This window comes from Sciurus carolinensis, chromosome 7 (assembly GCF_902686445.1).
Source record: "Sciurus carolinensis chromosome 7, mSciCar1.2, whole genome shotgun sequence".
NCBI lineage: Eukaryota > Metazoa > Chordata > Mammalia > Rodentia > Sciuridae > Sciurus > Sciurus carolinensis.
Genome location: NC_062219.1, coordinates 20703831 through 20765555, shown reverse-complemented (window position 1 = coordinate 20765555; position 61725 = coordinate 20703831). Strand labels below are relative to the sequence as shown.

Below are 61725 nucleotides of genomic sequence, written 5' to 3'. Positions count from 1 at the left end.
CTATTTTGAAAATCTATACTATATCTATACTATATTTTGAAATCTATACTCCAACAAAATAGAAAATTTCGAAGACATCAACAGGTTTCTAGAGACATATGAATTGCCTAAACTGAACGAGGAGGACATACACAATTTATTTATTTATTTATTTTTCTAATTATTTTATTTATTTATTTATTTATTTATTTATTTATTTATTTATTTTTCATTGTATACAAATGGGATACATGTTGTTTCTCTATTTGTACATAGAGTCAAGGCATACCATTTGTGTAATCATACGTTTAAATAGGGCAATGATGTTTGATTCATTATTTTTTTCCCTTCCCCCCAACTCCTCCCACCCCTCTTTTCCCTCTATACAGTCCTTATTTCCTTCATTCTTACCACACTCCTTATCCCTAAACCTAAAAATAACCCTAAACTTAATGCTAAGCCTTCCCACCCCCCAATATATGTCCTCATCTGCTTATCAGCGAGATCATTCGCCCTTTAGTTTTTTGAGATTGGCTTATCTCACTTAGCATGATATTCTCCAATTTCATCCATTTGCCTGCAAATGCCATAATTTTATCATTCTTCATTGCGGATTAATATTCCATTGTATATATATGCCACAGTTTCTTTATCCATTCATCAACTGAAGGGCATCTAGGTTGGTTCCACAATCTGGCTATGGTGAATTGAGCAGCAATGAACATTGATGTGGCTGTATCTCTGTAGTATGCTGATTTTAAGTACTTTGGGTATAGGCCAAGGAGTGGGACAGCTGGGTCAAATGGCGTTTCCATTCCGAGCTTTTTGAGGAATCTCCATACTGCTTTCCAGAGTGGCTGCACTAATTTGCAACCCCACCAGCAATGTATGAGTGTTCCTTTTTCACCACATCCTCGCCAACACCTATTGTTGCTTGTGTTCTTGATAACCGCCATTCGAATTGGGGTGAGATGAAATCTTAGGGTAGTTTTGATTTGCATTTCCATTATTACTAGGGATGTTGAACATTTTTTCATATATCTGTTGATTGCTTGTACATCTTCTTCTGTGAAGTGTCTGTTCATTTCCTTAGACCATTTGTTGATTGGATTATTTGTATTCTTCGTGTAGAGTTTTTTGAGTTCTTTATAGATTCTGGAAATTAGCGCTCTATCTGATGTATGGTTGGCAAAGATATTCTCCCACTCTGCAGGCTCTCTCTTCACATTGCTGATAGTTTCCTTTGCTGAGAGAAAGCTTTTTCGTTTGAATCTATCCCAGTTGTTGATTCTTGCTTTTATTTCTTGTGCTATGGGAGTCCTGTTAAGGAAGTCTGATCCTAAGCCAACAAGTTGAAGATTTGGACCTACTTTTTCTTCTATAAGATGCAGGGTCTCTGGTCTGATTCCGAGGTCCTTGATCCATTTTGAGTTGAGTTTTGTGTAGGGTGAGAGATAGGGGTTTAATTTCATTCTGTTGCATATGGTTTTCCAGTTTTCCCAGCACCATTTGTTGAAGAGGCTATCTTTTCTCCATTGCATATTTTCGGCCCCTTTGTCTAGTATGAGAAAATTGTATTTATTTGGGTTTGTGTCCATGTCCTCTATTTGTACCATTGATCTACCTGTCTATTTTGGTACCAATACCATGCCGTTTTTGTTACTATTGCTTTGTAGTAGAGTTGAAGATCTGGTATTGCAATACCCCCTGCTTCGCTCTTGCTACTGAGGATTGCTTTAGCTATTCTAGGTTTTTTATTCTTCCAGATGAATTTCATAATTGCTTGCTCTATTTCTGCAAGGTACATCAGTGGGATTTTAATTGGAATTGCATTGAATCTGTATAGCACTTTAGGTAGTATAGCCATTTTGACAATATTAATTCTGCCTATCCAGGAACATGGGAGATCTTTCCATCTTCTAAGGTTTTCTTGAATTTCTTTCTTTAGTGTTCTGTAGTTCTCATTGTAGTGGTCTTTCTCCTCTTTTGTGAGATTGATTCCCAAGTATTTTATTTTTTTTGAGGCTATTGTGAATGGGGTAGTTTTCCTAATTTCTCTTTCTGAAGATTCATCACTTATGTATAAAAATGCATTGGATTTATGAGCATTGATCTTGTAATCTGCTACTTTACTGAATTCACTTATGAGTTCTAAAAGTTTTCTGGTGGAATTTCCAGGTTCCTCTAAATATATAATCATGTCATCAGCGAACAGGGATAGTTTGAGTTCTTCTTTTCCTATTCGTATCCCTTTAATTTCTTTGGTTTGTCTGATTGCTCTGGCTAGAGTCTCAAGGACGATGTTGAATAGAAGCGGTGAAAGAGGGCATCCCTGCCTTGTTCCAGTTTTTAGGGGGAACGCTTTCAGTTTTTCACCATTTAGAATGATATTAGCCATGGGCTTAGCGTAGATTGCCTTTATAATGTTAAGGAATGTTCCCACTACCCCAATTTTTTCTAGTGTTTTGAGCATGAAGGGATGCTGTATTTTATCAAATGCTTTTTCTGCATCTATTGAAATAATCATGTGATTCTTAACTTTAAGTCTGTTGATATGGTGAATGACATTTATTGATTTCCGAATGTTGAACCAACCTTGCATCCCTGGGATAAAACCCACTTGATCGTGGTGCACTATCTTTTTAATATATATTTGTATGCGATTTGCTAAAATTTTGTTGAGAATTTTTGTGTCGATGTTCATTAAGGATATTGGTCTGAAATTTTCTTTCCTCGATGTGTCTCTGTCTGGTTTAGGTATCAGGGTGATATTGGCTTCATAGAACGAGTTTGGGAGGGTTCCCTCCTCTTCTATTTCATGGAATAGTTTGAGGAGTATTGGAATGAGCTCTTCTTTAAAGGTTTTGTAGAACTCGGCTGAGAACCCATCTGGTCCTGGACTTTTCTTTGTTGGTAGGCTTTTGATGACCTCTTCTATTTCATTGCTTGAAATTGGTTTATTTAAGTTGTGTATGTCCTCCTCGTTCAGTTTAGGCAATTCATATGTCTCTACAAATTTTTTGATGTCTTCGAGGTTTTCTGTTTTGTTGGAGTATAGATTTTCGAAATAGCTTCTAATTATGTTTTGTATTTCAGTCATGTCTGTTGTGATGTTTCCTTGTTCATTCCAAATTTTAGTAATTTGAGTTTTCTCCCTCTTTCTCTTTGTTAGTGTGGCTATGGTTTATCAATTTTATTTATTTTTTCAAAGAACCAACTATTTAATTTGTTAATTTTTCCAATTGTTTCTTTTGTTTCGATTTCGTTGATATCGGCTCTGATTTTAACTATTTCCTGTCTTCTACTACTTTTGGTATTGGTCTGCTCTTCTTTTTCTAGCGCTTTGAGCTGTAGTGTTAAGTCGTTTATTTGTTGATTTCTACTTTTTTTTTTTGAATGCGCCCCATGAAATAAATCTTCCTCTAAGTACTGCTTTCATAGTGTCCCAGAGATTTTGATATGATGAGTCTTTGTTCTGGTTTACTTCTAAAAATTTTTTTTATTTCCCTCCTGATGTCTTCTGTTATCCATTCATCATATAATAGTGTATTATTTAATCTCCAGGTATTGGAGAAGTTTCTGTTTTTTATTCTGTCATTTATTTCTAATTTCAATCCATTATGATCTGATAGAGTACAAGGTAGTATCTCTATCTTCTTGTGTTTGCTAACAGTAGCTTTGTGGCATAAAATATGGTCTATTTTAGAGAAGGATCCATGTGCTGCTGAGAAGAAAGTGTATTCATTCTTTGTTGGATGGTATATTCTATATATGTCCGTTAAGTCTAAATTGTTGATTGTGTTGTTGAGATCTATAGTTTCTTTATTCAGTTTTTGTTTGGACGATCTATCCAGTGGTGAGAGAGGTGTGTTAAAATCGCCTAGTATTATTGTGTTGTGGTCTATTTGATTTCTGGAATTGAGAAGGATTTGTTTGACGTACGTGGATGAGCCAATGTTTTGGGCATAGATATTTATGATTGTTATGTCTTGCTGATTTATGCTTCCCTTAAGCAGCATGTAATGTCCTTCTTTATCCCTTCTGACTAGTTTTGGTTTGAAGTCCACATTATCTGAGATGAGGATGGATACTCCAGCTTTTTTGCTGTGTCCGTGTGCATGGTATGTTTTTCCCCATCCTTTCACCTTTAGTCTATGGGTGTCTCTTTCTATGAGATGAGTCTCTTGCAGGCAGCATATTGTTGGATTTTTCTTTTTAATCCAATCTGCCAGTCTGTGTCTTTTGATTGATGAATTCAGGCCATTGATATTCAGGGTTATTATTGTGATATGATTTGTATTCCCAGTCAATTGTCTCATATTTGTTTTTGACATGATTTGGTTTCTCCTTTATTTGGCTATTCCTTTAGGCTAGCGCCTCCTGTTGCTGATTTGCATCATTGTTTTTCATCTCTTCCTCATGGAATATTTTACTGAGAATGTTCTGTAATGCTGGCTTTCTTTTTGTAAATTCCTTTAGCTTTTGTTTATCATGAAGGATCTTATTTCATCATCAAATTTGAAGGTAAGTTTTGTTGGGTATAAGATTCTTGGTTGGCATCCATTTTCTTTCAGGGCTTGGTATATGTTGTTCCAGGCCCTTCTAGCTTTTAGGGTCTGGATTGAAAAATCTGCTGATATTCTTATTGGTTTCCCTCTGAATGTAATTTGATTCTTTTCTCTCGCGGCCTTTAAAATTCTGTCTTTATTTTGTATGTTAGGTATTTTCATAATAATGTGCCTTGGTGTGGGTCTGTTGTAATTTTGTATGTTTGGAGTTCTATAAGCCTCTTGTACTTGGTTTTCCATTTCATTCTTCAGATTTGGGAAATTTTCTGTTATTATTTCATTGAATAGATTGTTCATTCCTTTGGTTTGTTTCTCTAAGCCTTCCTCAATCCCAATAATTCTCAAATTTGGCCTTTTCATGATATCCCATAATTCTTGTAGATTCTGTTCATGATTTCTTACCATCTTCTCTGTTTGGCCAACTTTCTTTTCAAGATTAAATATTTTTCTTCAATGTCTGAGGTTCTGTCTTCCAGGTGTTCTACCCTATTGGTTATGCTTTCTATGGAGTTTTTAACTTGGTTTATTTTTTCCTTCATTTCAAGTATTTCAGTTTGTTTTTTTTTTCAGAATCTCTAACTCTTTATTGAAATGATCTCTTGCTTCCCGTAATTGGTCTTTTAACTGTTGATTGGTGCGATCATTTAATGCCTGCATTTGCTCTTTCATCTCCTCCTTCAATGCCTGCATTTGCTCTTTCATCTCCTCATTTGCTTCTCTGATTGTTTTAATTATGTACATTCTGAATTCCCTTTCTGACATTTCTTCTGCTGTGCTGTCATTGGGTTTTATTGATGTAGTATCTAGGTTTGTTTGGGACATTTTTTTTCCCTTGTTTTCTCATATTGGTCAGATGTCAGTGGGACTCTGAGATATTGCAGATTTCCTCTATTGGCTTATAGTGTCCCTGTAGATTTCCAGTGTATCACCTCCCAGCCTTCAGTCGCCTGAAGTTTTGGAGGAACTTGATAATGCAGTGCTTCTGAAGAAAGCTGCCCCTAGCCCCTACTGGTTCCAGGGCTTGGAGTTGGCTCTGTGCAGAAAGGATCTCACTGGGGGCCTGCACCATGCAGCTGGCCATGTGGGGGGAGCCCACCGCCGAAGTGTGGAAGGCTACCTGGGGAAGACTCTAGCTTCCCTACCTTGCTATGATAAGCCACCCCTATCTGTGCCTGCTGCCCAGGCCAAGTTTCACCCAGTGGGGGAGACTCACCCCATGACTCTATTTTTGTCCAAGTCTTTCAATGCCTCCCCTTATTGAGTCCTGGGGTCTGGAGCGACTGGAGATGCAGTCACCCTCTAGGTCGCCATCTTGGATCGCCCCGTGGAAAGAGCCTGCGGCCGGAGTGGGCAGAGCCACCTGAAGAAGTCTCTGGCTGCCCTGCCCTGATCCCAGAGTCTGCTTGCAGGTCGAAGCTCTCCGTTGGCTCGGGGACTTGTGGCTGGCTCTATGTAGAAAAGCTCTCACTGGGCGGTCTTGTTCCAAGAAGCTAGCCTTGAAAGGCACCTCCCACCGCAGGGGTCCAGGCTGCTTGGGGAGGTCGCTGGCTGCCCTGTCCTGGTCCCTGAAGCCACTTGCGGGCCAGAGTATGCCGCGCTGGCTCCGAGACTTGGAGCTTGTTCTGATCAGAAAGGCTCTCAGTAGGGGGCCTGCTCTGAGAACCTGGAGAAGCTGGCTGTGTGGGAGGGGCCCAGCGCCAGAGTGCGCAGGGCTGCCTGTGGAAGACTCTAGCTGCCCTGCCCTGCTCCGATAAGCCACCTCTATCTAGGCCTGCCACCCGGGTCGAACTTTTCCCAGTGGGCAGACTCACTCGTGGCTCTATTTTGGTCCGAGTCTCTCAATGCCTCCCCTTCTTAACTCCTGGGTTCTGGAGGGACTGGGGATGCAGTCCCCCTCTAGTCCGCCATCTTGGATCGCGCCCTATATTTTTAAATATGTTTTTGCATGTGATTTGCCAGTATTTTTAAAAGAATTTTTTATTTACGTTCATCAGGGATATTGGTCTGAAATTTTCTTTCCTTGATGTGTCTTTGTCTGGTTATGGTGACAGGGTGATAATAAGTTAATAAATGAGTTTGAAAGGGTTCCCTCCATTTCTATTTCATGAAATAATTTGAGGAGAATTTGTGTCAGTTCTTTGAAGGTCTGATAGAACTTGGCTGAAAATCTGTCTGGTTCTGTGCTTTTCTTTGTTGGAAGGATTTTGATGGCATTTTCAATATCATTCCTTATAATTGAGTTGTTTAAATTATCTATGTCCTTCTGTTTCAATTAGAGTAGGTCATATGTCTCTAGAAATTTGTCACTGTCTTCAAGATTTTCTGTTATATTGGGCTATAAATTTTCAAAATTGTTTCTCCTTACCATCTGTATTTCTGTAGTGTCTGTTGTGATATTTCCTTTTCCATTGTGAAGTTTAGAGATTTTCATTTTATTTCTCTCTTCTTTAGCTTGGCTAAGAGTTTATCAACTTCATTTTTTTCCCCAAAGGATCAACTCTTTGTTTTGTCAGTTTTTTTTGGATTATTTCTTTTGTTTTAATTTCATTGATGTTTGATTAAACCTCTGACTTTAATTATTTCCTATCTTCTGCTTTTAGTATTGATTTGTTATTCTTTTTCTAGGACTTTAAGATGTGATTTTAGGTTATTTATTTGTTGACTTTCTATTTGTTTTAGTGAATGAGCTCAATGCAACCCTGATTTCTTCTGTTATCCATTCATCATTGAATAGTGTATTATTTTGTCTTCAAGTGTTAGAGTAGCTTCTTTTTTATTTCATCCTTGATTTCTAATTTCATTCCATTATGATCTGATTGAATGCAAGGCATTATCTTTCTTTCTTTCTTTTCTTTCTTTTTTTTTTTTTTGGTAAGTGTTTCTTTGTGACACAGATATGGTCTATTTTAGAGTGGGATCCATGTGCTGCTGAGAAGAAAGCATATTTAGTAATTGATGGATGAAATATTCTATGTATGTCTGTTAAGTCTAAATTAATAACTATTTTTTTAGTTCTGTAATTTCTTTATTGAGTTTCTGTTTGGAGATGAGAGAGGTGTATTAAAGTCATCCAGTATTAGTGTGGTTTTTTTTTTGTGGTCTCTTTGATTCTTGAAATTGAGAAGGGTTTGTTTGATGTATGTAGATGCTCAAATGTTTGGGCCATCAATATTTACTACTGTTATATCTTGTTGATGTATATTCCCTTAAGTAGTATGAAATGTTTTTCTTTGTCCTTTTGGATTAACTTTCACTTGAATTCTACTTTTTCTGATATGAGTATAGGAATCCCGGCTTATTTTCATGATCTATGTGAATGATATTTTTCCCATCCTTTTATCTTTAGTCTGTGAATGTCTTTGCTTACAAGCTGAGTTTTTTTTAAGACAGCATATTGTTGGGTCTTGTCTTCTAATCCAATCTGCCATTCTGTCTTTTGATTGATGAGTTTAGGCCATTTACATTCAATGTTATCACTGAGATATGATTTTTATCCCCTGTCATTTTGATTTATTTCTGGTTCTTAATTATAATTACTTTATCCTTTGATTGAATATTCTTCTAGTGTATTTCATCTCTTTGCTGCTTTTTACTTTTAGTTTTCATTTCTTTTTCCTGAATTGTTTTATTGAGTATGCTTTGTAGAGCAGACTTTCTAGTTGTGAATTCTTTTAACTTTTGTTTATCATGGTAGGTGTTTATTTCATTGTCAATTCTGAAGCTTAATTTTTCTGGACATAATATTCTTGGCTGGCATCCATTTTCTTTCAGATATTTGTATATAATATTCCAAGACTTCCTAGTTTTGAGGGTCTGGATTGAGAAATTAGCTGAGATCCAGGTTGGTTTCCCTCTAAAGATGACTTGTTTTTCTCTGGCAGTCTTTAAATTTTATCCTTGTCCTTTGTGTTAGGCATGTTCATATTAATGTGCCTTGGTCTGTGTCTGTTGTAATTTTGTATATTTGGGGTCATATAAGCCTCCTATATCTGATTTTCCATTTCATTCTTAAGGTTTGGGAAATTTTCAGATATTATTTCATTGAAAAGATTGTGCATTCCTTTGGTTTGTATCTCAGAACTTCATCTATTCCAATAAATCTTACATTTGATCTTTTCAGGTTATCCCATATTTCTTGGAGGTTTTGTTCATGGTCTCTTAACATCTATTCTCCATAGTTAACTTTATTTGTAAGATTATATATTTTTTCTTCATTGCCTGAAACTCTGTCTTCCAAGTGGCCTAGATTGTTGGTGATGTTTTCAATTGAATTTTTAATTTTGTGTATTGATTCCTTCAATTCAAAGATTTCTGCTTTTTTTTTTCTCCTGAATCTCTCTTTTTTGGAATGATCTTTCACCTCCTGTATTTTCTTTCTGATATTGTCTTTTTCCTCATAGATTAATTTAACTATGTATGTTCTAAACTCCTTTCCTGATATTTCTTCCCCTGTGGTGGCAATGGACACTGTTATTGTAGTATCTTGGTTTGTTTGGGATGATTTGGTTCCCTTGATTTTTCATGTTGTTTATGTGTCTACCCATTTAACAGTATGGCTCTGAGACAGTAGATTTTTTAACCTGTGGATTTATAGTGCCTTTGAAGGTTTCCAGTTCCTCATCATTTAGGGGGAGACAAATAATAACAACAACCAATGCAAACAATATACAGCATTAAAGAAAATTGTCCCTGCTACAATATCTACAATGTTGTTATAATAAATATAAATGATGTGATCTGTTATTACCTATAATAAAAAGAGTAAGTTTGCAACCAGTTACAATTTCAATTTAGTCATGCAGTGTCCCCAATCTCCAAACTCCTGTACCCAGACAAGCCTCTGTCCTCCCAAAAGTGCAGCTTCCTTTAATTTCCTTTTCCCTCCATTGAGCTTATGGAGGAACCACTCTAGCTGGTGTCTCCAACTGCAACAGCAGCTGTGGCACCTGAGATTTCTTCCTTATTTTATTATGTCCAACATCTTGAGTCCCTGATTTGTTTTGGGTTGTCAGTACTAAATTCCAGTAAAGTCCTCCCACCTCTTTTTTTTTTTTTTTTTTTTTTTTTTTCATTCACCCATATTACTGAGAAGCCGTATGTCTGCTTTCTTGGTTTCAGGCCACAGAGCAGCCAGGAAATCCACCTGCTCTATTCTGCCATTTTGAAATCCACCCTAATCTTGTTTCTTCTGCCTGGCTGGAATTCACCTAAGTACTAGAATTTTATAGGAATGGAAAGTAGGGCCCAGGAGAAACCCATAAAATAGCCAGAATTGTTCATAGTCAGGGTTTCCTCAGGAAATAAGATGGATTCCAGGGTTCTCCCCACTTTGTGAACTAGGAGAAACCATCCTTGGATATGTCATGTGAGTGATTTCTGCTGTGTAGTTACTTCCACTTAGTCAAGCCTGGTGTTTTGTGCCTGCTAGTTAAATGGGATGTAGATGTGCATGATAGGGTTTGCCTTTATTTGTGTACCTGTTGAAAATTCCCTTTGATATAGAGAAGTTTAGGTATATGAAGGCCATATCCACATGGTTTACAAAGCATCAAGATTTCCTTCCCTTAAGCTTACACCTAAATGTCAATTTTCTGATTTATTCCTAAATTTTAGAACCATATCTTAGTTCATATTTATATCATTTATGAATTTTAGAATTTGTTAAGGCATAAATATCCCTAGGCCCTAATGTATTGAAAGAAACAAATGATTAATTCTTTAATCAATTTTGGAAGATCAATCTGAAGAGAAAAATAAAGACATTTTATTATTTTTCCTCTTAAACCTACTTCATTTTTCTTTAGGAATATAACAGTACCTTGAATGAAAAATACGGGATTGAAAGGCAACTGACACTACAATAATGGAGGCATTTCTTATGTATTGTGCTTTACCAGTTCTTGATAACTTAGGATTCATTCATGCTTTCTTGATAATTTGTGGTAAAATCCCAAGCTGAAGTCTGTGGGGTGTCAAGGACCAGCAACAAGTTTTAAGACAATCATCCTTATTTTGAAATCATACCTTATATTATTTTTAAAATATCAAATTTTTGGCACGAACTGTGCAAATAATCCCTTTTCAAAGTTTTCTGGAAATTTTACTGTCATTTATACTTGATATTCACAACTTTTTAAAAGACTTTTTTTCTAAACTCTGCAAAGTGAGAGGACCAAGGAGGCACCATCTTTTATACCTTCCCTTGAGCCTCAGGTCCTGAAATACAAGACAGAAAAGACATGCCCTCTTTATCTGTGCAAATCCAAACCCTCAAAGATGGGAGGTGTACAGTCTCTAGTTCTCCACAGGAATTTTTGTAAACAATTGAAAATGCTAGAATATTGAGGCCCAGCCAGGAAACAGCATAACAGCATGTAGCTAATGGCTCCATTCAAAGGAATTGTCAGTTCTCTATTGTCCTTTTCATTAGTCACTGTCACTCTTGGGTTTTGCCAGTTCCATTTTTCCTCCAGGCAAACATCCTCTACGGCATAACGAAGAGGGTGGGAGACTAATTAGTGTGTCAGGGGAACTAGAAAGTCTGGTGAGAAATTCAGAATCTCATTTTCCTTTTCCCCCCTTAGAATTGATTTTACTGTCACCACTTAAAAAAATAACAAATGGATGTGCCTCTATTATTTGATAGAGATAAAGTGCTTCTTCCTCTCCAAATAGAATTTGCCACAATTTTATTAACCAAATATTTATTTTAGTTCTAAAATTATTAAAAATTCTGAATAAGTCTTAAATGGTCTAATTAATTGTTGCTATGAAATGGATTGATTCACATTTGTTTATATAAGTAATTAGAATAAATCCAAGTAGAAGCATGTTAAAGAATATGTAATCAGATTAGGGTACTTGCCAGAAAAGTCATGATTTTTTTTTTTTTTTTTTTTGGAAGCTGTGTTTCATGGGGAAAACTTTGCAACCTGCTATTGAAAGTATTCTATTTATATAGTTTTTTTTTGTTGTTGCAAATTGAATCATTTATAAGGTTTTTTGTTGTTGTTGTTGTTCATCTTACAATCCACCTCTCCCTCTAGATTTCTGTCCTCCTAGGTACAGAATCTTGTTTAGAGTGTGGTTTGTGAGTTGACAGAGTAACCATTATTAATTTTTTCTTTCTGAGGAAAGGACTGAGCAGATACTAGTTTTCTCTATATACTCTTTTTATTTAATAATGGGAGTAGGTCAATTTTCATTCCTTTCTATTTTTACCTTGCTTTATCAATTTATTATTTTTATTTTGAGACAGAGTCTTGCTATATGGCCTACACCGACCTTGAACTTGATTCTCCTACCTCATCTCTTGAGTCTTGGGTATTACAGGTGTGCACCACCATGCCAGGATTGTTAGCTTGTTTTGATTGATATTGGCATCCTTCCTATTTGTGCTTTGGTGATATGGAAAAGTTAGTCTCTGTTTCCAGGGGCATCATTAATCTGAGTTGCTAGGTATTGATTATGTGAATGTTAACCCTACACTGTAGTTTCATTACTTTGTAAGTTTTGCTAGTTTCTCTTCTTTTCTCCTGTCCTGTTTTCCATGTGATCAATTTCTGTTCTAAGCCTATTTCTTTCCAACCGGATTGCTTTTCAATACTGTTTGATTCAAAGAGATTGACTTATTCCCCCATCCTTGCTCTGAAATGATACCTTGATCTTCTTTTACTTCATTATTTTATATTTATTTATTCACTTAAGTAATTTGGTGACAAAGAATTCACATTCTTCTGTGTTTTCCCCTTTCTTTCCTGTAGACAGTTGTTGTGATGTGAAGACATAAAAGAAAGGGGGTCAGCAGACTCCTGTGGTGCCTGGGTTGAGAGGCAGTTTTGCAACCTCCTTGACTCCAGAGTCTCCTGATCTGGTTAATTTTAACTTTTAACCAATTTAACTTAGTTGTTTGTAGACAAGGTCACACTGGGTTCCTGCTTATTGCAGTTCTTACCTGAATGATCTGAGTGACTGAACATCAATCAGTAACCTGTACAGTTCCCATGGACCAACACAACCGTAGCAACCAGATTCCATAACCTCCTTCCTGTTACTATTGTTTTCTTTATCTATAGAACTAGACCTCTTTGATGTTATTTTGGAGCACTCTTCCTCTGCAACTGGGATATGAGTTTTCCTGGGTGGCCATCCTCACTTTGGCATGAGTGAACTGTTTTTTCTTGCTCTCAGTGTGCCTCAACTTGCCTTTTAGGTTGACAAATGATAATAACTTTAGTAGTCGACTTGCAGAAGGCATGACTAAATGCATTCCATTTTCTTTCCTATAGGCAAAGCAGCCCGCCAGCCTCCCTCTCTCCTTCCCTCCCTTCTTCTGGTCTGTTATGTCCTAATTTTGTTTCAGTTCTTCATAATGGGGCTAGAAAAGGTGATAGAAGGTAGGAGAGCATCGGGTTAGGAATCAGGGTCCAATCCCTATACCCACCAAGCTCAAAAAGCTCAGAAAGGCCTAAAGAAAACCAGGCAATATTCCTTTAAAAAGTAGATCTAAATTTCTCTATTTTCCTTGAAGGTCTGGTTTTCATGATTGACTGTGGAAAGGTGGACAAACAAGCCTTATTCTTTTCACAAGGCTATCAACATGTTGTTTGGAAATTGGTGGACTTTCACCAGTTAAAAAATAGTTGCCTTCTCCTAAGGGGAAAGTGAAAGGAAATTGTTAGGAGTTAGAAAGGAGAGGAAAGATGGGGGAAGTAAATAAAGAAAGAGGAGCATCCAGGAGGCTGAGTCCTGGGGGAGGAGCTAAAGGTCTTGCCCTGTTCTGGCTTCATCAGGGCCTCCCCTGACTGGGCTCCCTTGAGCACATTCTGCAACCTTTTGACTCCCTGGTCCTTCATGGGTGCCTGGACAGTGATACAGACCTCTAAGGTTATTGTAGGGACACAAGGGGGTAGCAGTCACCTAAGGCCCTGTCTCCTTGAGGTCAGGGGTCTTATCTTTTGTACCTTATGCTCAGAATCTAATACAGTGCCTGGCACATAGTAAGTGCTCAGTAGACATATAGTCGAAAGGAAAGAAAAGCAAGGAACTTGGTGGGATGTTTTAAAAAGAAGGTCATAAAGGTAAGCTAGGAAAACGAAAAATGGAAAGAACAAAAAGTCAGCAGAAGAATGGAGGGTTGGTGAGGTCCAGGATAAAACTGTAACATAACCCTGGGACCAGTGTCTCCCTTCTTCCATCTCTAGGGTAAAGGCTTTCTTGTTGTCTTTTTCTGAAATTCCCAGAATCTAAATTGGAAACACAGGATAAAAGTGTGCAGTGATAGTATACCAGGGATAAGGTTTCTTTTAAAAGGAATTTGTAAGACACACCCCACTTCTCCCCCTTTACACACTGATGATAATTTGTTCAAATATTTCCATTTCAACCTATGGATTTATGAGAATTGCAGATTTTTTGCCAATAATCACATTGATCTTTAGGAAATAGCCACTAAAATTGTCCACTGTTTCATTGTTTTATTTAGGTTAGCAAGCACTGAGAAGTAGTGGTGAGGCTTATTTCTTGTTTTCTCAGTGGTTTTTATTAATCTGCATTTGACACTGTGAGCAATTGTTCAGGAATTGTAGATGGGCAGTGCAGAAAGGTCATCTAATGTCAGCTCCAATAAAGGCAGATTGCAAATGAACCCTGAACCCTGACCAACATTTAGCAATAGTTTGGTGTTTTGCTTTTCTTAAAAGTTTTGGATGGAACTCTCCTGCTTTACCCAACACTGTGCAAAATGTCATGGGGATGTTTGAGGATCATTCTCCTCTATTTACATCAAATCAAGAACTTGATGTTTTCATGGAATTTTCTACGAAGATCTACTTGTCAACTTTTGATGTTTTTTAGTGCTTCACAGCTCAAAATAATAGAATCATACATGAAAATAAGAAAAAGAAGATAATAGTAAAAATGTGGATGGATATTCCATAAATCACTAGAGAATGACCTCTAATTAACATACAACTAAGTGAAACAACAACAAAAGACTCCAAATCAAGGCATCCATGTTACCTGGGCATCGCTGGGGAGAGAGTAGTAAAGAGGGACTAGAACCTTGCATTTGCCTCTCTTCATAGGGTCTGTCATCCCAGCAGGTCCTCGGTCACCACTGAGCCTGGATATTCAGGGACTGTGACCTCAGCCTTAGGGAAATGATGGTGGCTGCATCGCTTCCTGGTCTTTCGTTTAGACCCTTGGGAGGAGTTCTTCCATGAGAAGTTAAAGCCTAGGTGTGAAGAAGTGGTCTGGTTTGAGGGTCTCTTATGCTCATGTCTGTTGATTTCATGCTGTCTTTGTTCTGTGTGGCTCTAACACAATTCCAGATACTGGGTTAAGTATAAAGAAAAGAGTTTTACTTGGCTCATGATTCCAGTGACTACAAAGTCCAAACAGCATGGTGACAGCGTCTGGTGAGGGCCTCTCAGTTGTGTTATGGTGGAGAAGCAGAAAGGGGAGCAGCTATGCAGAAGAGACCAAGCCTACAGAGTGGACTTACTTTATAATAATACACTCTCATAAATACTAACTCAGTCCTGCAAAAACTACATTAATAGCTTCTGGGGGTTGTGCCCCCTGACCTAATAAACTTCCAGAGGCCCCACCTCTTAGCAATCATCCACCTCAATACTGTTATATTGGGGACCAAGCTTCTAGTATATGAACCTTTGGAGGAAATAATTAAATCATATCTAATACCCTTTCTTCATATTAAAGTATTAGAACATTTCTACTATGTGTAAATTTCTTTGAATGAGTAATGAAATTTCATTGTTCAGAATTGACATTTATCTTAAGAATATTGTTTGAAGGAGGCAGAAGACACCAGGTTCAGTACCAGTGAGTTTTATCAAACATACTACTTCCCAGCACTGCTGGGCATTTTCCTACAGAATAGGGAACATGGTAGCTAGAGGCAGTTGATGGTAGCTTTGCTGTCTTGGTTATTGTCAAAGGCATGGTAAGTACACTGGGTTGACACAGCATTGCAGGCAGTAGGACCTTTCTTACTTGCTTTCTGCCTTGTGCATTTTGTTGCCACCTGCAAATGTCACTGTGAAGTTTCATCTAGGGGAAGAATTCACTTAGTCTGCTAGAGTGACAGGTTGTAAACTTTGCTAAAGCAGAGCGAGCACAAAGTGTTGTGGAAAATGAAGTGTCCTTGACTTCGGATTACTCACATACTTGTGACACTGTTTGCTCTGCCTCATAAAATGGCCCTTCTTCACACTATTATAAGGGCTGAAAGGTCATATTGCCTTGGGTATATTACTTAGAGTTCTCAGACAAAAACTCAGTATTTTTTTAGCAGCATCCCCCACACAGCATTAGGAGCATGTCAGATTGGAAAAATTAGTCTAGGATGGACTGAGGTGCTTCTGTCACCTCTGATAGGTCACACATTTTATAGCACTGAAAATCTTGCAAAACTTGGTTAGTTGGAACGCTTTCTCCAAAGGGCACCATGTTCTCAATATTCCATTTTTTTTCACCACAGGCTTTGCAGTTAAGAAAATGGAGCAAGTATTACTTTACCTTTCATACAGATGTGGCAACTGAAGCTTAGAAAGGTCATTCAAGAGTGTGTTAGCCCAATAAATACTTGTTAGTCATGGAGTAAATATAATTTTATTTTCCATTACTAAGCTTTCCCACCAAGGTAGGTTTCCTTTATGTTAAATATAACCAGATTGAAAAATGTTAATCTATTAAAACTCTATTGCTTAGGGAATCATGCACAAGAATGTCTGAAGTAGAAGATATTCCTAGACATTTGAAAACCTAAGCTAAGTATAAAATGGCTCTTCCTTTGGAAATCCATATTGATATTATTTTATTTATTTATTTTTTTTATCTATCTACCTATTTTTTTTTTTTTTTTTTTTTTTTGTAGTGCTGGGGATCCAGTCCAGGGCCTTGCACATACTAGGCAAGTGTTCTACTAATAATAAATTTTTGAAATATCTATTACTTCTCATACATGGACATTGACAATGACATAGGTGAGTATTTGTGACTCATTTATGAGTAGCCTCAGAAAACATTTATTTTGTTCCTTCTCTGATTCTAGACTATTTTTTACTTTATTGAAACACTGAGTTTATTTCACACCTATATTTTTGCCTCCCCACCATTTGCATGTCTGACCACCACTACTCCTATGTCCTATCATAACATTCCATACACACTTGAACACCAAGCAAAGGGTGCAGCTCCATCTTTAAAAACTACACAGGCATTTTGGACAACACGTTCTTGATGATGGAACCTGGACAACATTTATCAAACATGGTGAGGAAAGTTCTCACTTTGCATTATAAAAGGGAGAGCCAGATATCAACCATTACAGAAATGAAATAAGATGGAAATTTTTAACAAACTGTTTAAACTATTGTCTTAGAGACTTCCTCCACTGCCAGAGATCTTGAATAGCCTCCTGGTCAGTCATCTGGAAGCAATTCTTCCCATAATTGGTCAACTTGGCGTCCACTTTGGGAAGAGCACCACCTTTCTCTATACTTGCTTGCATTTTTGCTTTAATGTCTTCTACAAAACTAGGTCCTTTTGGTGTTTTAGGAGGTTTTTTTCCTGGTTTTTGAAGGATTTTTGATCTTGGTGTTGATGGTTTTGAGTCTTTTCCATTCTGGTTTGATTTTTGTGCATTTTTGGCTGGAGTATCTCGTACAGATTTCTTCACTGGAGCTTTTTCTTCAGCTTCCTCATCATCAAAGTCATCATCATCATCATCATCATCATCATCTTCGTCAGCAGCAAGTTTTACATTTTTCTGGGGAACCTTGCTACCACCTCCAGGGGCAGATGGCTTTCCAGATACACTTAAGAGTTTTACATCCTCCTCCTCTTTATCTTCTGACTCTGCATCTTCCTCCACAGCTACTAAGTGCTGCCCACGAACATGCACAGGCCCTGAACCACACTTCAACCTTCAGACCACAGGTGGTGTGATTTCAAAGCCCCCAAGGCAAACTGTTGGCTCTGCAGACATTTTCAATGTTGCCAGTGTGACTTTAACTGGAGACTGCCTTCATAATTCACCGCCTCTGCTCCAACAATGTGCGATCCATCCTTTGCGCCAGTCCCTAAACTGACTGTTCTTAAGGATAACTCATGCTTATTTTCATCATTATCCACCTTAAAGTGATAATCTTTGTCAGTCTTTAGTTCACAACCAAAAAGATAGTTCTGGGGCTCAGGTGGCCCGTGTCCATATCCATCGAAACTTCCATGGGGTGATAGCACCCACTTAGGTGGGAGGGAAGGCCAATGGAAAATAGGCTGCTGCCCTAGAGAAGAGACACGCAGGATGGAATCATGGCAGGGACTGATTCTAGACTTTTCTCTCCTATTTTTCCCTGAGCTTTGTAAATATTAGCTCTTGTGACAGAGGGAATCGAGTGACTGGCTGACCTCAACTTTGGTTTAGAAGCTAGGCAGAATTTATTCAAGGAGGACGGCCATCCTTTGAGAGCCGTATCTGGGTCAGTGAGTGCAGGTAGGGTGTACTGTGTTCAATTAATGGAGTGGCAGGGTACCAAACCGAGAGCCGTCTCCTCCTCCCATCTCCGATGCATGCACCTGTTCATCAAATCTGTTCATCCCCCCCCCCCTTGGGAGATAACATGAGGGGCCAGTAACTAAAGAATGGCAGGATGTTTCGAAGAACATTACTGCTAGTGACAATGTTTAAAAATGTCACTTGCCTTAAGGTATCTATCACTCTGCTGTAGAGGGAACATTATTTTAGAAACTATGCTCCATGAGCAACCTGATCAATGCTCCTACCTTTTTTTTTAATGCTTGTACCTTGTGCAGACAGAACAAGCAAAGGAAATTGGGCGGGAGAAAAATAAGGTCCAAAGAAGGGTTTAAATATATGAGACCTCAAACCCTGCGAGACATTTCTCTCTGCTTCTAAGCAGAAGCTAATATTTGTATAGTACACTTCAGTTCACACAAGACCTTCTAAGAGATGTTAGGTGAATCGTCCTAATTCACGTCGCATGCAAATTGAAGAGCCTCCACTTCGTTGTCCCTTTATCCTTGGAGGCAGGGCATTAGGCAAGGGCTATGTCCTCAATATTGTGACCTCTCCTCCCAGCGTGTTTGACAGTCTTTGCAGGCAGCAATAAGTCTGTGAGCGCTGTCCCCTGTCTGGTGGGTCATAGCCTTTTGTGAATTAGTGAAATGGTGTTTTCCCGTCTCCATGCAGTGTCGCCAAGCAATCTCATCTGCTTTCTGCGCTGCTTGCGGCCATCATGACACTTGACCTGGCTGGAGGGTCGTTTTTGTTCGGAAAGCCATCTTTCAGTCTCCCAGACACATGTGGCTTTCAACAGCAATGCTGATTTTCAAGGATTTTAGAGGAAGAAGAAATTTCATATCTAAGAAAACAAGACAGCAAGTGCTTTGGCAAGCGGGCACCATAATCCTGCTAAGTTTAGTCTTTAGGATGAATCATCTAGAGACTGTTACTTGCTCTGGGTGGTTGGCGGTTTTATTTTTAGAAAATCTGAATTTCAGTGAAATCCATTTGGCAGTACATAATCGGCGTGGATCCAGTCCAAACTAGGTAATCAGGGGTCAGCTGGAGGTGATTATCTGCATCTATGTACGAGCTAGCCTCAGGATAAGAAGCTCTGTGCAAAGCTTTTAAAGCAACATTTTCTTCCTCGTGACCAATTTAGTATAAATGAAGGTCTTAAAGGCTTTTCTTGCATCAGACAGGCTTAGTTTGTTGTCTTTCTGCCTCTTCTTCGAGAAAATAAGTCTTCTGGCCAAGATTCTATCTGAAGTGGTGAGAAAAACAGAGTGGTTGTGCTGAGCCCGTACCCATAGGCACCTGCGGTGACCAGGATGCATTCACTTTGCGTGTCTCTTTTGGGGATTATTTTACAATGTTTTCCAGGGCAACTTCAACCCATCCTACAAGATCAGAAAAGACATTTCGGAGTGTACTCCTTCTCTTTAAATTTTGCCGCTCTTAAAGGAAGTACTAAAGGAAGATTAGGAATGCACTTTTCTTTATAGCCATTAATAGGAAAAAGCAAATGCAGCTCTATTAAATGAGTTAAGTCGCCAGGCGGGTTCTGCCTCTAATGGAAGGGAGGGCACTTTCTGTGGCAATTAGAATTTCTTACCTCCCAGTGTGAGCCTTTCCTGTGCACTGAGTTGTTTTTCTGTTCTCGAACAGCTGGCACCTCCTTCATCTGGTTGACTCTAAATTGAGCTTCTACTTCCTGGGCATCTTGCCTGTCACTCCCTCGTGAGGCTTTGTGAAGTCCAAGAGGTCCTCATCAATGTATCATCAACATCATATGCTTTAGATTTTCCAGCTTTCATCACCCACTTAGGGATCTTAGCAGGAGAAAGCAGAAGTATCTATCATTTAGACTCTGCTGGAAATAAGCCCCAATTTTCCCAGTAGCAGTTATATGTTATTTCAGAAAAAAATGTTTTGGTAACCCCTTTGATGACCCATTGGCTTCTTCTACTGATCACTGGCTGCAGACATAATTTCTGGCTTTCTATAACCTGGAAACGTGCCTTCCATAACTCTTTCTTCCTTTTACTCTTGAACCCCAATCGCAATGATTACCAGGAGTACGGTGTGTTGGTACCACCGTGATGTGGTGAGAGCAGGTTGATTTGTTAAATTAGAAGAATATGTTCAATAAATGGAACAACCAACCACTCATTGAGTAATCTGGGCATGTTTATTTAATCTCTTCGAGTCTTCGTTTTTTCATTCAGATAATGGGACAATAATATGTACTCCAAAAGATTATGTGAAAAATCAGGTATGGTTTACAAGCCAACAAATATTCTGAAGTTAATAATTGCCATTCTGTTACCAATCTGTATGTTCGTAGAATCTAGTCTTGCCACAGAATTTGGTATGTTATACTGACGTAGATCTCAAAGGGTCTGAGAGGACAGTATATATGACCTTTTCTAATACTAAAGAGTGACAGGTGCAGATGCCAGTTTAATGCATGCCATCTGAGCAGGGAGTGGATGACCTAATAACAGAAAAAGAAACCTAAACAGCAAAAGTGCTGTAGAGTTCTGGAATCACAGAGCAGGAAAGGACTCTAAAAGATGATGTAATGTTTATCAACTTAGGGGAAAGTGAAGTCCATAGATGTTCTGGGAGTTGCTTGAGGTTCACCGGGTTAACCAGTCACAGACTTGAGCCGAGCCCCAAGGCTCCTGGCCTCGTCCCTCAACCTTCAGCCTGTCCCGCATACTGTCATAACGTGCTCTTCTAAAGCTCTGTGTGCAAGCACCTTGGGCAGATATAAAAGTCATCTATCAGAAGAGAAGGATAACTAGAATCTGGGATATTTTTGCCATGTCAACAAAATATGTCAATGGACTTGTACAGTGCCCATCACTTTTGTCCTGTCCCCACCTCTTCCCCAAAAAGAGGGAAGGGCTTAATCCATGATGTGTCACCAACTTTTGTCCCTTTCTGAGATCTTCTCAGATACATTCTTCACTCTGTAAAATGGAAGTAAATACCACAGGTTCTTTTCTTCTTTCCCCTGTCTGGTGGAAACCGACACCCAGAATCAGATTTCTGATATCCATCTGAAAGCACTTGATCCCTGGTTTTTATAATGCATCTGCATTTGACTGGACAGTCCATGTGGATAATCAGATAATCAGGTAGTCAGATAATCAGATAGTCAGATAATCTTCTTGAATGAAGTCAGAGGGTTTACCTACTTAATAAGAAAAATAGAGTCCATCTGGTTGTAACCAAATCTCCTTTAAAGAAATGAAACATTTCCCAAGATTAAAACCAATCCCCCAAATTTGTTTTGCAGTAAATACAGGTGCTGGCAAATACTCTGATCAATAATGAACTTCTGGGGTCTTAGCTTCTCTGGAAAACAGGGACAATAAGCTTTTAGCAGCACTTAAGGAAAAAGCCAATGGGGTAATGAATGCAATGTGCTTAGCACAATGCTGGGAACTCTGTTGCAAATATAAAAGAGGGGGAACGATCATTTATTTTTCAAAACTAACAGTATTTGAAGAAAGAAAAAAAATCTCATTTTGAAATAAAAATCAAGAGGGTCAATATTTGAAGGTTGTGATCGATAGGGTTCAGGCATGAGCTTGAGCTGTTTTAACTATTTTGATCAGAGAAAATAGAGAGTAAGCCAGGGTCCAGACAGTTCATTGTCCATCTAGGATTCCACAGGGTGTCAGCTCTAGATAGGTGAACTATTGTTAAAATAAGAAGCAAGCTGGCTGTTAGTCATTTAGATCATATTTCATATGTAGCGAATATTAAAAACATTCTTCACACATTCAATTTTTAGCTAGAAAAAGGACTATTTAAACTAATATTTAGGTTTAGGTAATACAGGATGAATCCAAATGCCTCTACTCACTGTGTCTGGAGTAACCAGGATTCTAATTTCTGAATTACCACTGTGATTTCTGGGGTGATCTAGCTCAATGTGGAATTAGCATTGGGAAATTGTTCTATGGTGTAACTGTGGCCCCACAAAACATGTTGGAAACTCAATCCCCAATGCTACAGTGCTGGGGGGGGAGCCTAGTGGGAGGTGCTTAGGTCAGGAGGACTCTGCCCTGGAGAGTGGATTAAAGCTGATTGTAAAAGGGCTTGAGATGGCAGATTTGATCTGTTGCTCTCTACTCTGTTCCCCTTCTCACTTCTGCCTTCTGCCATGGGATATTGCTGCAAGAAGGCCCTCCCCAGAATTCAGCACCTTGACATTGCACTTGTCAGTCTCTAAAGTTGTAATAAAAAAAAAAATATATATATATATATATAATTTGTAATTTGTAATTTGTATTGTGTATATATATATATTTTTATACACATTACAAATTACTCAGTCTGGAGTATTCTGTTATAGCAACATAAAATGGAAAAGTGAAAAAAATAGATATTCTGTAAAAAGATTCCACTTATTACCATGTGTTCAATACTATTTCAATTTTCACACATAAGCCATATTACTATATACAGCTAAACTGATTATTGAGTGACCATTTAGAAAGAAACAAGCTAGAGATGAATATTTTCATTGTTTATTAAATTTTCATAAACTGCCTTTTCTAACCATTATTTCATTCACATCCATTTTATCTGACTCATTTTAAATTAGTAGGCATCATTACTTTTATTAAAAAAAAGACTTCTTCATTAAAGAATCTGAATTCATAGTTTTTTGAAAATAATATGGAGATGAAAATGTATTTTAGATCAGTGAGTTTTTGTGTAATGAGGTATAGAATTATAGTCCTCAAAAAGATGACTGTGTTAGGATCGTTCTAATGTGAGAGACTGAAGAGCAGTGGTGACTTTGAACTAACTTTGTAAACAACCTGAAAACACCCTCTCTTTCCTTCTCCTCTTCCCATACCACAGTTTGTCTTTCTCTCTTGCAAAATCTTTTGAGGCTGACAAATGCCCTTTCTTGGTTTTAAAATATTTCCCTTCAGTTTCTGCTCTATTAATAAACCATTGAACTTGCCTGTTGGTGTCATCTCGTCCAAGTCTTTTATGTCTTCATTTGAATCACACATTTCAAAGCATAATAAACCGTCCATCTGTTTCCTCCACCGGCATTAATGGAGGGTTTCAGTCCCTCTTACGAAGAGGTGGATGGAGTGAGGCCTGTCCTCATAGCCCAGGAGCTAAGGTTTGTTTGTTTGTTTTTTAATTTTGATTCCTTGTACACAAATGTGGTACCACTTTCCTTTCTCTCTTGTACAGGAAGTAGAGTTACACCATTTGCGTAATCATACTGTACACAGGGTAATGACGCTTGTCTCATTCTATTTTTTTTCCTTCCCCCGTCCCCTCTCCACCCCTCATTTTCCTCTGTACGATCGATCCTTCCTTCTTCCACTCTTGCCTCCCCTTCCCCATCATTATGTAACATCATCCACTTATCAGAGCAATCATTGGGCCTTTGGTTCTTTGGGATTGGCTTATTTCACTTAGCATGATATTCTCCAACTCCATCCATTTACAGGCAAATGCCATGATTTTATTCTTCTTTATGACTGAATAATTTTCCACGTACTTTGGATCATTTGTGCTAGTACACGTCATTCCAGGGACACTTTCCAGCACACCCAGAGTGTCCCAATAGTCATGTCAGGCTGTGTCAATTTTCCTTTGTCTTTGCCATTGCGACCTTCAAGTTTTGCTGTTGGCAGTTTGGAACCTTGTTTCTATTTACTCAACTGAAGATTAGCTACTGAATTAGCCAGAATTATTATCATGTCTTAATAAAGGTGAGATCCTACTTGCCAAGGATGTGATAAGCACTACTTCCCCAGTGATTAGGTTCTGGAATCCAAGTTTCTCTCTCTCTCTCTCTCTTATTCTTCTTCTAATTCTTTGTATAACCTCATCAATTTCTTCCACTGCAAAATTCTATTAATAAGTCTGCTGAGAGCTCTTTGATGATTTGCCAAAACTAAGATCAACTATAAAATTTTCAGCTTTTGAACAAAGTAGTGCTACTGGGTTTATTCCAGTACAGTGATTTAAATTTCCTTCAAATTGCCTGATACAAAAACTCCATTTTGTAACAATCTAATCAATCACTTAATAACAAATAATGTGCATTAAGACACCTTCATTTTTACATTAGGAGATATCCAGAATTTTATGTAATAAAATATATTTCTCGTATCAAATAACTTGTTTCCATTGTCCATACAGTCATGTATTTTTAAAGGAAAGACTAAAAATGACAATGCTCCACTCTCCAACACGTGATATATAATCTATCAACATGAATTTAAATTTGCTTATTTGTGATACAGACAATTTAAATGTTTTGCCATTTTTTTCAAGTACAAACTGTGTTCATGTAGTTCTACAATGCCTTTTTGGTAAGTAGTCAAATGGCTAAGCTATTGAAATGAAATTTGCAATCTCATTAAGCAGGAAGCATTTGTTTAAATGAAATCCAGCATTCCTCCGTTGTCAAGAGTCCTCACTGGCTCTGACTTTGAACATTTGAGTAGTCATTCTGGTCATGCCATTGCTTCAATTATTGACTAGACTGCACTAATTGTGTCAAAGCCAGAGACATGATTTAATCAATTTGTCTATAGTAAATGTACTAGAAAGAATGTGCAATATCTCAAGCCAGGCATGGTGGTACTCACCTGTACTCTGGAGGCTGAGACAGGGATTCACAAGCTCAAAGCCAGCCTCAGCCACTGAGTGGGACCCTCTCTCAAAAAAATAAAGAAATAAATAAAAGGGGACAGGGATATAGCTCAGTTGTTAAATGCCCCTGGACTCAATCCCCAATATATATAATCATATCTATATGTCATATATATATGTGTATATATGTATATAAAATAAAGATCTCACATATATATGTATGTAAAAGCACTAGATTTCTCAAATTACATTTTCTGGTTTTGCCCTCTGCAAAAGTCCTTTTTAAAGATATCTTCAAAATATGGTCATCCAGTCATTGCTTGAGTGTGCCAAGGAATGTGGTATGTAGACTAGTTCATGGGGTTTTAGTTCTAATGTTGGATAATGCAAAGTCCTTTACAAATCTGCTTCCTCTTTCTCATGGTGGTTCTTCAATATGTGAAGACAGCTTCTGGCCTATTACAGTTTCCATCCAGAACTTTCTAATATTGGGACCAACTATTTGTAAATACTGGCTGAGAAAGTTTAACTCATTCAGTCCAGGTCTACCCTGTGAATATTTTGGTGAAGTTAACACAACTAAAATAGGTTGCATATCGTAATCATATATATATATATATTGACATATTGACATGTATATGAAATGTTCTAATCATGTATCTTTTATCATTCTCAAAAGAGCAGACCTCTAAAATGATAATAACTATTTCAAAGTTAGCATAAGTGACATTATGTAGGTCAATTCAAGTTTTTATAGGTGTTTCACATCAGGGACAATCGGACAAAATAGGTTAAATACCTAACAGTTTTCAGTCTAGTTTACAATGAGTTAAGGGCTCAGTGGAAGCGAAGAGAGTGTTGTAGCAGACTAGTTGGTCATTATGAAAGCAGGAAGCTGGTCAAGGGTAGAAAGATACAGCCTCGCAGAACAGAGGGTCTGAGGAGCAAAGGTTTAACACAGCTGAATCGGAAGGCTCTGACAAGAGCTGCTGATGGTTCCGGAACATCTGTGCCAGGGCCTTGAAGAACCATTGAGGAATTCATAGCTGCTATAAGAGACATTACTGGTCACCTCTGTTGGTGTTTATGGTCTGAATGTTTGTATCCTGCCTCTGCCCCACTCCAATTCCTAGGTGACATATTTGTATGTCACTAGTAATGGTGTCAGGAGATGAAGGTCTTGGGAGAGGTGATTAACTGTCATGAATGATATTACTGCCTTTATTAAAAAAATACCTTCAAAGACCCCCCACTTTCCCTTCTACATGTGAGGTTAGAGTGAGAGAGTGATTATCTATAAAAAACAGAACTATAATATACACCACATCGGCTAGAACCTTGGTCTTGAGTTTCCCAGCCCCCAGAACTGTGGGAAATAACTCTCTGTTCTTTATAAGCCACATAGTCCATGGAGTTTTGATAAAGTAGCCCACATAGGCTAAGATAGCTAAAGAAATTTTGGGTTAAAAACAAACAAATTTTCTTTTTATTGTGAATTTCTTTATTTTTGTCATTCTTCAACAGAACCACACAGGGGTGTAATACATAGTGTTTCAAAGATCTTTAAACCAGAAATCCTTTTTCACAAGCTCCTGGGTCTATTGACTTATTCTTATTTTGGATGACCAGTTTTCTCTTGTTAATTTCTCAAATAATTAAAATAATCTCAAATTGAAAGGGGGAATTAGAGTCATTCTACTCAAAATTATGGGAAGCATAAATTTGCATTATCTACAATGGTTGTTATCAAACTAGTTGTACATCAGAATTGCCAGGGAAACTGTTCAATAAAACCTCTGGGCCCCATGCCAGAATCAGTGTGTTTATCAAACTTCCAGGTGACTTTATTCAGCCATGCTATCACAGTACAAGTTGACAAGACCCTTGGTAGATCATGTGACCTATTTTTAAATTCATAGTGAGCCATGTAATAGAACTGGGAGCTGGGGAGCTGCAGCAGACCCAAGTCCCACTTTGCCTGTTACCTGTGGTGTTGTCTTGGATCAACTTTCTAAACTGCCCTACAGTTTGATCTCACCATCTGTATAACGATCAGTTTTCAAAAAACTGTTTAGTTATAGATGAACACAATGACTTTATTTTATGTATTTATTTTTAATGTGGTGCTGAGGATCGAACCCAGTTCCTTACGTGTGCTAGGCAAGCGCTCTGCCACGGAACTACAACCACAGCCCCTGATGATCAGTTTAATAATATCAACCTCATAGTGTTTATCTGAGGATAAAATGAAAAAAAAAAAAAAAAAAAACTTGTAAAACCCTTATGGCTCATACTAAGTTCTCACATCATACCTACAAACTATTGTTAGTATTTTTACTACTACTGGAAAACAAACTAAGTAGAGTTGAAAATGATAAATTGTTTAACATTTCTAAGGTGCTTTTGATTAAAACTAGGGTAGTCTTCCCAAAAGCCAGGTCTGTTTCCTTCCTTCTGCAGTGAAAAATGGAAAACTGTAAGATGTTCCAGACTCGAGGCTTTGTTTCCTCTTCTTCAGAAGTCAGGCTTTGACTCTGGCAGTGGTACAGATTTAATGCCATTTGAAAAGTCTCTGGACATTATGGGATGTGTCATTTCCTCTCTGTTGTTTATAAGCGTGTTTATGAATATGTCTTAAGGACGCTTTGCCACATCCTGACTTGCGTTTCAGGACTCTGACAAACTCAGCATGTGCATGATTATTTCCATGGTATGGTGGCAACGAGCTCACCAGCTCATCTGTTCCATGGTATAAAAGGTGGTAAACACTTTCTGGGAAACATCAGCGAGGTCTCTTCTACACTGGGAAGGTTGGGTATCCTGGGCCCTGGACGTTTCCTTGCCGAGACAAAGTTACCTCTGGATTGATGAACAGTGTTTACTCTAGTCAACTTTTCCTTGAGGATAAAACCCTTGCAGGTTTCTGCTTTATGCAAGGGTTTCTCTTTCAATCCCCTGGCTTTTGGGATCCAGGAAGATCTTAAATTTTGATTGCCTTAGTGTTAAAGCCATTGGCTGTCAGGGCCGATGTCTAGATCCAAAACCACTTCTCCAACTTGCCTCAGTTTGCATTCTCTTCCTTTTCATTTCTGGCCTCTGGGAATTTTCCTCTCTTTCTTATAGACTCAGTTACATGTTTAACTTTTGTTAAACAAACTGTTTTGTGTCTTATTTCAAGTTTTTTATAGCAGGAGCAGGGTCATGCCATCTCAGTCCTTGGTGTTCTGAGAACCGAGAGTGAAAGTCTACTTCGTGTTGAATTTCACTACAGCCCCACTGCAGCCTCTACCTGCTGGCTTTTTCTGACATCACTAAAAATGTGTTACTCCTTTTTCACACAAGAGTACTTCACATATATGCAGAGAGCCACTTCATTCTGTTTCCTTTCTATAGATTTAACTTTCTCTCTTGCTCGGTTCTGAATGACTATGGTTTCTGCTCTTCTGTTTCTCAAGCTACCTCAAAGTTAGAGACCCAGGACTAATATTATTAGTGATGTTCAACCAACAGAAATGGACTGGACCGCCTCCCATTCTTTGTGCTGAGACCTATCTGTTCACACAGTCTGGACCTGAATTCTGTTAACGCCCTGGTCTACTTGATAGCCTTGGAATCTGTTTGCCCAACTGAAGTTCAGAAGAGTTCTTCTATGTGCTTCTGTATGTGGAAGGTAGAATTGAAACAATTTATTGACCGGTTTCAGTCAGTTTAAGGAGACTGAAGATATATACGAATTTTTGGAGGACTCGGTGGTTTCTGTTATTTATGTAAAAGTTTTGGTTGGATTATAAAGAAATAAAAATAGCCACATGTGATATTAATTCAAATACATCATAATTTTCCAAGTACGGAAAGGTAAAACTTTGCTGAAATGTATTCAACATGGGCCTGCTTTGGCCTTTTTCACTTTTTATTGGCTCAATTTATGGATTTTTTTACAAAGGTCGGTATTTTGTATTTTCTATTTTGGTGCATTTGAATTTTTATTTGTCATTGGTCTTGTGACTATATCTTTAATTTAACATACAAAATATTCAACCACTTTTTTTTTTTTCCTTCTTTAACTTTTTTCTCCAGCCGATGAAAATTTAACCCTACAGAATACTTGGAGATAAATTTAGTGGGTTGTTGCCATTTTACAAAGAATAGCTGATACGTTTACTGCCATCTGGTGGTAGATTTTGGAGGAAAGAGAAATAACTAGAATCAGTTTTAAATGACGTTATAAAATACCTAACCCGGTAAAATTTCTTCACCATATCAGTATACTAGTTTGACTAGAGCCATGTAAAAAATTAATCTGGACCCATGGGAAGCTTAAACTAGTTTAAACCAAAGAAAAAAGTGGTCGTCAACCATATTTCAATCTACTGAATAGTAATTGTTTTCCCAACTTAGGTGGCAGTACTTGTCTGATTATAATTCAAATTTCTTTGCTTAGATATGGAGGCAAAATAGGAAAATGTAAACTAGGCTTAGGCTGAAACTTAAACTTCAGCTTTCTTAATTTTTAATTCTATTTATTAATATTGTCCAAGTGTATTAGTGACTAAGCCTGATTTTCACTTTCCCCCCCAAATCTGCATTTTAGAGTTGGGTCTATTTAACATCCTAACAAACCAAGATACACTAAGGAAAATTTATCTTGCTGTTTCCTTGCCCCAGCCTCCCCTTCTTTCCAGGTAGATTTCACTGTGACTGTCCCACATTCATGAACACATTAAAAAAAACTGGTCTCAATTTTGTCATCTCTCTGCTAAACATTTTGATAAGCAATTTACTTTGCATACTCAGATTACATATCTGTATGACGACAAGGATTGTTTGTATTAAATCGTTTTTCACAATTCTGAGAATCTGAAGTCAAAAATACACTAATTTGAACAGGCTCCATCAGTTAAACACTATAGAAGTGTTATTTTACTCAGGCCACTAAAAACAGGTAGCATCATCCAGACTTAACTGTAAAGACTGGACAAGTAGGCATTCCTGAAATCACACCAAATGTTGGGCTTATTATTCAAAGTTCATGCTACGTTTATTGTTTCTTTTATTTATTTACATCCATTGTTTCAGCATTAGGTCCTGGGGACATAGTCATAAACAAGCAAATGACATCAGGAATATAAACAAATGATTCTGACATGCCTCAGTGGTTCATCAACTTGAATTTCCATAAAATTCACCTCTGATATGTGATAAAATTGTGGATTCTTGGGCTCAATTAATTCTAATTCAATAGGTCTGAGATTCTAATAGGTTGAGGTAACACAATAACTTGTATTTTTCAAAAGTGCGTTAGGTGATCCTGATGTCAGTGGTGGGGCATATCACATGAGAAGGAAACATCTTGTGGGAAATGGGAGCTATAAAAATGGGACACAGCCATAACATGACACATAGAAGCAGTTTTTAACTCAGGAAGATTCAGGGAAGGTGACTAGTGGTAAACTGTGGGATGGAATGAATGCACAATGAAGTCTAAGGTTCCAAGCAAAGGGAGGAAAAGTCCAGGTGGAAGAGCAAGACACTTTCAGATTATAACAAGTAGTCCAGTAATTATGAATGGTCCAGCTTGAAGGTGAAGTTGAGTATATGTTCAGACGAAAAGCAAGTGTCAGTCAAGTTCAGAGAACTGGTATCATTTGGACAAATTCTTTCGATCACTACATGATTAGTTAGAAATTAGTAGCTTTACTACTCCATATGAATGAAAATGTAAACCCATATGTTTAAATAATTCATAGGTCAAAGAAATCATAAAACTTAAAAGGACAAAATTTAACTCTAATGCAAAAGCTACACATTGGAACTAGTGGGGAAAACTGAAAGAGTATTTGGAGGAAAATTAAGATTAAAAAAAAAAAAACATTAAAAAGGTAGAACCATTGAAAACTAAAGAAAGTGGAAGGAATAAAATAATTAAAATATAAGTAATTAGAAGTAGAATCCAAATATGGCAGAACAAAAGTACGATTACGGTATAGATTTACAATGTCTTCAGTAATTAAATCTCATGTATTCATATGTGTGTATGTATTTTTATCTATGAATTATTTGCACATAAATTTTTAATTATTTGAGCTTTGAATCAAAACTATAGATTATTTAAACATGTAGGTTTTAAATTTTGAGAATGCAAAGTTTTTTTAAAAAGTTTGTAGTTATTCATTTTTAAGTCAAGGTCTAGGTTGGTACCCTACCGTAATTTACCACAATGTGATCCCAGCTGCATCCAAGAATATACACATACTTCTTTGAAATAAATGTTCATGGGACAAGGTAGCAGACAGGTGAGCACATCATTAGCTAAGCTGTGATCTCAATGTGATGTGTGAGATGATTCCTTGACGTTTTCCTACCTAGTGATCAGAGAGAGAATATATGACTATCAGGGCTATGGACAGAGACCTAATCCTGATCACATAGTATCTTCCTCATTGTATGTCAATAAGGCAAAAACAAACAGAAAAGCAAAAACTCAGTTAAAAGTAGTTGATATTTATAGATAAATGAATCAAAGTTTTATTTTGTCTAAATCATCACCTTAGATGGTAAGCACAATGCCATTTTGTATCTGATAGCAATTATAAAAACAAACATGTTCTGATAATATAATCGAGATAGAGGCTGCCTAACCCAAATATCCTTCTTGAATACCAACACTGATTCTATTGCAATAAGTTTCATCTTTCTCAAAATCTTACCCCTAACGTAGTGACAAATTAAGAAAAATATCTGCAGCAGTCTAAGATTCTTAAAAGTTATATTGGCTGGAATTATAATGCAAAAAAAGGTGTTGATAATCCTGGACACTTTATCTTTCCCTTTCTCTTCATTATCTATCGTTGCCACTGATGGGAGGGAGGTTTGGAGAACTTTGAAGGAGACAGGAAGCCTTAAAAAGCTGCCTTAAAAGCTTAGAGATGACTATACAGAAAAGAAGGAGCATAGCGGATCTGACACTGCTTTTCTTAGCAGGGTCTGCTGCAAGGCTGAACCTTGGCTTGTATCTGGAAACTACTGGCAAGTAGCTCTTGACCCTGATACAAAATTTCCCTTAAACAAAATGAGTGACTCACCCTGCTGAAACTGTAAGATGTCTATATGAGCAGTACAGTATGCTTTATTTTGAACACCTGCTTTCCTTAAGGGAGTCTGTCATCTTGTATGTGCCAGATAGGGCACTGAGTCTCCAGTGAGCTCATACATGTTGTCACAATTCAAATGTGGAAGAATTAAGTGGGTCCCATAGGCCTTGGGACATGGAAGCCCAGGCGCCTTTCCCCTTGATTGTTGATTTTACTCTGAACCCTTTCACCATAAGTCAAAACCATGAGAGTGACTGTATGCTGTCTCCACTTAGTCCTGGTAGCAAATCATGCAACCTTAATGTGGTCTGGGGACCCTCAACACTGTGATACACAGGAAAGATTGACCTGTCATACAATGTTCCATGTCCATGCTGCCTGAAAGTGGAATACGAAAAAGGAGGAGGCTTACATTTGAGGTTTATCTGAACAAGAGTTAAAATTGTAAAACGGTCTTCTAAAAATGCCAAGAGGTTCACTGGTTACATACTATGGGAGCAATGATATTACTACCGAATATCATTAAAACACTTCTTATCCTAGGTATGAGCCCAAATTCTTTAAATGGATGAAGTTATTCAAGTCTTCACTGCCTTCCAGCAGTCCCTATAATGATTCCTACTTTACAAATAGAAACACCAAGGCTCCGAGTGATGAAGAGACTTGCCCCTGTCACGCAGCCAGTGAACAGCAGAGTCAGATGTGAGCACGGGCTCAGCAATACAGCTCATCAGTAGAGCACTTGCCTTCCTGTGCAGGATCCTGGGTCCAATCACCAGCACTGAAAAATAAAATAAATAGATAACATAAAACAGAATGCAAAAACAGAAAGTTTGGCTCCAGAGTCTAATTTGTTAACCTCTTCTTTGCCATCATGTATTTCATCCAGAAAAATTGTTTCCATCTCTGATAGAAGGAAAAAGAATTTTGATTGGAAGGAGAGAGAATGGGGAATTATGGAATATAGAGCACTTCATTTCTGAATGTGATTATAGTTGTATCAAAAAATTAATTCACTAAGGAGAGGATATGGGGACTCTGTTGGTCCAGAGGTCTAAAAAGAAGAGACTGAAGATATAAGAGAGTTGAGAAAATGAATTAGTAAAGTGACAAAGATAAATGTAACCTATTTATAAAGTGTCTAGAGCCCAGTAGTCTGAGTGAAGGAAGAAGAAAGAACTTGGTATTTGTAAATTCAGGGAAGCTGGAATTGTGAAGTAGAGGATCAGAGAAAAAAGACACTTTTTGTTTCTCTTTCTCTCTCTTAAGTAACTATCTGCCTGCCTGTCTGTCTATCTATTCATCCATCAATCCTTCTAAAGGGGTTAGTATAGTCTTTGGAGGAATAATAACCTAGGTTTGCTTGTAAGGAAACTATCTGAGTCAGGAGACAGAAGGACATAATCATGGAAGGAGCAAAAGAAGCATCCTCAGTTTAGGGTCAGGAACAATTCAATAACCAGAGAATAAAACATCTTCACACACACAGGGCGCTGGGTGGAGTTATTAGGAAGTTATTTTCTTAGTAGTAGAGGTAAATGAGTCCCAAGCTATCCCAAGTAAAAGAAACAGAAAAAAACTATCATAAGCACATCGTAGTAAAATTGCTAAAATCAGTGATGAAGATAAAAATCTTAAAACCAGGAAGAGGATAAAAGACAAATACAGAGTCATCAGAGCTTGTCACCAGGAATCACTCAAGTCAGAAGAAAATGATGGAACATCTTTAGAGTACTGAAATGAAGAAAGTACTGAAGTGAAAACTCTGCCTTGAATTCTATATCCAGATAATATATTTCAAAAATACAATCAAAATAAGACTTCTTCAGATATAAAAAAGTTGAAAGAATATATCGTCATGAGACCTCTACTACAAAAAAAAAAAAAAAAAAAAAGTAAAGTAAATCATCCAGGAAGAAGGAATATATTATCAGAATTTTGGGTCTCTTATGCAAAGGAATGAAGAGTATCAGAAATAGTTAAGTGTAGGAGAAAATTTAAAAATTTAAAAATATTTTAAAAATTTGAAAATAGATTCTAAAAGACAAAAAATAACAATGAATTTTGGGGTCCCTAACATAAGTCAAAGTAAAATTGTGAAAAATAGCACAAAGATTAGAAGGGTAATAGAAGAATACTATTGTAAAGTTCTCATACCATACATGAAATTATATAATAATGATATTATCAATATTAATTGCATGTGTAAACTTAAGATTTGGATTACAAACAATAGAGCTACATCAAAAAACCTAAAAAAAAAAGTCCGGGCGCGGTGACACACACCTGTAATCCCAGCAGCTTGGGAGGCTGTGACAGAAGGATCATGAGTTCAAAGCCAGCCTCAGCAATGGTGAGGTGTTAAAGAACTCAGTGAGACCCTGTCTCTAAATAAAATACAATATAGGGCTAGGGATGTGGCTCAGTGGTTGAGTGCCCCTGAGTTCAATCCCTGGTACCCCCCTGAAAAAAAAATCTAAAAAGAAACTTAACTAATAAGTCAAGAATGAATCTGAAGTAAAATAATAAAGAACACTTAATATAAACTCAAAAAACAAACTCAACATGTATGTGCTTGCTAACACCTTCAAAGTACATGAAACAACAGCTCACAGAGCAGAAAAGGGAGATAAATCCACAATTACATTTGTAAATACTCTGTCTTTAATAATTAATAGAAGAGGAAGAAATCCGTAAGAATGTACTAGACTTGAACAATACCCTCAAAACTATGTAATGGAATTCACATTTAAAGGAGACTCAATACTGAAAAGGCAAAAGAGGAAGAAAGTAACAGAAATTAGATAAAACAAATGGAAAAAAATAGAGAGAGGTAAGGGCCTACTCGATCATTAATTGCATTAAACGTAAAGAGTTAATATTAGTAGTATGATTAAAGTGCAAAGATTGTCAGATTGATATAATATCAAAATCCACTTATATGCTATCTAAACAACTCTGGCTTAAATATAAAGGAATGGGTATTTTAGTGGGAAAAAAAGAAAATTATATACAATAAAATACTAATCAAAAGAAAAGTCTACTGCTTATACTAATACCAATAAAGTATATTTCAAAGCAAGAAATATTGTCAGGGATTAAGAGGGCCATTTCTCACTGATAAAAATATCAAAATTACCCAGATATAACAAACTTCAATTTGCATGTGCTTAGCAATAGCTTCAAAGAACGTGAAACAAGAACTAGCAAAACAGAAAAGAGAGACAAATCCTCAATTACATTTGGAAATACTCTACTTTTAATCATTAATAGAAGAGGAAGACAAATTCTGTAACAATGTACTAAAATTGAACAATGCTCTCAAACTACTTAATGGAATGAACATTTAGAGGACACTTCACCCAAACAGCAGTATAAACATTCTTTTCAAGTGCACATGGAATATTTATCAAGACAGACAAATTCTGATACCTAGAACATGTCTCAAGAAATTTAAAGGGACTGAGCTCTTAAAGAGTATCTTCTTTAATCCTAACGGGATTAAATGGAAAATTAACATAAGAAATATATCTGGAAAATCCTCATTTATTTCTTTATTAAATACATTTCTTAATTTTTATTAAAATAGATCAAATATTTATACAGGAAATGGACAATATTTTAAGCCAAATGAAAATGAAAATACTATATAATGTAATTTGTGAAATGTAGCCACAATAGTGGCTAGAGGAAAATGGATAGCAATAGTTTCATTCATAAACTATTAAATCAGTGATATAAGTTTCTACCTTAAGAAAAAAGAACAATTCAAACTCAAAGTGAAAAAAAAAAAAAGAAGGAAATAATAACTATCAGGAATAATCAGTGAAATAGAAAGCATAAGATAATATAGCATATCAACAAAACCCAAAACTGATATTTGAAAGATCAATAAAATTGAAATAGCTATGGCTAAGCTGATAAAAAGAATATATATTTTACCAATAACAATAAAGAGGGAAGCACATTGTTACAGATTATGTAAACTAGGAAAATAAGGGTATACAATGAATAACTTTATGGAAATTCATTTGCTATTCATATGATACACATTTCTTATGAGGCAAAAATCACAAAAGCTCACTCCAAACTCAGGTTTGGTAGTTAATTTTAACAAGCATTTAACATAGAAATAGCATCAGCCTTTTACTAACTCTTCCTGAAAAAAAGAAGCCTCTTCCCAAACCACTCCATGAGGCAAGAAGTACCGGATGCCAAAACCAAAGACAATAAATATATAAATAGGAAAATACTTAAAATGTCTTTCATAGCAGTAGATGCAAAATATCCTTTACAAAATGTTAACAAATCAAATGTAGAAATATATAAAAAAGAGGATAAATCATGACCATGTGAGATTTAGTCCAGCCAAATGGGGTTGGTTTAACACAGCAAAGTCAATGTAATTTACCAAATCATCACACTAAAAAAGAGAATATCCCAATGATAAGAGAAACCACTTAAAATTCAGCATCCATTCAGGAAAAATTAAAAAAAAAATTTAAAAAAAAAAAGGAGGGAAAGAGGGAAGGAAGGAAACTCTCAGCAAATCTAGGAATAGAGGATGTTTCTTCAATAGACAAAGGCTACCTTCAAAATAAGCCTGTAGCCAAGATCAAACTTCATGGTAAAAGTCTTGATGTTTTCCTCCACTAAGACCAGAACAGGGTCAACATGTCTACATAACAACTTTTAATATTGTAGTGTAGGTCCTTGATAGTGCTTTTAAAGAAATGAAAAAAAAAATATTTAGAAAAAGCATTTAAATTGTAAAGAAACGAAAAATGTCTTATGTACAATCTGCAAGATAAGATGTAAAAGAAAATTTTCAGAAAATTGAGCTACTAAAAGACTAGCAAATGAATTTAGGCAAGTTGTAGGATACAATCAATATGGAAAAATAATTTGGTTTTGTGTTTCACAAAAAAACATGCACATTAGTATTTTAAAGAAATTCCAAATGAGGGCCAGGATTGTGACTCAGGGGTAAAATGCTTGCTTAACATGCACAAGGCCTGGATTCAATCCCCAGCACCATAAACAAAACAAACACACACACAAACAAAAGATATAGTAAACAAAATACTCAGGAATGATTTAGACAAAATATATACAAGAACTGCACCCTATAGCTATAAATTATTTTTAAAAGAAATTAAATACTTGGAGAGTTATACCATGTTCATGCATCAGAAGATTGATCTTATTAAGCTGTTAAAACACAACATATAAAAGAAAATCTTAATAAACTGAACATCATCAAATTTAAATTTGACTCTTCAAAAGACAGAAAATGAGAAGGTAACCCAGAGTCTGTGAGAAATCTTTATAAAACACACACATACAAAAGTCTTGAATCTGAATATATAAAGAAGTTACTACTCAGAAAGGAGATGCCCCAGTACAATAATAAGAGTTGAAAGATTTGAGCAAACACTTTCACTAAAGAGAAGCAAATGAAAAGATTTTCAACATCATTAGTTTTTAGTCAATTTCAAACCATAATGAGATAATGTTAACATTGCTAATATTAAAAAGACTGACAATAAATGGGTGTGTTGACAAGTTACTGAACTGCAAATTGAGATGTGTGCATTTTATCACATATAAATTATACCTCAACTCAAAATGGCTTTAAAAAAACTTTAGAATCATTAATATGTTATATTTGAAAAGCTGCTCTTGCTATTCATAATTGAAATAAGAACTTCTACCCTCATTATTTAAGTGCATTCCTGTCTTTCTATACACTCTTACAATGTTAATATTTACTACTCACATTAATAGTTACAGTAAAGACAGGGTGCCTTGGCTACATGTAAAATAAGACTGTCTAACTTCTTGTCTGGTTTATTGTTGCTTTTTTTTTTTTTTTTTTTTGTAGCAAGAATTGGACCCAGGTGCACTTAATCACTGAGCCACATCTCCAGCCCATTTGTGGTATTTTATTTAGATACAGGGTCTCACTGAGTTGCTGAGGGCCTCTATAAGTTGCTGAGGCTGGTTTTAAACTCATAATCCTCCTGCCTCAGCCTCCCAAGCCACTAGGATTACAGGCATGAGCTACTGTGCCTGGCTTTTCTTGTCTGATTTTATAAATTCAATTGCTGAATCATATTTAATTGAGATATTTTTATGTTAATTAGACCAGTAAGCATTTCTACAAGGTCCATAATCACTATAGGAATCTTTAGGTTACAGATAAATGAAAATGGTTATTTCTACCATAAGATGACTTCAGAAGGAAGGGATAATGAAATTTTTAGTCTTTTTCCATACAAGGTGAATAAACTTGTCAATCAGGAGGAAAAGAATTAAGTTTAATGCATGTAACCGAAAAGGTAATTTCTTATGTCATATTCAATCAGAGCTTTAAAAATTGTGCTTTTGTTTGTCTCCTAGAGTAAGAAATATATAAGGTATAAAGTCCAGAACTGGCGAAATGACTCTGGGCTGCCCCAGAAACCCTGACTTTTTTCTACTTTTCCACTCAACCTGAGATCAGAGTCTCCATGCGTGTCTTCGTGCTGGAGGTTGAAATATGGCTGCTCCACCTCCAGCATCACATCAGGGTTCATGCACAAAGAATGGAAAGGGCAAAGAGCCGTAGGTGCTTTGTCAACCTGCTTTTAAAGAGCTTTCTGAGAAGCCACACATGAACTCCCCTTTTATTTCTTTAGCTGAAAGGTTGTCACTGGCCACGCCCACCTGCAAGGGAGGCTGGGAGTTTTTAAAACCAGGAAACATTGTTATCACAGTTACTTGGGATGGCTTCTGTTAAAGGGAAACCTACAGGCAACACAGTGCCTGCTCCAGGCTTTCCTCCCTGCAACCAAGGGAGGGCTATTCATATTGAAGGCACTGTAGCTGTAGACAAAGTTTTAACCTAGTTAGGTTTGGGACCTTCTCAGACCTAGAGACTAATCCATCTACTTCTCCAGTGACCTCTGCATGTCTTTGGTGTCCACTGAAAGAAGAGTGATTGCCCTCAATGTCAGAGTGGCCTGGGGCTTCAGATTGCATTCTTTCAGGTCACTTAACTGACTCACAAAACATTTAAGAAGAAGGGTCCCTCCACACACACTCAAGAAATGCTGGAATTAGATTACCTTTACTAAGACTTTTCAGTATAGACTTAACTGTGTCTACTGAAAATGCTAATATATCAAAACTGCACAAACTCAAATTAGTCAATATTATTTAAAAAAATATTTCACAAACATGTGGGTACTGAGTAAATAGCACCTTGGACTGTTCTTCAATGAAGGAATTTTAATCTAACATGATTGCTCATTTTGTCTCAAAAGAGAATTAATTTAATTTGTCAGTCAATGGATTGTGAAGTAATTCATTTACTTTGAAGAAGATAAACATTTTCCAAAGCAACTGTAATTTTTTTTTTTCAGGAAAAATACAGATATCTTTAGAAACAATCAGGAATCTAGGAACATTGCTGCCAAGTGAATGGTGATAAGAGAAACCCAGCCGCTCTGCATGCTGCTCTTTATTCCTCCACTTTGATTTTTAAGACTTGTAGACTTTTACTTTGATTGACTCTACATGATGTCAAAAAGCATCCATATGCAAATTTAAAAAGGTTTTTTTTATATCTTTTAGACATAGCTTTCATCTATCTGTACTCCAATTTTCTCTACACTAAAAAAAGGAATGCCTGTTTCTCATCCCCTGTGAAGAGATTTTCCTTTAAAGTTTGAATTCTTTAGCTAAATTGATTCCATTGCATGAACAATATACGACTTCACTATTTCACAATAAAAAAGCATTTTATTGCCATCATTTTCAATCCCCCATCCTCTGGTTCAAAAAGAAAAAAGCATCTTCCCCATGAAACAACAAGTTTGGAGCCATTATAGTTAATAGATTTAACTCTGAAGTGATGGAAAGAAAAACAAATGGAATTAAACTGATACTTGCTGAGTGTGCCATGGCCCGTGCTGGGCCCTTTCACGGGTCCCCTGTGGGGATGCTGTTTTGAGGAGTCAGAGGACCTGGTTTTTAAACCTGGTTCCATCCTTACGTAGGTTTGAGGTGTTAACAAGCTCCTTGGCCTCATGTTTCCCAGTTACAAAGTGAAGATAGAAAAGGGAAGATTCCTCCATTAAACCAAGTGGGAGAAGCTCATTTTTCTGCAAGTCTGTTTCCACAGAGGGAAATGTGGACATGACACTGAATGAAAATAATCCCCTTTTATCTGTTTTCTTCATGAAGAATCTGACGGAGCTTCTCAAAGCAAGGTGTCACTTTGAGTTTGATACTCAACCATGGCCCAACTGAACTCTTTGCCATACAGATTCTAGAAAAACTATGTGAATGTCTTGGAGCAGCTAAGAGACTTAAGAAAGGACCAGACTTCAATAACTGACACACTGGGACCCATACTTTTGCCCTCTGATTAAATAATAATAGTAATGTTTACTACTTACTTAGCACATACTTTTTTTTCCTAAGCTCTGAACTTTTCTTAGGCTATTTAGAATCTGAAGAACAAAATCACAAAAGTGGGTACTAATAATCCTATTAGATCAAATGAATTCTCATAGATGTTAAAGTGATCATTCATGTTCAAATAATTGTTTAACCCAAGGAATAAGTTCAAGCCCAGGTCTGCTGGACATCAAAGCCCAAGAGGTGTCTGTTGTACATCCAGGCCTAAACCAGATCCTCAGCTTGGCTGTCAGAGTTCTCGTTGATCATTGCCCCAGCACTGTGTCTTCCAGCAGCTTTGGATTTCTCTAGCATTTACAAAGTGGCATGGAATTTTTGGAGAATTTCAGGAGAGTGATAAAATACATAAGAATGCAAAGCTGTTCTGAAAAACTTTGTAGTTTGCTCAAAGGTGATAACAGGTAAAATGTTATGGACGTGTTAACATTTGGGCTGGACTTGGAGGAAAATGTGGGTTTTGACACTCAAGATAAGAAAAGGGAGATGGGAGACTGGTGATGTTCAGGAACCCCTGAATGTCCTTCACACAACAAGTAGAGGGACTTATAACTCAACGGGGCAATAACATTAAAAGACGGAAAAGCAAAGCAAATCTCAACATGTGCCAATTATGTCCCGAGCTCTCTATGAGAGTCTTCACAGTTCACATTTTAAGGTCCTTTGAATAGAGGTGGATGTGGGTTTCAAGACAGAGTGTGTGTTTGACTTATCTGACAATGAAGATTCCTTGAAGTCTCTTAAACAGGATGTAACCAGATTAAAGCCTGGTTTTAGAGAGAGTACCCTGTCAGTTGTCTGTGAAATATATTAAACATATAGGAGAAAAGTGGAATGCAGAAGACCTTTTAAAACTAAATGGAAAATGCCTCAGATGTACAAAAGCTTTCCTCACCCTATATCCCAAGGAGAGGAATTTGCACTTACTCACTTTTCAGATAATGATGATACATTTGATGAATAATAGTTAATATTTTCTGAGCATTTATTTCTATACCAAAGTCCTCATTAGTCATCACAAGGTTGACAGAAATGGAAGCGGTTTTAGACAGATTAAGGATTCTACTCAAGACCACATGTTTGGTAAGTGTTGGTGCTGGCTTTTGTTTTCAGTTGTGAATCTAGCAATTGTGTTACCAACCACCATGGGATCAAAGAATAAAGAACAGGCCAAGTGAAGAAGGGACTTGCCATTTTGGGAAAAGTTTCCTTCCTTGTTAAGTGAAACTAAAATATTGACTTGAGAGGCCTGGATGGTAAATCAGCAAATGCCTAAGGTTCAGAGCATTGCTGATATTAATCAAACTGTTGAAGGTAACTCTCCAGGTAGAGAACCAATAAAAAAGGCCTAGTGAAGAAGAAGAAACTTTCTAAGTTCTATTTCAAGGGATGCAGAAACAATTGCTTTAAGAATAGGAAACAGGGATCAATGTATCAGGGAAGCATACAAAATACCCATGGTGCTTCCAAATATCAAGATTTGTTGAAGGAACTGGGGCAAATTATATAGGAATCTCAGTACTAGCTGTGGAATAGTACTTCTATATGAAAACATAGGTGAGAATGCATTGGAAGAACAAGCTAAGGCAACTCCTTGGCACAGTTATTCTGAGTTTCAAAAGGTCTAATGTTGAAATCAACTTGCTGTTGAGGTGACTTGTCAAGAACAGAATAACTGCAACTAGATCGTAAGTCCCAGAGCAAAATAGTCTCTTACATAGCATTATGTTCATTGCCTGTGATTACATGGATACCCACGGAGACTAAATCATTCCCATTGTACTTCCCACACCTAGAAAGGATCATAGGGTCATATTGGGTGACCTTATGGGTTATTGGCATTTTGGTGAATTCACTATTGGTCCAATCTCTGGATCTAGAACTGTGAAGGTCAATTTATCATTGAGATAAATCTCAGTGGAATTTATTCATACTACCTGAATGCACAGAAGGCTGATTTATAAACCAGAATTCAGTTATTAATTTTAAAACCTCAAATTCTTTTTGAAATGTTTTAGAATATAAATAATAGGAGGCTGGGTGGCAATATGGAAAGAACATATGGTCTACATTTAGACAAAACTGCTTCTGAGAACCTCAAATAGCTAGGTGACCTTGAGTAACTTCTTAACAGCTTTGAACTGCAGTTTCCTTTGAGAAATGGAGATGATATTATGTCAAAAGATTAGTTTGACTATGGAATATTCAGCTCAAGGGCAAGAAGCACAGATTGGGAAAACAACCTAGGCTACTACGACTGGCCCAGAATTATGACTGATTGATCCAAGATGCAGGATTCCAGAGGAGTAGGTTGGTATTAATCAGGCTCTGAGGATTACCAGGAGCCTCAATCCAATGGTCAGACCATACAATATCAAAGGAATCTCCAATGTAGAAAACCCTAGATTATAGTTTCCATCACCTTGAAGTATGGAACTGTCAAGACATTAAACCTTGGCTCTGATTAAATAGCATTGGGTTCAAAGTCTGCTACCATGATAGAGGAAGTGTGGCAGTGTAGAACAGAGGAGCTAGGGTAACTTTTGACATTGTTTCCAAGTAAGTAGAATTTGGTTAAGCTAATTGTTGCTGTAAGTCTAAATGGAAGAACAATTGCCAGAGATTCAGAAATACCATTTCCATTCTCTTGTATAGAAAACTGCCATTAGTTTAATCAAAACTTCTGGTTAAACTCTTCCAAAAATATTCTATTATTGTGTGACAGAAAAGTTTATCCTACTGTGATGGTGGCCATACACACACACACACACAACACACACAAATATACACACATATATATTTAAAAATGAATTAGTATCAAGATAGAATACCACAATGAAGAAGATAAAGAACAAATATAATTGTCAATAGCCTAGAACAAAGGTATATTATATAAATATAAGATATATTGTCAACGTTTAAGCACACACCTGAAATTCTGTACAAGTTTTGTTGAAGAATTTTATAGGTTTTTGAATTTTTGAACAGATCATTTTGTGGATTCCAAATATCTCAAATAATTTGAGTACAGTTTTTTTCTAATTGTAAACAAATGGAATACATGTTGTTTCTCTGTTTGTACATGGAGTCAAGGCATACCATTTGTGTAATCATAAATTTACATAGGGTAATATTGTTTGATTCATTCTGTTATTTTTTTCCCTTCCCCCCACCCCTCCCACCCCTCTTTTCCCTCTATACAGTCCTTCCTTCCTCCATTCTTACCACCCTACTTAACCCTAACCCTAAACCTAACCCTAACACTAACACTAACCCCTCCCATCCCCCATTATATGTCCTCATCTGTTTATCAGCTGAGTAGTTTGTATTAGTATTCCCTGGAGTTGGAAGACTTGTGTGGAGCAAGCTGATGTAACATCACAAGAGGAAAGATTAATATAAAATAATAAGCACTGTTCAAGCATGTGGGTGACACAAGACTTGCCTTCCCTCATAATTTTGCCAGGGCAAAAACAATTCTTGATTGTTGTCACTTTAGTTTGAATGACTAGTTCACTAGCCAAAAACACCGCAGTTCTGTTTTTTTGTTAAGACCCTAGAAATGTTAATTATATGGTGGTACATTATACAAATAATGCAAGGCATTTTTGGTGGCTTAATATGCTTAACAATACATGAAATGCTTCAACTGCTGCAAAAAATAAATACTAGCAATAGTAAAATAGCTTTAAAATATGTAGTTTAAACAATAATTTCAGTATAAAGTAGACTCCTGTTATTTCTTCTAATAGTAGTGTCTCTGCCCTTTATTATGGAAGCTTCTCTAGAAGGAAATGAACCCAAGAGGACGAGACTGTGAGTTGGGACAGGATGCTGACAGAGAAGCTACTTGCTTCCTTCCTTCCTTGTGGGAAGGGACCAGGAGACCAAGTCTCTGTGTGGCAGCCTGGAATCCTACGCAGGTGTCACTGCCCTGGGAACTAGAGTTACATAGCCTCATGTCCTTTTGAGAAAAATTCTTCTCAGAGCTGGGGGTACTTTCCTGGTTCTTTATAAGGAAAGAGGGCGCAAGATGCAGAGAACTGTGAGCAGAGTTGTGAAAGAGGCAGGAAGACCAAAGGTCCAAGTGCCTCAGTCCCCTGATCCCTAGCTGAACCTTAGGTCTGGTCTCTCATCCTACAGAGAGCTAGAAAATCACAGAAAGCAATCCCTAGTGGAAGAACCCCTGAGGTTGGGACTGTCTGTGAAGGTAGGGTGGATGGGGAGGTCTAGTCTGAGGCCGCTATGGCTTGAAGGTGTCCTCTGAGTTCACAAGTTGAAAACTTAATGCCCAATGTAACACTGTTGGGAAGTGGGGCCCAGGGAGAGGTGGTTAGGTCATGAAGGCTCTGTCCTCATTAATGAATTAATATCATTATTGCAGGAGTGGGTTATTACCATGAGAGCACATGTGTCAGTGGAGCACATTGTGTTCATCGAAGTAAACCAGATGCAGAAAGACAAGTGTCACCTGGATTCTCTCATATGCGAAAACTGAACAAGTAAACTGAAGTCAAATAAAAAGATGACCTCAAAGTAGAAGAGGGATTACTGGGGAAGGGGAAGGGTACCAGGGTAGGGGGAGAGAGGAAGGGGAGGACAAGAAAGAGTAATTAAGAGGGTGGATGTGATCAAAGCATAATATATGCATGAATGGAAATGTCAGAGTCAAACCCACTGATTAGTAGAATTGATATACATTTAATAATTATAATTTTTTAAAAAGCAAGTTCAGCTCCCACCCCTTGCTCTCTTGTGCTTTCTTGCCCTCTATCTTTCTCCATGGGATAGAACAGCACAAAAGGCCCCTTGACCTTGGATTTTCCAGCTTCAGTAACTGCAAGAAATAAATTTCTGTTCTTTATAAGTTACCCAGTCTCTGGTTTTCTTTTATAGGAACATAAAACAGACTAAGACAGGTGCCCTTCGGACAAAATTCCTTTCCGAATCCTGAGGAGCATTTCCAGACCCATGTTACTCACTTAGAGACCCCCTAATAGAACAAGGGCCTGCATTCTAGTGGCCCAGAGCCTGAGTGGCAGATGGCAGTGCAGGCGCCTAGGAGAGCATCCTAGCTACCAGAGAACGACAGCTTTGATAAAGCTGGTACCTACACGGTGTAATTGGAATGACTTGACTATATTGCAAATTAAAAAAAAATAAAATAAATATAGAAAAAGTGTTAACCTTGGTTACAGTAACATCTTCATATAGGAATTTTCTTCTTACTCCTTTTAATCTTTAAGAGAGGTAAAGAACACATCCTCTCTTCTCATGTGCCTGCATTGAATTTTTAAGGACCCAGTGTGCAGCAGTTTAGGAAAAACTCTTGGTTACTACAGTCCATTCATCCTGCTTTGCCAGCCCGGTTTGTCAAATAAGAACATTTTCTTTTTGTCTTTAGATGAGATGAAGTTGAACTTGCCTTCTCCTTGTTGTAAGAGCATCTTCCCTGTCAGCAACCTCTGTCTTATGATAATTGCCACAAGCCCAGGAATGATTTTTTTAGCCCAAGTCAGTTGAAAGTTTCCTATTGTATTTTTCACTATATTGCTGGCATCCTATGATCACTAAAGCCAGTTGGTCTTGACATCCTAATATTCACCTTGTTCACTGAAGTGCAGTATGCTTCAGACAGAATGTGTACCTCGAGACTGGCCTGGGGACCTGTAAAATGGCGCAACCCCAGGTCTCTCTGGATGTGCTCTGTCTACTAAGGCACTTCCTAAAAGAGGATTGAGGTATAATATATACTTGGGTGTATTAGTTCCCTAGCGATGCCATAAATGCCACTAATTAGGTGGCTTAAATCAACAGAAATGTACTGATTCATGGTCTCAGAGACCAGAGTCTGAAATCAAGGTGTTGGCAGGCTATGCTTTCCATGCAGGCACTGGGGGAGGGTCCTTCCTTGGTTCTTCCTACCTGCTGGTAGTTGCTTATAACACTTAGAGTCCTTTAGCAAAATATTCATTGCCCCCACCCCAATATCTTCACAATCCTTGAAACTTACAGCCCTGGGTTATTTGGTTCCCTCCCTCCACAAGAAGTGTTTCATTCATTAGTGAATTGGGCTCATTTTCTGTTATTTGGGACTTTGAATCTAAGCACACCACACACACACACACACACACACAACACACACACATACACACACCACATACACACACAGAGAAAATTTGTCCCCCAGTTTTTTTGGTGTAAGCTGAGATTGGGACCCACATACTGACTCTCTCTCTTCGCCTCTCTTTTTTCTTTATGTATCAGTCTCTCAAGAAGAGAGAGGTCTATTTCTTTCATTTCCAAGTGTGTTCTTATTTCTGGCCTCACCATGAGTGTCTGTTTTCAGGAGACATCCCACCCCCACCATAACATTACCTACCTGTGATACATATTTATGTTGTGTCTTCTAGCTAGTGTACCTTATTTTCTTATTAATTGATTTAACTAGTGACTATTTTCTGAGTGCTTATGATGTGCAAGGAATCATTTTGACATCATTACAGATACTAAGATGAACGAGACAAAGATCCACTCCGCCAATATTAGTGAGATAATCACAAAGTGTCATTACAAGGAGAAAAAAAAAAAAAAGAAAAGCACAGAAGAACTCTTTTGAGAGCCTGAGGCCAGGAGGGTAGGTACTGAAACTACACTTGGATTAACTGAGAGAACCCTCAGATCTCCCTCGTAGTTCTTCACCACACTCCCCAACTTTAACCATAGGAATCAACCCCTTGCTTTGGAACTACAAGGGAAGATATTGAGAAAAAAGTGGAAAGAGTCCAGAAAATGGGAAGAAAAGAAAACCTTGGAAGTCCATCTACTGTACTACTCCCAAGCTAGGTCTTTTGTGTCTAGAATGGTCTCACCTGAATTTGCTTATATTTCCTTTCTTCTTAATCTTGGCTGTATCTCTCCTATTTCATTGAGTATGCATAGAAATATGTGTATATGTGTGTATATATATTTATATATGAATATATACATTTATTTATATACTATTATATATATATATATTTATTTATTATTTGGTTGGGTTCCTACCCAACCAAACTACAACCCACATAATGTAAACAGTAAAATGAAACTTAAACTTAACCAATCAGAAATCACAGAAGTAACTTCTAGCTAGAAACTCCCCTTTAATCAATCAAATACACTTCCTTTGTCTTGCTTTTGTGAACAAATGAAAGCTTTTCCCTTGTGCCTTCTTAGTACAAGGCAATCACTTGAGGTCTGGTACTGCCCAATTTATAAATCACTGTCTGCTCCAATAAACTCTTTGAAATTGGAATGTGACTAAGTTTATCTTTTAACAGAACCAGAGAAGTACTGTGTGAGATGCCCTCTACTTTTATTTCATTCAGCACCCAAGGACAAAATACAAACTTGCCAAGATAAAAGCGAGAGTTTCTGAACCAATACCATTGCTAAGTACTCTGTCAACATGGATATCCTGTGACAGCACCATGTGAGGCTGGCATTTACAAATTTATAGAGATGTATAAGATTCTCACGGACACAATTGAGAGAGCATTTCTAAAATTATCCCAGGTACAAACTGGAACACTGAACATCAACCTAGTGACTAAAAGAAAAGATTATGTGGGGTGAGTGGTAACAAGCTAGAAGAGGAATACAGTATGGGGGTCAGAAGGGTCTTCTCTTCACAGATATTGGTTTTTTTTTTTTTTAATGTCCTTAGTCCAAGTTACTCTCAGTTCTGCATGACCATGACCATTACCATGATCCTTTTTTCTTGGGTGGGGGGATACCAAGGACTGAACCTAGGGGCACTTAACCACTGAACCACATACTCAGTCCTCCCCCTCTTTTTAAAAAATTTAATTTAGAGATGGGGTCTCCCCAAATTCCTTAGGGCCTCACTAAGTTGCTGAAGCTGACTTTGACCCTTTGAAACAGGTGTGGCATGGAAATCCTGGTACCTATTCCAAAAGGAAGACAGAGCCCTCCACCATGATCCAGACATGACTTGTCTTTCTGTTTACTCACTTCCTACCACCCTCTGACATGGAACTCCAACTCCCACCTGCAAATGCCTCATCTTTCTGAGCTCCTTTGCCAGTAGCTACATTTGGATTTTAACTTCCCTCATGATCTGAATCCAGCTCTAATGTTCTGTCTTCTGACTTGTGAGGACTTCAGCTTCAAAAAACAGAAACAAACCAAAAAAGACCTTGTTGACAACTGGATTTCCTGTCTCTTCTGTACAGATAGCCCAATTCAATGGGTTCCTCTTGGCATGACAACTTCTTTATGATCTGCTCATGTCATCTCTGTCATGTCCACCTTTGATAGACACTGAATCAACCTGTCATGGACACTATACTAGCCATATGCTAGTGGGAGGTATGCCTTTATTTCAAAGGAGTTGAGAAGTTAAAAGAATAAAAAAAATCTTAGCCCAGTTAAGGAACTAACTAATCTTTATCCTTGAGTCCAACATTTTCTAATATTACTTTCTTTGAAGATGAAAGAGTCTTATTTCCATGTGGGCCAATTTAGTAGCCACTCCTCACTTATGGTTATTTAGTACTTGAAGGGTTACTAGAGTGGCTGAGGATCTGGATTTTCAATTTTATTTAATCTTAATTTAAATTTAGATTTAATTATCAACATGTGCCTGGTGGCTACTGGGTTACATAACAGATCTATAAGTTTATGTTCTGTGACAGAACAACATATAAATGATCAGAAGCAAGTGATGAAATGGAATTGATTTGTTTTGATAAGAACTTTGTGGATCTTAAAGGGAAAATGAAATAAGAGATGATGAGCTTGGAAATGGAAGTGAATGTAACTGTGCAGCTCCAGGGCAGGATGAGTGAGGCGTTCGTTATTTACTCGTTTTTGACTTCTTCATCTACCTAGTTCCAAACACCTTTTAAGAAATATGGAGCATATGACAATGATGAGAACATTTGAAGGTTGTTCAGTCAATATTTCCAGAAGCTGGGTGCCCTCCTGTAGAAGCCGGGGGCATAAGCTCTCCTATCGAGTGCCTTAGTCACTTGATAAAATCGCTGGGCGCTCACTTTAAGCTATTATGCCAATAAGAGATAGATTAAGGAATTATTTTGGCAGTTTGAAATTGTCTCTCTTAATGTCTTTGAGTCCAATTTAGTGTTTGCTTCAAATAAATTGCTTCATTAGCATTCATGTACAATGTGTTATACAAACTTTAAAAATAGAAGATGTCAAAATTGAGGTGATATATTTGATGGTGAGATTATCTTACCCTGAAACTGGAAACCTGGAGAAACAAAGAATGAGAGCAGTTAATCCATGACCCTTATTATCGACTCCAGGGAGCACTTTGGTTGCAAAGTCTCAGGGAAAATATTTTCTATGGTCCCTGAAGAGGAGTGACTTCGTGGAGAATTTTAATCAGTCCAATTCAACTGTAAGATGGTAGGGCTCAAGTTTCCACAAACTTATTGGTCATTAACAAAACTATTTAAACAGAGAAGTTTTAAAATAAAGTTATCTGAATCTAGGATTAGTATCATTTATATCCCTATCCGATGGAGGGATTCTAGAGAAGAGGTACTGTACAGAGTAGACAAGGAAAAGGAAAGAGTGAGCTGAGAAATAATTTAACAACATCAAAGTTCTAATATTCAAATGCAATTGAAAGTAAACTAAAACAGGCACAAAACACTCAACATTCTTTCCAAATTTTCCCTCAAGAACTCAAGTAATCTCCAGCATCTGTGATTTTGAATGTATATTTACATAATTTACATAATGGTTTTCTGGTTATTCCCCGATTTCTTTAAAAGTCTTGTAATTTCCTGACATTCATTAGAGAGAAATCAGTTCCCCTAAAACATAAAATGTGGGCGACTTGGTTTATTAAACAAAATACTGGGTCTGTGTGTCCAGTAAGGTGACGAGGACACCCCCACTTCCTCCTTCCCTCCTTCCCTCTCTTCCTTCTTTTCTTCCTGTCATATAGCTCTCTGGATGAAGACGGACTAAGAAAACACAATCATTTAATGTTTTGGCACTCAAAATATTTGTGGAACCTTCTGTCTCCAAACCAAGACTTCATGGGAGGGTGGTGTGATTCCAGGTGAGTGTGTGGCCCTCTCTTCTGTCATATCCCTCAGTGCATGTCCCACAGACATGAAAGGTTGCTTTCCATCCTCAAGTACTTTCTTTATTTATCTTATTAAGTCCTTTATTTTTGCATAGCGATGAGGAGATGTTTTACCGCTCATATCACTGTCACTTGGCAGGCAACTGATTTATCATATGTGACACTAGAAAAAATAAAACACTAATTTATATTCATGAAATTCTCATTTACACTCTCTAAACAGATATGATACAGTCTGTCTAACCTCTCCAGGAAGTTCTGGAGCCCTGTCACTTTGTGACATTTTCTCTCTTGGATAGGTAAGAGGAAAACCGCATACAAAAGGTAAAAAAAACAGTACATTACAAATAAAATTGAATCTTTCTTAGATAAATGAAAACTGGAAGAAATTACTAAGTGGAGTTTTAGTTCCTAAACTTAATTTATGATAACTTCAGAAGACAAAACAGAAAATTTGGGCCTGAAATTTGAGGATTGTGACAACATATGTCACATGTTCAAACCAATATCCATTCGGGCAGATAAGCAAAGAAAAATCAAGACAGTAGTCAGTAAGAACTTCATGCATTCAGTTAGAGAAACTTGTATGTGGAGTCTCACCTATGAATTTATAATACACGGAACTTATTCTTTCTTCCATCAATAAATCCCTAAATTTTTACCATATCATATATTGTAATCAAACCAAAGCAAACAGAAAAATAACTTTGCCTTTTTATCTTTTTAAGTTGTTTTTCTCTTATTAGATACCCTAATGTATCCAGTGAAGACAGAGAGGATTGAAGGACTTCAAGCCACAGTTCAAAAATCTGATTCCTAGATGAGCTTCTCCAAGTTCTCAGTCTTGGCTAGGATTTCCTCTTAGTTCTTTCGCCCTGGGGGTTTCCCTCCCTAGGACTTTGTACAAAAGCAATGTAGGTAATCATGTTGGAAAGATTTATATACTGGACACTCATCATTAGACTAAGCTCCTTGACAAAAATGCTGCTTTGGTCCCATTCTCCTCTGCTACTCAGGGGTGGACACAAGACCTTTCTGGGAGATATACTATAATTGGTCAAACACACACATATACCCATTCAAGAGTTTTGATTTTCACAATCATCCTTAAAGTATTTATTGCACTCAAAATTTGCATAAGAATTTCTGTGGGTTGGGTCGCTTCCTATTCAGGGAGTTGGTTTTGGAGTAAACTGGTTCAGTACATCACAGAATTGGATTCTGTTAGGACTCAGGGATGATTTTTCCTTTGTAATTGGAATTTGCATCTTGGAAATGAAGGCAGATAGTAATGTGTGGCCAAAGCATTTATGTGATGAGGCCACCATTAGGTTTATTGTGTGACTAAGCAGCTTCCAGGAGAAGTTAAAGCTGAGGAACATAAAGAGTCTGTCTCAAATGGAGAGGAGAGCCGTCATTGCCCAGACAGGTGGGAAGGCACAGGGGGCTTCAGAGTGAGAAATTGGCACCAGATAATTTCCAATCTCAGGAGAGCAGAGCCAAACCAACTGAAATATGGTATGAAACTTTTGTGAAGGGTGAAGTTGGAAAACAGCTTATTGGTAAAAAGCTAATTGATAGTTCTGGTATTTTGGAGGGTGGAATGTGAGCCCCATTAGAAATACATAAAATACCTGAAGATAAGGCAAAACTGAAAATATTGTTCACAAAGTCAAGGAGAAGGAGTGAGGAGCATCAGCAGGGTCTGAGACTTTGGGGCCTAGTTTTTAAATTAAGATTGGGTAAGAATCATGATATAAAACATAAACTTAGAGGTACGGCAAGGGAAGGGTTTGTGGTAACTGTGTTAACTGTCATTTGATGCTGTCTATTGAAAAGCTGGACAGCCTAGTGTCGGAGAACTTTCAAAAATGAAAAAGGAAGTTATCTGCAACTTTTATCTTCATGGGCAAGAAATTTCTGGAAATGATAACACCTGGCTGATGACGACAGTGGAAGATCCTGCTAAGAGTGGTTGGTAACCAGCATGGGTGTGAATGGCTTCCCTTCTTGCTCTACACAGAGCTCTTATGTTTTATCAAAAGGAGATCCGTGGAGGAGCATTGGAAGATAATGACTACCTTAGCCCAGAGTTATAAAAGTCAGCCCCGGGGAAGAGGTATATTTCATGCTACCTATTCTATCACTAGCAAGACTTATTCCATAACCTCTATTTTGGGGTGTCTCTTGGAACTTATGAAATTAAATCCCTTCACTGCCAGATTCCTAATGAAATAAACATAAAGCAATAAACAGGGTGCTGGGGCAAGAGAAGATTGGAAAATGGCAGATGCTACATTTACTTGTTTAATTTCTTTGCTTAGAGACTTCCAGAAATATTTGGTGGGGGAAATTATTTGTAGTGGGGATGGATAAAATAAACTTATGAAGTTAGTTATTAATGTATTATATATACTACAATAATAGCCCAAGCAGTATAATATTTCTGATAGGTATATGGGGAAATGCTATTAAATGGACCAGTTATAATTTCCTTTGTCTTATTATAGGCTTGGTTAAAAATGGCCACTCTCATAATCAAATGAATACTCAATGAAGGGGATGTTGTGATTCAATTTTTAAAACATGAAAAATATTTCTAATAAAATAGGTATTTAAGATTTTGGAAAAATATTATAGCTTGACAAAATGCATTAAAATTCTAGAGAGGAAGTCAGTATATCAAGGACCCTTAGGGAAGAACACATGACCAGTGTGACCTGAGGTTTCAATGTTTCAGGAAACTTTAGCAATTCAAATTTTTATGTAGCAGCTTCCTACTTATAATGTTTTAATGGTTAAAAAGTAACACACATCCAAGGGCTTAATTTGCCCAGAGGCCTCGTTTTTTTAATAGCTGAATTGTAGAGACATAATAGTCAATGTGATCTACTTTCCCCTCACCCCTCTCTTTATGTCAGATAGGGGGCCATTTAATTTCAGCCTAGAAGCATCCTCTACTGCCTCCGAGTTGTCCTCGTTGGTGGTTACTTTTCTTTTAGAAGAGAGGGAACTAGAGTTCCCTCATTACAATGTCCTTGGTTACTACCTCCCTGAGATAATAAAGAAACTAATCAACTAGGAGTGTCTGCTAAAACTAATCAACTAATAGATAATTGAAAGAAAGTAAAGTTCTAGGGAAATGATTTTGTACTTTATAAAAGAATCACTTGTTCAAAATGCAGAGACCGTGGGTACAACTAAAACCAAAACCTACCCAGTGATGCTCCGGATTCAGATCACGGGAGAGCTTGTCACAACTCAAACTGCTAGTCCCCACACTCAGGGTTTCTAAGTCAGTGGGGGGAGGAGGTTGAAAATTTCCATTTCTAGGATGTTCCTAAACAACAGCTGCTGTTGCTGGTCCTCAGACTACACTTTGAGAACCACTGCTCCAGATACAGTCTGGCTGTCCAGAGTGAGCCCTGGAGGCCCTGGTAAGCTGTGCAGGAGCTGAAAGAGAGGACAAATGACTTCATCTGCTTCTTGATTTCTCCTTGGGTCTGGAGATGGAGTCTGACACTTAATAGTTTTGCAGACTTGGCCAACAGTTCATTCACTTACATCGTATTTATTGACACTTGCCGTGGGCCAAACATGGTGCTAAGCATAGACCTATAGATTCATTTGTTACTAAATCACTACATAATCATTTCAACAAATATTTATTCAATAAATGTTTACTAAACATCTCCCATTTACCAGGACACGGGCGAGTCCCTCTGAAGAGGCAGGTCTCAGCTGTTATGAATCAGGAGCCCTGATGCTTGGTTTCATTTTGTCATTCACATTTGGAAGAGAGCCTGAAAAAACCTTGACTCTTTCTGTATAAGCCAAACAGAGCTCAATAGAGCCAATTGCTTGTGTTGTCCTGGGAGATGATGTTCTGCACAGATCCCTGAAGCTCGGCGGGGGAGCCACTTCTGTCTCAACCTTGCTGTCAGCTTGGTCCTTTGGGTCCACGGGGGGGGGGGGGGGGGGACGGTGAGCACTTTCCTATTATAAGCTACCAGGCTTCCCATGGTCGCTTCTCCTTGGCGGCAGGACCCCAGACACACTTTTTTCTAAAAAAAGTACCTTTTCAATAAAGGCAAGAAATGCATGTCAGGCAGGCTGTCAAAGCTGTCCCAACACAGCCTTCTGCATAGAAAACATCCTGTATGCTCCATAGGATTCCTGCCCTTTCTCTGTGTATACAGACAGTGGTTAATAGAGGCCATGGGGTCAAAAACACAAGCATTTCCCCAGTTATACAGACTGCTCCATATTACACTTGATGACACATAATTCTCCTTTTTATTTATTTTTTTTTTTTTATGTAAATCCAGGGCTGAGGAGAACTGGAAGTCTTCTGGTAGTACTTCATTGCTTTTTTTGGATTCAGACCTCTTTAGGTAAATGTGGTAAAATGATACTGAAGACAAGAGGGACTCCCGATCTTGTCTTGCTATTGTTCTTTTGATTTCCTGAGTCTGTGGATATTTAAAAAGTCTAAAAATTAAATTATTATCTAGGGAACAAATACCGATGATTTCAAATGTGTTTAAGTAGAATGGTTATTTGAGCTTCAAGGTAGAGATCATTTTGAGATATTATTGTGGTTTTTAAATAATTGTATTAATTTTTCAATTCAGAATTGTTAAGCTTGCAATACTTAAATTGAAAACTCCTTGATACCTGGATTTTGCTGACTCAGCTTTGTATTTCTCTGGGACTTGCGAATGGTGGACATTCAGTATGTATTTGTTGAATACATGCATAGCATGAGGAAATGAATGAAGCTTGGCCAGGGTCTAATCCGCCCCTTTCTCTCTGATGAGAAGTCTCTGGGGGTGTGTTGATGTCTTCCAGGCCTCCTTGTTAGGGAAGCAAGTGAGAAGCCTTCTTTGGCCTTCCAGGGTGGTGTTTACCCCACTACATCTGTGTCACGAGCACATCGCGACACTTGCGGCCTGTGCTGGATCGGGAACCGGGTAGGAATAAGGTAACACTCACGTAGTCAGTTGTTAGTCCTCAGATGAGATTTTATTGATGCTCGGTTCACAGCAAACAGCAGTCAGTCATCAAGGTAACAGCATGCAGCGACCGGGAGCCTCGAGCTGGGGAGCACTATCATGTCACCAGTCAGCGGGACATAGTGACAGACTCTGTCGGTGGAGTAGTGCCCACTCGCTCTGGATCAGTCTGCAGTTTATATAGTCACACCAAAACAAGTCCACACATTACATAATTTATTTTTCAAGTCCTAGATTCTGCAAACTCATCTAGTAAATATTTTTACCAGTTTTACCATTAAAACTAATGCAAATTTGGTGTAAACAAACTGCCAAATGTTTTTCTCAGTGACTGCATAGTCACTATGTACCTCACCGCACGTCATTCTACTTATCTTAACACTACACACACATTTTGTTTTGATTTATCACAGCAAACAACATGTTTTTTATAAGTTTCACAAAATGGAGTCAGAAAGCAAAATGTGCTCAGGGGCCCTACAGCTTTGTTCCCGTGACTCCTTCTAGACTTATCTTGACTGCGTCTTTTTACTCAAAACCTGTTCCAGCCCCACTGAACTCCTCATGTGCCCTCTTCAGAGTGTAAGCAAGAAGGCCGGTAGGTGCGGCTGTCTTAAGCAGGGGCTCTGGACTCATATTCATTGGTATCAAAAGCTACTTTGCCATGAACTTGGTGTCCTTGAGTTGATTACCTGGGTTTTCTGAGTCTTGGTCTCCTCATCCATCAAACAAACCCTGGTGAGATTGTCAAGCGCTTACATGAGATACAGCGAGCTTACTGCCTTAGGTGCTGAGAGCTCATCATTCATGGTTGTCAGCGTTCACGCTGTTGTTTCTGATCCACTTCCAATGTCCATGGGGACCACACTCACCCCACATGGTACTTACCACGTTGGAACCAACAGAGTATTTTTTGGAATTCGTACAGGACTTTGTCCTCATTTTTTTGTGCTTTAAATTGCTATTAGGAGTTATCCTGTCTTCGTATCTCCCTGAAGAAGATGACATTCCTGGGGCAGGACTTTCTGACGTGTCTTTCCATCTGCTTTGCCAGCATAGTGCTAGCACTGGACATATGCTCAGGAACATCTGGTGAAGCAGAAGAAACTTATCTGTGAGTCATTCAAAGTACTTTATGTTTAAATTAACACATCCAGGAAAATGAGTCTGATATAAGACTACCACTCTGGTCCCACTGTGTAAACCTTAATTTCACTCACCCTGTGAATGTTTGTTGAATATCTGCCTTCTCCATTGTGCTGAGCCCTGGGGACACAGCAATGAAAAAAGAGAAAATAACTCACAGATACATTTCCTACCCTCCAAGAGCTTCTATTTCAGTGGATGGAGACAGTAAATAAAGAAGATATGTGTCACAGGTTAAAAAAAAAAAAAGCAAGGAAGATGGATAGATCAAGGGGTGCTATGTAATATTGGGGGGTTGGGGTAGACTTTCTTGAGAAGGTGATATTTGAGCACTTGAGCAAAGACACAGAGGAAACTTGTAGCTATGGAAAGAGAGAGGGAGGGACGGAGGAAGGGAGAAAGAGATTGATTGATTTCCAGGCACAGGGAATGGCTATGTGATAGAGCTTTCCAGGAGCGTTTAAGGGTCTGGTCAATGCTGTCTGGCTGTCTGAGTGGCAGGAGCAGATATCAGAGGCGATGGGAATGGAGCTCAAAGAACCTGTGGGGTTCACACCGCTTGACTAGTTTGACTATAAAATTTTCCTTCTGCCTTTCCCCCATCATAGGACACCCCCAGAATCAGTTCTTTTCTCTCCATCAAAGAAAATGTTGTGTCCCATTTCATAATTCTCTTCTTTCTCCACCTTTTCCAATAGTTCTAGATGTTTCCAGCATTCCTGTAGACAAGGCATCTGCTGAGGCAGCAGCATATCTCCTGGTCTCCTTGCTCAGGGGAACTTTCTCTCTTCCTCCATCAGCCCCTCTCAACTTAGGCCTAAACTGTTCTGTCAGACACTTTTTACTGTGCAGTATGTATCCTACCAGCCTCTGGCCCACTGGATCTTTTCTGGTTCCTTAAAGGCCTTCAAACTGATGCCGCTGACATTCTGTCCTATTCCCTTTGTCCTTCTGAAGTGTCTTCCTGGTGGACTCAGGTCAGACCTCAAACTTGATCCTCTGAGCTGTTCTTCTATCTTCACTCTCAATTTGTTAGCATTTACTCCTCTGCTACTTCTACCCTTCAAAACCCCAGTCCTGTGTCAAATGCTGAAAATCTACCTTCTTCATGCTGAAGGGCAAGACTCATTAGTGCTGCTAGAAAACAGAAAAAGAAACACATCTAACCATGAGGAGGGATTCCCCTTCAAATTTGTAGTCTTTCTACATGAGAGGATCATCAAACCTGCTCATTGATTACCTTTTATTTCTCCTTTTAAAAGTGCTTTTTTGTTCTTTCTCTTTAACTGCCAAGTGTAGCCTTCAATCAAAACAGGAAGACTCTAATGCTTAACGTAGCTAATTTAATGAAAAAAGGTAAGTTATTTTCAAGTCAACAGGTGTGTAACATCAAAATCCAAAAGGTAAATGGCTAAGGATTCAAAAGACAAAAAGGAGTCCTCTCACTTCAGTAGCCAGCTTCCCTTTCAGAAGATAAAACAGCTTCCTGTTTTCAGTATCTTATGTATCTGTCTAGAGATATGATGAAGTACAGGCACATGTACTTGTGTATGTAAACACAATGGTGAATGTGTATATTAGGACATTACAGACATTGCCCTGCATCTTATTTTTCACTTCACACTATAATTTGAAGACCCATCTGCATCAGTGCATATGGACCTGTCCCTTTTTTACATTGATGATATCATATTTCCTCCTCTGCTTTATTTATCATCCTTTATCACTTCCAAGCTGATGGGACTTTGGCTATCACCACCTTTTCATTAAAAAATTTCCTCTATGTGTCATTCTTCACAAAGCACTTGTTGCCTGTAAGATATCTCTAAAAATGGAAATGCCAATTTGCTCTACATAAACATTTAAAATTTTGAAGTGCATCTTAAATTTGGATAAATATTATCAAATTGCCATCTATAAAAGTTGTGTCAATTTATACTCCTACTAACAATTACATATGAAGGTACCTATTTATCTACTAAGTGGAAAATGCCATCTCACTAGCGTTTTAATTTAAATTTCTCTGATTTTGAGTAAAGTCGACTATCTTTTCATATGTTTATGAGCTATTTGTATTCCTTTTTCTATGAACAATCTGTTCATATTGGAATCTGCCTAATTGTCAGATGTTTGGAATCAAAACTGTTCTAGTTAATATTTCTTCCCCATTATGTTTCCCAATTAAACAATGTCACATCTCTGTCACCCTTCCCTTCTGCTTATCTCCCAAACAAATCTACCTAAACATTTTGTCTAAACATTCCCCTCATCGATATTTGTGAATTGGAAATATTTTGAGCTGGAAGAGATGCGTGTGGATAGTAGTGTTGCCGAGGACAGCCGGTTAAGATTCAGCTCAGATTCCCAGTTCAAGAGCTACGAAAGCCCAAAGCCCATCTGCCTCATGTCCCCATGAGCTCTGGGAGTGGGGGCAATCCTGCATCATGCATTTCGGTTTCTCCCTATTGTTCCTTTATGTGACATCTTTGTTTCCACCCAACTCCTTGGTATAGGCATCAAATCGACACTCTCTCAAGCAACTCCTTGGCAATATTTCTTGAATCTAGTTGGGTTTACCAAAGCTGTGATGGTGACATGAGAGCTCACATCCCCGAGAACTCTCTTATATTCTCTCTTGCCTTTCTCCTTTCTTTCTCATGAATAAAATAAATTCCTCTACATGCACACACACACACACACACACACACACACACACACACTGCAAATTCTGCATGACTTTGTGGTCTTACCCTTGGTACAAAATGGCATCTACAACCATTTCTTCCCAACAATGCAGGGCTTCTACTAAGAGGAATTCTGGTGAGCCAGATTTCCTTATATCTGTATTTCTGGAAGTCTCTCTAACTTGAGTAAGTATCTCATCTACCAATACTGGACATCGGGGTAGCTTGGAGTGCTACGGTGATGAGCTGAAAGCCACTTGATGCTGACAGTTCATGATTAAGAATTCACAAGGCTTCTTGAGGCAAGTATCAGGTGTTAATGGTAAGTGGGTGGAAAATGCTCTTCTTTTTCTCACTTCAATTTGGTTGGAAAGGTCATTTATGGTCATTCACGCCCAATTTCTGTTTTTCTTTTTTTCTTTTTGTGCCCTATTTCTGACATGTTGTAGACATATAACATCCATATGATTCTGTATGGCAGATCAACCCTCAACTTCTCTTAAATTTTCTTTAAAGGTCCAAGTCTTTTGGAAAAGGGATCCTGTCACTAGCAACACCCCCTCCTCTTTTATTTTTCTCAGATTTACTGCTGGACTATTTTTCCCTGATATGGTTATAAAACTTACTAAATAAAAACAATTGAAGTCATAGATATAATGTCTTGTAGTCTATTTTCTGTCCCCATTAACAAATTCTTCCACATCTGCCTACTGTCCCTGGTTTCTGGAAGTCTCCATAGAAGAGATGCTCCCCTGTCTTCATAAGACCAACCGCCTCGTGTCCACCTGACCACGTGCAGCTCCTCCTGCTGCTTTACTCTCTTAGTTGTTCCTCTTCCTTTTCTTCCTGCTGGTTTCTATACTTTAAAACTTCAACGTTCTCAGATCTCCTTAATCTTATACCACCAAACATCTCCCTCTAACACTCCTGACCTTCGGTCTCTGCATCATTCTTCCTTTTCTGCCTCCGTGGAATGTCTTCCCTCCACTCTTCCCATTCGCTCAGCTAGCAGCTTTGACTTGCCTTCTGTTCCCACCAATCGACTGCTTTTACCAAGTCCCCAGTGATCCAGTTCCCAGCTTCCAAATGAAATGGAATATTTCATCAGTTTGGGATACTCTGCTGCCTCTGTCGCTGTGAATTCCTCCTCAGTCCTTGAAAAATCTCTTCCCCTGGCCTTGCATTGTGTCGCTCTCCCTAATGCTCTGTGTACATCCAAGATTTGATCTTGACCGGAGTTGCTTTTCTTTTCTGCTTCTCTTTCTCAACGCATCCTTTAAAATGTCCCTTCCCCTAGGAACTGCCCTGACATACCACACACTTAATCCTTCTGCTGCTTTAACCTTCAAAATTCCCGTATGTGGTGGGCAAGGTACTCTCTTTTCCATTTTCCTTGAGTGATCTCACCAAATTTCATGGTTTCATTTACTACTAATATTCACAAGACTCCAGATCTCCATGTGTTGCTAAAATATCTCAATAATCTTCAAAATTTTAGGAACAGCAATACAGTGAGGATTTTACCCCACTGTCCCACACTCATTGGGGTATATTCCGTGGGGCTTATCTGAAACCTATTTCATCTTTTCCTTGGTAGGTTAACTTTCCTTTTTGCTTTGGTTTGTTTTTCTCCACAGGGACCAGAGAGCACAAGTATTTAATTTTCCAATATTCTCAGCTAATATTCTTAGGGCTACTTCTAATTTCCTTCCATACCTTGCCCTCATTGCAGATCAACTTGCAACTACTATTTTCTAAATATTTCTCAACTCTTCCCCTTTCACTGCACCTGTCTACCACTGCCCAGGTTACGGCCCATTTTCTCTGTACCTGTTGTATTTCAGCAGCCTCCTAAATAATCCTGCTAGCCTCTCTCGCTCTCATCTCTCTCATATTATTCAGTATTTACTAAGCCATGCTCCTGTAATGGAAACATAGCATTTCACTCATCTTTACATCCTGCCTCCTCTTCATTTCTCATCACCCGCTCTTCACAACACTATTCTCCTTATATGTCATGAAGTTTATTGTCTCAGGACTTGGTTCAGACTCTTCTGCATTAAACGCTCTCCCCCCATCATCTCCTGATTAGCAAGGTACTTGGTGAAAGTCAAGCACTAATTTTTTTTTTTTTTTTTTTTAAGATTCAACTCAGGTGTCACCTCTTCAGGAGGCTTACTTGGCTTATCATTTCCATCAGTGTATAGTATGAAACTGTTCCTTACACACAGGAATTTCTAAACAACCAGGCAGTGCTAGTCACATGGTATATTCTTAATTATGTCAATGAATAAATACATGAGGGAATGGTTCAGATGAGGGAATGAATGTCTCAAAATTGAGCTGAAGACTAGACCCATATAATAATTTCACTTTTCTAAGTTTTGTTCTCCTTACTGAAAATGACTAGATAAAGACAATAATCAACTCACAGCAGTTTGGTAAAGATGAAA

The 61725-nt window shown here is 37.8% G+C and overlaps 1 pseudogene; it reads right to left on the bottom strand.

Annotated features, from left to right (window-relative positions):
* Positions 1-16941: 16941 nt before the first annotated feature.
* On the bottom strand, positions 16942-17800 carry LOC124989080 (nucleophosmin-like; annotated as a pseudogene).
* Positions 17801-61725: the final 43925 nt, after the last annotated feature.